Raw genomic sequence first — 72089 nt, forward strand, 5'->3', positions numbered from 1 at the left:
AATTGCAACTCTTCTTGATCCTCACTATACGGACCTCTCATATGTAAAAGAAACAAAACATTGGCCTCCAAGTTTGGTTAGTTCATTGTATCACTTCATCACACTTTCCTAGAGACTGGTATAGTAGAATTATGTTTGATGTAATTCTATTATGAACCAAACAGTCATGGTCGTATTTGAAATCTTGTGGTAACTTGCAAATTGTCAATATTTACACTAAGATATGTTGTCATTGTAATTACAGGTTTCTTATATAATGCTTCTCCTTTTTGTTTGGCTACCATTCTGTTCTAATATCATGGCTATCTCAGTGATTAAAGACAACTTTTTCCTTTTTATTAGTATTCTCATTTCTTTTCCATTTTTTCATAATCTTAACGCTTCATTATGTACTAGTAATTATTGTTATACACCTTTGTTAGTGTAGAGAGTGCAAAGATTTGTAACGCAATTGTGAAAGATGTGCCGTCATCAGGCAAACAAGAAAACGTGAAAAAGTTGAAAGTTCCTGTAGGTAATCTCATTCATAGATTTACTATTGAAGATACCTGACATTTCATTTCCCTTGGAGTCTGAGTCTTTACAGCTGCCTGTGGTTTTATATTGTTGCTCTTTTGTCTATGTTTGATATATGATTGATTATATGCACAAGCATAAAAGATGCCATAGCAAAAATTGAAAGAAAAAAAGAAAAAAAAAACAAGGTAAAGCCTGCCTAATGATATGAAAAATCATCATTCTGATGGTGTACAGTTCATGTATAAACTCATCATATGAATTTGTTTGAGACTGTATTTTAACATTTCTTTTAGGCCAAATTGCACTTTTGGTCAGTGTAGTTTTAGCAGTTTTCCCACTCTAGTATGTAGTTTTGGCAAATTTTAGTCTTGTAGTTTACTTACTTTTGCAATTTTGATCACAATCACTGATGTCGTTAAAATTACATGGAAATTGGATAAGGCAGTACTTGCATGTCTTGTGCATGGCATTTTCGACATTTATAGTGCGGCACATTGTGTGAACGTGCACAAAATGACATTTCAAATTCACCAAGAACCCTAAAACCCCAATTTACAGACCTAAATTCCATCATTTCTCCAATTGAGAACATGGAGACACTATTTTTATAAAGTCGGGCACTTGAAATGTCGAGAAATTCTACGCTCAAGACGTGCACGTGCTGCCTCGTCATATGTTGTCTTCAATTTTGATGGAGTTAGTGATTGAGACCAAAGTTACGAAAGTAAGCGAACTAGAAGATGATAATTCCCAAAATTTAAACTTTAGCCCCGTAACCAAAAGTGTGATTTGGCCATCATTCCATCTTCTTTAAGTGTCAAAGTCAGAAATGCACAAACTGGAGGCGCTCCACTTTTGAAGCATGGAATGCTGTTTGGTAATGTAGCATTGCTTTTGTGTATGGAGGAGCAAATGCTTCCACCTTTCACCTTTGCTTTTGAGCCAAAAGGTCGCATAACGTTGGTGCCCATCCTCGTTGAGAATGTGGACTTTTATCACCTTTGAGTGTTTGACCATGGCTTTTCAAATCATGTTTTACCTATATAATCTTTTTTTATTTATTTATTTATTAATTTTTAGGATTATTTATTTTCTTCATGTCCACATTCATTATAAGGAAAACATCGCATGGGTGACCTGAAAGGAATATCCACAAAACTCAATGACGGGATCAACTCTCATATCTGGAACCACTGGAACAATTTTTCTAATAGGTTTTAGTTTATAGAACACTAACAAATTTGTGACAGAAAAAAAATGCAGGCGTTTGATGCGTTTCTACTCTATTTTTAAGGGCGATCCATCGGCTATTCTGCCTATTTATCAGCAAACCTTATGTTTCTTTTTTCTTTTTTTTGTTCTTTTCTAAGTCAGATATATTTATATATATGATAGTATAATTCATGGTAGCATGGTGCAATTCACAGATTAGAACATCAAAAAAATTGAGTGGATGTGATTCTGTTTTCTTAGATCTTGTGTTTTGGGTTAGTGCATTATTTGGTCACATGAGCAAAGTTTGTAAAAGTATCTTGTTTAGCAATTATTTGTTGGCCTGGATTCCCAATAGTTTGATGTCTGTCTCCACACGGAGACCAAATAAACACAGAAGCCCTTAGAAACCAAATAGGACTTGTATAGGCATTAATTAATTACGCAAAAGCTTTACAAACTAAGCCTACACAGAAGCTTTTGATGACTGAGACGACTAGGTGGTTCTTCTGAGGAGCTTGAGCAGCATTCTTGCCTTTGTTTTGGTCCGGCCACTGCACTGGCTCTGCAGCAGCAATAGCAACTGAGTCAACACTCCACCACTGATGGCTTCTTCTCGTGCCAATAAAGAGTCATTGCATAGAATTATTAGACACCCAACGGCACTCTCACTGCCTTGGTGATCATCCGAAACCCTGAAAACCTTCTTTACAAGAGCATGAACGCCGTTCAAATTGTTATTATTGTTATTGTTATTGTTATAATTAATCACTGCCTCTTTTGCACTCTCTAATCGTAGAAGCTTCTCAAGTGTGGCCATTGCCAATGGTGCCAAGCTTCTTTCGCGTCTTTCTGTGCTTGAATTAATATATGTTATGAGTCCGTTTACCACGCCTTGTCTTACCAGAATCTCTCTGTTTTCTTCCAAGGAAGATAATGCTGATATGGCTTTGATTCCAGCATCTGCAGCCTCTGAATTTGAATTCTGTTGAAGCAACTGAACCGATATCCGATGCAAGAGCTGATGGTTCTTTCCAAACATATAACAGAGTTCTTTTGTCTCCGGGGATGTTGATGTTACCTCTATGAGACGGCACAAACTCATCCTGATCAAGGCAGTGCCGTGAGCGAATAAAGCTTGGAAGGATGCTAATTTGCTCTCTTCTCTGAGCATATTCAGAGACTCCAATTTGCCGTGAGGTAGCAGAATTAGAGTGCAAGAAAGTGCATCCTCCACAAACTTTATATAGTAGCACTCTTGAGGGAGTTCCAGTTTCAGTCTCTGTTTCTGTTTGGCTTCTTCTCCTCCAAACACAAGTTCTAGAAGTAGAGGCAAGAATCCCAACTGGAGGAACAAATTACTTGTGGATGGTGGTTCAGATTGGGACAAAGCTCGAAGCTTTTCGAGTGCTTGAACCTTGCTTTTTAAGGTAACCTCATGGGATTCAAGGGTGTGTTTGAGTGAAGCTAGAGAACCAATTGTTTCCAAGTAATCAGGATCAAATTGGTTGCCCATTTGCAGCCACTGATTGATGAAATGGCGAAGAGTGTGATTAGGCACAAGGGCTGGATCATCAAGTTTCTGCATTGTGACTGGACATGTGAGATTGCCTGCAGCCAGCCATCTTTCTATGCTTGGCCTGTCATAAGTTTGACCTGTGCATAGAGTGACTGGATCTTGGAACAAGTCCAGGCTAATTGGGCATCTGAACAAGTGGGGAATGGTCATCTCATCAACTTCTCTAATATCAAAGCAAAACCCAAGTGACAAAATTACAAAATGCAGAATTTATGAGGTTAAAAGTGCAGAAATGAGGAGAGAGAGAGAGAGAGAGAGAGAGAGAATGTGCAGAAGCTTACAAGGAGAGCCTCAGAGGAGAGAGTACTTTGTGAGCTTGGAGTTCACAAAGTAACACATGAGAATAAGAATGAGAAAGAAAGAGGAGGAGAGAAGTAGGAAATTTGAGTGCAATCAGTCAGTGGGAGGCATGAGAAGAGAACAGCAGCAAGCAAACAGAAGAGAGGCCACTCTGTATCTTATCCTAGCCAGCCCAGTGATGAAGAAAGAAAAAGAGTGAGATTTCAACTAAGACTATAGTAGAATAATTGGGGGCAAATGGTCCCCCCACGTCTCTCCTCATTTATTCATTCAGTCAAACTGACCCACCGTTTGAATATTTAATGTCGTTGAAGTTTGAATTTTACAAATACGACCTTGAGAGAAACTAATTATGCGTGCGCGTGACTGTGTGAGAAAGTTAGAGAGAGATATAAAATGGCAATTATAAAGGAATCACATCAACAAAACTATTGTTCATGAACAGAACAAGCTCTGCTTTATCACTTGGTTTTCTAACCTTTTTGTAATTTAGTCAAAGGTAAAAAGACGATAAGAATTATGTATGAGTTTTTTTTTTTATTTTGGAGAAAGAATTATGTATGAGTTAGAAAGGAAAAGGTGATACCCTGCGTTTCACGCCGGTTTTCGTTGTCTATTGCTCTGCCAATTCTGATTGCCTTTTTGCACAGTTTTGATATGATACTTCTGTTGCCGCTTGATCCTCAACTCTGCCTTGAACCAGAATTGATACAAGGTGGTGGCAGTTCTGATCGATTTGTCAATTTGCTTTCATTTGTTTTCACTGCTTTATTTACTTTTATTGCCCTTTAACTTTTGTATTAGACATAGAAAAGAACTTCATTGATTCAGTTTACCATTTCCATTCACAATCTTTTGATTAAAGTCAGTTTACTTGGTGTGCAAGTTTTCTTTTATTTATTTACATGTACTTTCAAGTCTATTAGAATTTCTCAATTGCTAATAATGGCACACTTGCAACTCACACATTCCCAAAGTCTTTTTCATTTTTTTTTTTTTCATGTTTCTCATTTTTTTTCTTTTTCTTTTTATATAATTTCTCTTTCTCAATCACGATTTTAAATTACTAGTTTAAATTATCAAAATTCAGGTTTTTTTATTTTTATTTTTTAAGACCTTGTGAATTTGAGATGTGGGCATTTGTTAATTTTTTTTTATTCTTTCTTTTTATTTATTTATACTTATTGCCCAATACTCAATTATGCAAGTGGTTCTTGTATGGGCATGCGCGTTATTCTTTCTTTTTATTTATTTTTAATTTTTACCCAATTATGCAATTGGTTCTGAAAAAAAAAACATAATAAACTATTTTTGTCACCTTTTTAGGTTGCTAGTTACTAGTTGCTACCACTTATTCACCCAAAAAAATAAAGTTACTAATTGCTAGTTGTGGGAATGATTTTCCTCCCTAAAGAATATTCATCTCAAGATCTCTTCTTCCTCTTTACTTCTCTTTCCCCTTGCAAAACAACATTGAGTGAAAAGATCACACCCAGAAAGTGTTGGCCAAAGGCCCTCCAATGCTAAGTCAATTAAATAATTCTGAGAAGAATACGGAGATAGTTAGAAGGTATGAGACCTTTTTCACACAAGGAGAACCGGGTAGCCGAAGTCTTGTGCGCCTGAGCCTTGTGTGAAAGAGAGAGAGAGAGAGAGAGAGAGAGAGGGTGGTGACATCAAGGTTTGTGAGAGGGGATTTTTGCAGAGTTTCGGACATACCTCTTGCCTTGTACGTGACCATGTATTTATAGGAGCCTTGGTGGCTAGGGTTTCGGAAGAATAATTCCTCATATGGAAAGGAATTATTTTTCCCCAACTTGGAGAGATCGAATCAAATTAGGGATTTAATTTAGAATCAAATCCCTAATTATGGCAACAATCCATAATTCAATCAAATAATCCCCAAATAGATGGGATTAATTATTTGACCTAGGGATAGAACATCTGAATTGGGTATCCAACGCTAATCCCAGGATTGCCAGTGCGTCTGCAAGTGCATTCTTTGTTTGAGGCACCTGTTGGATGGTGAAGGTAGGAAATGCCTTCAATCCTCGGGTGCTTCACCATGTATTCTCCTGATGCTTGACTGGTGATCAGCTGGGAATCTAAGTAGATGGCCATCTTCTTGATTGATAGCTTCTTTGCTAGGTGCAAGCCAATGAGCAATGCCTCGTACTCTGCCCTGTTGTTAGAGGCCAGAAAGCCAAGCGTGATAGCTTGCTCCAACAGGGTTCCATTCGGGGTGATTATGACGACGCCTGCTCTAGCTCTCTTTTGGTTCGACGCTCCGTCTACGCACAACTACCACATGTCTCTGGGTAGGTCAGGCTCAGCGGAGAAGGTCTTGCCTACTCTCGAACTTTCCTTGTTTTTGTTGACCAGCTTTTCTTCTTCGGTTGATGGAGTGAATTCAACGACAAAGTATGCTAAAGCCTGGGCTTTTATTGCAATCTTCAGTCGATAAAGGAGGTCGTATTGGCTTAGTTCTATAACCCACTTCATGAGTCGCTGAGAAGCGTCAGGGCTGTGGAGAATTGATCTCAAAAGAAATTTGGTCATGACAATGATCCAGTGAGCTGGGTAGTAAGGTTGCAGTTTTCTCGCGGTGACTCCGAAGCCAGTGAGCTCCCAAAAGGCCTCGTGCTAGATGGATGCGAGCATGTACATATAAGGCACATCACCCCCCCTCTCCATTGGTCAATGTGGGATCTTACATGACGAGGGCTTCATTATGCGGCAGATCCAGCCTGATTATATCCTTTTTCTGAAAGCTGATGATAGAAGCGTCCTCAATGGCTAGGTCACCGGCCGTGACTTGGGAGTCTAAAGTCGCCTACTTGATCTTTCTATTTCGCCCCTTAGTGGTCAACCGGGACTCTTGGGAGTTGGGCCAGGATCATGTTGATCCGTATGACTTTCTGGGAAGGTTCCTATTAGCTGCGTCACGATCCTCGATCTGCTGGATAACCTTCTTTTTAATGAATTCCGTGCAATGGCTGTCTCTGACTAGCTCTTCGAGGTGTCTTTTCCAGGAAAATTAGTCGTTCGTGTAATGGCCATGCCTTCTGTGGAATGCGCAGTATTTACTAGTATCCGTCTTAGCCGAGTCCCCTTTTTGAGGCGGTGGTCTCTACACCCAAGGTTTGTCCTTCACTTAGGCTTTAATCTGGTGGATCGGGATAGCGAACTCAGTGAAGGTCTCTGCTGTTGGGACTCCTCCTTGGGGCTACGATTTGCGCTTGTCCCAGTTCTTATTGTAGAACTTGTCGTGCTTTTGGCTTGCCTGCTTCCAATTGATCAGCTTGCTTTCTTTCTTTCTTCGCAGCGATACAGTTGTCATCCCATAGTGCATAGCGCTCTGCCATGACAAAGACTTCTACCAGTGTTTGGCTCAGGGCGATGGTCAGCTCACGGTATAGCTCGTGCTCGGCCAACAAGCCCTTCTTGAAAGCCAAGGATGCGATTCGATCATCGCATCCTATGATGTTCTCCTTCTCAGCCTTGAATCTCTTGATATAGTCTCACATAGACTCGTCAGGCTTCTTGTGCATATTAAATAGGTGATCAGCCTGTTTTCTGACCGTCCGATAAGAGGTGTACTCCTTTATAAAAATGAGGGCAAAATCCTTGAAGCTGCGACGCGGACGGTAGAGTGTGGAACCAATCCTGAGCTGCTTCTTGCAAGGTCATCATGAATACGTTGCACATTATGGCATTGTTAGCCTTGTACAGGATCATAGCACTCTTGACCATCAGGAATAACAATGAAGGTCTACGAACAGACCACCGGTGGTGAGTGGATGTCAAGATCTATCGTACCCATAGTGATTGATGTTGCCCCGTTGAAGCCAGTGAGCAATCTGGCAAGCTTATTGATCTTGGGTTCCAATCCCATCTGCTGGACAACTGACAGTTGCAAGATGTTGGTAGCACTGCCCTCATCCACGTGGACTTGCTCAACCACAGCTTGTTCAATCTGGATGCAGATGACGAGGGCTTCATTATGCGATAAATCCAGCCTGATCAGATCCTTTTTCTGAAAGGCAATGATAGAAGCGTCCTCAATGGCTGGGTCGCTGGCCGTGACTTGGGAGTCTAAAGTCGCCTACTTGATCTTTCTATCTCGCTCCTTAGTGGTCAGCCCGGACTCCTGGGATTCGGGCCAGGATCGTGTTGATCTGTGTGACTTTCTGAGAAGGTTCCTGGCAGCTGCGTCACGATCCTTGATTTGCTGGATGGCCTTCTTTGTAATAAATTCTGTGCAATGGTCATCTCTGACCAGCTCTTGAGGTGCCTTTTCCAGGCAAAGTAGTCATTCGTGTAATGACCATGCCCTAAGTGGAATGCGCAATATTTACTAGTATCCGTCTTAGCCGAGTCCCCTTTCTGAGGCTTGGTCTCTACACCCAAGGTTTGTCCTTCACTTGGGCTAGAATCTGGTGGATCAGGATAGCGAACTCAATGAAGGTCTCTACTACCGGGACTCCTCCTTGGGGCTGCAATCTGCACTTGTCCCAGTTCTTGTTATAGAACTTGTCGTTCTTTTGACTTGCCTGCTTCCAGTTGATTTGCTTGCTTGCTTTTTTCACAACGATACAATCTTCATCCCAGAGTGTGTAGCGCTAATCCCAAGTGATCAGCCTGTTTTCTGACCGTTCGATAATAGGTGTACTCCTTTGTAAAAATGAGGGCACAATCCTTGAAGCTGCCGATCAACACAGACGGTAGAGTGTGGAACCAATACTGAGATGGGTCTTGCAAGGTCATCACGAGTACGTTGCACATTATGGCATCGTCAGCCTTGTACAGGATCATAGCACTCTTGAAGTGCTTCAAATGGCTCTCAGGGTCAAAGTCCCCTTTGAACTGTGTGATGAACGGTGCTGTGAACCGCTTTGGAGGTTTGCTCCACCTCATCAGTGAAAGGCTAGGAGTTCACTTGATCAACTTCCTTGCGCAAGGCCTCCTCCGTGTTTCCCTTAAATTGGAGACTCTAAAGTCGGTCATTCACAAGCCTCTCGACTTCTTTTGCCCGCAAGGCTTATGGCTTGGGTCAACATCTTCCGTGATTCAGACGTCGCTGGTTAACTTCCTCCTCAGCCTCAAAGGGTCGATTCTCTTGGTTGTCCTGCCTGTGGGGCGGGTTGGTAGATTGAGCTTGTGAAGATTCCTCTATTGATTGTCACCTTGAGTTGGTTTTCCTCGAGTGGGTTGGTGAGCGTCGGTGGTTGCATTCGTCACGCAAATGTTCTCGAGCTCGAGCTTCTTACTGGCCCAGCCTAGAATGGATACTTTCCTGTGGGCCCAAGCGAGTGTGGACATCGGACTGTGGTCCCAGCCTCTCGTGCACATTGGTCCTTGGACATAACCTTGAACGAATCGTCGATCGCTCCGAGAATAGCTTGCAGATGTCTGCGTCTCGCCTGGTTGCTTAACAGCACGTTCTCGTTCTCTCCTCTACCCATTCGTCCCTATTCGACCGGCTTGGGACCTCTCGAGCTGTGCGCCAGTATGCTTGTGCGTTGAGTATTAACTTGCACTCTCAATGAAAGCACCAATTTGTGGGAGTGATTTTCCTCCCTAGAGAATATTCGTCTTGAGATCCCTTCTTCCTCTTCACTTCTCTTTCTCCCTGTAAAACAACACTGAGTGAAAAGACGACACCTGGAGGTGTTGGCCAAAGGCCCTCTGATACCTAAGTCCATTAAATGATTATAAGAAGAATACAGAGATAGTTGGAAGGTATGAGGTATTTTTCTCACAGGGAGAACTGGGTGGCCGGAGTTGTGTGTGGTGGTTGGAGCCTTGTGTGTGTGTGTGTGTGAGAGAGAGAGAGAGAGAGAGGGTGGCGGCAACAAGGTTTGTGAGAGGGGATTTTTGCAGAGTTTCAGATATACCTCTTGCCTTATGCGTGGCCATGTATTTATAAGAGCCTTGATGACTAGGGTTTCGGAAGAATAATTCCTCACATGGAAAGGAATTATTTTTCCTTAACTTAGAGAGATCGAATCAAATTAGGGATTTAATTTAGAATCAAATCCCCAATTATGGCAAGAATCCCTAATTCAATCAAATAATCCCCAAATAGATGGGATTAATTACTCGACCTAGGGTTTGCAAATATTTGCTTCCACACTAGCTATCACACATGTGGAATATAAACTAGAGACATGTCATCATGTCATCCATTCAAGTCAATTTGCAAGGCTGTAGAAAACATTCTTATTTATTTATGGTAAGGATTCCTTTTTTTTTTTTTTTTTGGGTCAAATAATGATAAGAAATCAAATATAACGATCCTGATTATTTGTTAAATAGGTTACCTGTTTAACATGACTCAAATCCGACAAGACACGTTTATTAAATCGGTCGGGTTTCGGTTGAGCATTCTTGACACATTTATTATCCTGACACGAAAAGAATGCTCCTAGACATATGAAGGCCGAAGGACATCACCGCGTACTCAAAGGTCCCAATGGAACCCAAACATATGAATATCGTCTTGTGGAAATCCTTCTTTTCTATGAAAATTTGGTTATAGTCAAAGTGTCCATCCTAGAAGGACAAGATTTCATGCTTGGCTGCCCCATCTACTAGGAGGTCGGCTATAGGTATGGATGTTGCGTAGATACAGCTGCACCAAAATGGGTTCAACTGCATCCTCAACTTGTGATACTCGCAAGTGCACGAGCCGTTCGGTAGTATAGCGTATGTAAGTGCGAGGTCGATCCCACGAGGATTGGTGATTGAATGATTCAATTCATTTTCCCTACACAAAACAGAAATGAAAAAGAAGGGAAATAAATAAAACAAGAAAGAAAGAAAATAACTAACTCAAGTAGATAAGTTCCCAAGTTCAATTAGATTAATGGATTGATTCTAGCTAAAGTATGATTAAGCCATGGTGTGTGGTCATAACCTTGTGTTCCTAATTCCCTAATTTGATCATTTGTTGTCTAACCTAAAATTAAGCATTAGGAACCCATTAAGCATAGAAGAACATTTTAAACAACCAAGTATGTATCTAATCCCTGTTGTCGAATGTCCATACATACTCTTCCTATTCATAGTTCAATTCGAATTAAAGCATGGTGTCTACTCTTAATTCAAACCAAGATAGCTAACATGCAAGCCTAAATGGTGATCAATCATTCAAACTAGCATATTAACTTATAAGCATAATGAATAAGAACAAAAACCATAATTGAAACTTGGAAACTAATCAAACTTGAAACTAAAGAAAAGAATTTACATAACAATGAAAATTAAGTAGAACTTGGAAAAACTTAAGGAGAATTTCAGCACAAAGATCTCATTATAACAATTGAAAACTAGAAAGAGAAACTAAGAGAATTTGAGGGAGAGAAGGGAAGGGAGCTCTAGAGAAGTGTTTGAGAGCTCCCCCCCTTGGGGTGTGTTTACAAGCTTGGGAAACCTCACTATATATAGGCCTAAGGAAGCTGAAAATCTGAATTAAGTATGGCTAATGCATACAACACTTGTTTTATAAAATCTGAAATGGTTGATTGATCGGTTCATAATTGTATATTATTTCTTACCCTTCTAGCTTATGATTTGGTTATGTTTTTGAGTTAAACTTGTGCTTTTAATCCTTTTTGTGTTTATCTTTCAGTTAATTGAGCTTTAGGTAACAATGATGGCTTTGGAGAACATAATTCATGCAATTCAAGCATGTTAAGGCCTAATTTGGATGAATTGATGAAGAGCTTAAAGACAAATTCATTATGGCTACAGCCCCCTGCCAGTCCAGTTCCGTAGGTCATATTGCAAGCTTTGTTTCAGCAACCTACATAGCTCGGATGAGGCCACATTCTTCATGAAAGTTGCTCCAATTGGTGTGTACTATAACATATCCAAAATTCAGCCCCATTGGATAAATCTGGAGTCCGTTACCTAGCAAACACAGAACCATGCTCAGGATGGATCTTATCAGCGCGGAAAATGAGTTAGCAATTTGTTTCGGCCTTAACTTCTTCCTCCGACCTTGGATTGGCCCAAATAACATATGGCTGGAAACAAGACATTCTGAACTTCAATTTAGAGTGCTTAAAGTCCTAATTTGATTAATAGAAGCCCAAGTTGTAAGCCCTTGAAGTTGCTGGTCATGCTGACCTCAGCATGTGCTGGTTGGATGCTTGGTCATGGTGAGCTAGGTATGAGCTATCATTTCTGGTTGGAAGCTTGGTCATGGTGACATGAAGATGAGCTAGGGCTGCTGGTGGGATTTAGTGGTGAAGTGCATCAACCAATTCAAGATTTTCTAATACAAGTGCATCAACCATTTCAGATTTTATAATTCAAGTGTTGTATGCATTAGTCTTATTGAATTCTGATTTTCACTTCCCCTAGGCCTATAAATAGGGAAGTTCTCTAAGCTTGTAATAACACCCCAAGGGGGGGAGCTCTCAAACACTTCTCTAGAGCTCCCTTCCCTTCTCTCCCTCAAATTCTCTTAGTTTTCCTTTCTAGTTCTCAATTGATTGTAACAAAAATCCTTTTACTAAATTTTCCTTTAAGTCTTTCCAAGTTCTACTTTAATTTTCATTGTTATGTAAATTCTTTTCTTTAGTTTTTCAAGTTTGATTAGTTTCCAAGTTTCAATTATGGTTCATGTTCTTATTCATTATGCTTATAAGTTAATATGCTAGTTTGAATGATTGATCACCATTTAGGCTTGCATGTTAGCTATCTTGGTTTGAATTAAGAGTATACACCATGCTTTAATTCGAATTGAACTATGAATAGGAAGAGTATGTATGGACATTCGACAACAGGGATTAGATACATGCTTGGTTGTTTAAATTGTTCTTCTATGCTTAATGGGTTCCTAATGCTTAATTTTAGGTTAGACAACAAATGATCAAATTAGGGAATTAGGAACACAAGGTTATGACCACACACCATGGCTTAATCATACTTTAGCTAGAATCAATCCATTAATCTAATTGAACTTGGGAACTTATCTACTTGAGTTAGTTATTTTCTTTCTTCCTTGTTTTATTTATTTCCTTTCTTTTTCATTTCTGTTTTGTGTAGGAGAAATGAATTGGATCATTCAATCACCAATCCTCGTGGGATCGACCTCGCACTTACATACGCTATACTACCGAACGGCTCGTGCACTTGCGAGTATCACAAGTTGAGGATGCAACTGAATCCATTTTGGTGCAGCTGTATCTACACAACAAGTTTTTGGCGCCGTTGCCGGGGATTGGCAACATAGTTTGGTTCTATTTCTTTTCCCTACTTGTTTTATTTTTATTTTTCATTTTCATGTTTTTCTAGACAATTTCAAGTTTTAAAGTTAATGACGTTAATGGACAAGTTGTGTTTGTAGTCCAACAGAAAAGGACAATTGCCCAACAAGCAAGAGAACTGGGTTTAAGTCCCAGCTTACACAACCCATTGGTGCTTGTTGCTTTGAAGCATGGAATTGGATGTGTGTTGATTTTCCTTTTCATTTTAGTTTTTATTTCTTAATCCTTTTAATTCCATTTCAAGTTTGTGTGTTTGTTTTAGCAATTTATGATAGCTTAATAAAAATGGAGAGAGATGGCAACCTCAATCATAAGAATGGGAAGTGTGGAGCAATGGGAGAAGTCGCGACCTCCAAGTGCATCACATTCGACCTAATCGCTTCAAGGGGGAGCATTTCAATCCTTTCTCTTATTTGAATTATGTTTCTTTCCGTCATTGTTTTTACCTTTTGGTCCGCGTTGAGTTCTTTGTTTTTCTGTGCTGAATCCAACCATATAAAGAACGTAAAATTTGGACTTACGGTTGGAAAGTTATAGCCTAAAAACTGAACAGAGGTCGAAGCTGAAAAACATAGAAACGAATCTGTCCAAATGGTGATAAACGGGTGATAGAAAGTGCTGTTTGTGTTTTTCTTTGGTTTATTGGTTTGTTTCTTTTAGTACAACAATTTATGTTGTTTGTTTGAATTTGTTTAGAGTACTTAGTTCATTTTCGTTTATGGTTTGTTGTTCCATTTTATCTTTATTTGTTTTTGTTTCTTATCTTAAAAATTTTAAAAAGATTTTTCATATGAGCTGACTTATGGTAACTCCAGTGAGCACTTCCGTCAATACAGTGTCTAGGAGTTCTATAGGCGACACCTTCGGTGTCTAAGAAGTTTGGGTTTTAAGCGGGACCATTGTGACCCCTCCAACCTTCCCGGATCCCCTGGCTGTGTTTTCTGAGGCCCTTAACTGGTCATCCATGAGTTGCTTGTATATTCGTGTGTTTTTAAATTAAGTTTTTTTTTTTTTTGTTTTTTTTATTTTTTTATTTTTTTTTATTTTCTTTGTTTTCTTTTCTGTTAAGTCTTTGTTTTTGTTTTGTTAAGTTAGTTTATGTATTTATTTACGTGGTATGGTTAGTTAGTTAGTTTTTTTTCTCTGAGTGTTAAAAACAAACTTTATTTCAATTCAAACATTGCATAAAAAAAAAAAAAAAACAAAAAAAAAACAAAAAAAACAAAAACAAAATAACAAAATAACAAAATAACAACATCATCATCATCTTCATCATCATCTTCTTCATCTTCTTCATCTCCATCATCATCATGGCTTGCCTCTATTTTCTCGCACTTGTAGAATCTGCAGCAACTCCACATGGTCCTCATTTTTTCTCTGCAGTGCTTCCACGTGCTGATTGGCACAGTAGAGCCGCTTCTGCAAATCCGCCACCATAGCCTTCAAGGAAACTATTTCCTCGCTCATCGCGGCACACTCCCTTGTCCTCGCCAGTAATCGCATGCCCAAATTGGTAGCGGAGACCGCGTGGAGCACAGTTAAATTGTGGGACTCCTCTACCGCTGCCTTATCAGACCTCTGTGCCACATGCAGATGATCTGTCGGAGTGAGCTTGCTGCTAATCATGCCTCCTAGCAGCACTGCTTTGTTCGACAGTGCCTCAGAAAAGTTCGGTATTGCCTCAGCAAAGTTTGAGGCCGTGCCGTGATGATATGAAGAGTTTGGAAAGACAGTGTTTGGAGGAGCCCTTGTTTGGGCATTCGGTGGTGCAAGTGAGAGCTCAAGGTTGAGATCATCAAGGTGAGTGCATGAGGATGCCATTTCTTTTGCTTCTGAATTTTTTGATGTTTTTCCTTGAGTTTGCAGGAAGAAATGCTGGGTATCATCCGCTTGCAGAGGTGTGGTTTAAATAGACATATGCTGATGAGAGAGAGCCAACACCATTTCGGATTTCCCGGGCATGCTCGACCTAATCGCTTCAAGGGGGAGCACCTTTACTTTACTTTTTTTTTTTTCCTCCGTGTTTTCTGGTGTTTAATGTTTTTGCCCGTTACTTTCATTTTCTAGAGCTTTGTGTTTTTGCTTTTCCCTTTCGGCTATCATCTTTAGTTTATTTTAGTTAGGGAAATGTGTTTTCTTTTTCGTTTGTCGTCTTTGTTTTATTTTAGTTGGGAAGTGTGTTTTCTTTTTCTTTTTCTTTCTGCAACCTTACTCTTTTATTTCCGAAACAAAATAACGAAAATACAAAAACAACAAAATAAAATAAAAACAACAATAATGCAGTAGGAAATCATTTCTTCTCGGTGCTTGGTGTCTCGACCATTGGAGCTTTGAGTTTGGCCCTCTGGCTGTCCTCTTCCGGGGCTTCACGCACAGCTTCTTGGGGCTCATCACTTGAGCTCCCAAAGATCGCAATCTTAGCTTGAGCGTAACTACTCTCGCGATCTGCTTGTTTGCGTTTACCCGGTCGGTCTAGGTCCTCCAGCTGTTTTCGCATGTCGCGAGAGTACAACTCTACCATTTTTGATAGGTTTTTATTCTCGTCTCGCAATACTTCTAGCTGGTGTCGATTCACCTCCACAATCCTTGACCTCTCCCTTTTCAAGCTTTTTATAGCACTCTGACAGTCTTCAACCAAACTTCGCTCCGCCGCCAACTGAGCTTTAAGCACCTCTACCTCATGGGACTTCGCAAGTAGGCGATGACCCAAACTTGCGACACATGCTGTACTCTGCACGCTCAGTGCCAGGGCATCACTCGTGACCCGGTTGTCATCCCTTGTCCCGAACACACGTATATCTTTGGGAGTCACTAAATTTCTGCAAACTCCAATGGCAACATCGTTGTCCAGGAGTATTGAGTCATTGACAGTCACAGGCCCCCGTGCGGAGGCAAAGTAGGGCATCCATACTGGTGCTACTGCTTGGCCTCGTGTCTGAGTTGGTGGAGCTAGGTTGAGATCTAACGAAAAGGGGTAGGAAGAAGCCATTTGATTTCTCACTTTTTTTTTTTTTTTTCTTTTTCTTGCTTCTTTTCTCTTTTGTGTTTCTGAGTTTGTGTGTTTTTTGTTTTTTGTTTTTTTTCCCTTCTTTTTCCTTCTTATAGATGTAGTCTTTGACAAACAAACCCTAGCCGTTGCAGCGTCTAAGCGTTTTCTGAATATCCAGCGTTCCTCGAGTCCCACAACCTTCTCACTTTCCAACCGTTTCCAACACATTTGTCACGACTTGCTTTGTCTGAACGGACGCGTTCAGCAAAGTTGTCGCGCCTTTCCATGAGCCCGTAATTTTCGCTTGTGGATCTGCGGCGCCTCTATGCGTCGACACGTGGCTCCTGCTTTCTGCCCGTGACTATCCATGAAACGACATCAGGGACCACATTCCCTCTTTTTAGAAATCCCGCTTTGCGCTCATAATTCACGTTTTATCTTTTTAAGAAAAAAATTAAATTTAAACGTGTGGGCTTCAGATTTTATGTTGGGTCGGGTTTTACCGTTGTTGGGTTAATTTCATTTTGGGTTGGGCTTTCAATTGTTTGGGTTTCAGTTTGTGTAAGACTATCTGTTAGGGCTTACTGTTTTGAGTGTTTTACTGTTTCGTGTTTTTTTTATTTATTTATTTTATTTTATTTTATTTGATTGTTTGTTTTGTAATTTTTATTTTGTAATTGTTTTATTTTATTTTTGTATGTTTTGTGATTTTTATTTGCTTTAATACCCTTCATTTGTTGTTATGACATTGGTTGTGGCTAATTTTTAAACATTGAGGACAATGTTCATTTCTAGGTTTGGGGGTATTGGAGTTTAGCAAGTAAATTTGGTTTTTCTTAAAATTAAAAAAAATAATAATTGAAAAAAAAAATTATTTATTTTTTTGCTTGTTTTTATTTTAAGTATTGTTTTGTTTTGTTTTTGTTTTGAGTCACTTTCCGAACACTTATGATGAGATAAATGTTTGCATGACTTAAATAAAAATTGGATTTCATTTTATTTTAGTGTTTTTTTTTCTTTATTAAAAAATAAAAAAAAAATTTGGCATTGTTCTAGCATGATATGTTTGAAACCTTCTTTACACTTGCCATTTGTTTCATAATTTTCCAATTAAAGGATTTGCATGACCCAAAGAATTGTATCAAGCACAAATTAGACTTATATAACCATATAAAGTGAGCTTTTGAGCCTTGTACTTCAATTCATGAGTGTTATATACATACTCTTATTTTCTTGTCATCAAAGTTGTTGTTTGATCTCATTATTTATTGATTTGGTTGAACACTTAAAAGTCATTCATTCTTATGCAATTTGACTTCACGACATTTAAGAAGTGATATTAAGGCCCTCTTTGGATCGTTTGTGCCTTTCAAGCTAACCTTATGCATGCTTAAGCATGATTTTCCATTGTTAACCATTTTGAGCCTACATGTAAACCTTTTCTTTCATTTAACCAATTATATTTCCTCGCCTTAGCCTGAAAAACAAATATTTACCTTTCTAAGGAACTCATGAGCTTTAATTGGGATGTGTTTTTCATACTAAGTTTGGGAATTTCGAAGAAAAAAAAAAATCACACAATTGGTGAAAGAAAAGAGAAAAGTTGTGATTAAGTGGTGGTTGAATGAAATTTCATTTTTGGGCCTTCAAAATAAATTGGTGGTTGTTCAGGAAAGGAGTGAATCAATGTAAATGAAGGGTATAAGGAGTTTTGATCAGGTAAAAGAAAAAAATCTAATCGTGATGATTCGAAGTCTTGTAAACAATTATTTTATGCTCTTGCATTGCGAGTTCCTTGGACTTTGTATTATCCATATCCTTCATTTCTTACTCACCTTACACCCTTGGCCCCATTACAACCCATGTTAAAGACCTAAATTGATATTAAATGTCATGTGGTTGAATTGCATTCATTTTTCTACTTTTAAGTGTTTGACATCCTTCTTGAGATCATATTAATGCAAGTTCTTCATATTTCTATTGCGAGTTAAGTCCCTTATGGTTTAACTCTATTCTCATGTTTATAACTGAGTGTGCATTATAGCCCTCTTCTGAGTGATTCATTTGTGAGAGGACAACTTTGGTGAGATTTGAAGTTGAACTTATGCTTTGTATGATTTTTGAAATTGTGTGAAAACTAAGATTGGGGAATTTGTTGCATTTGGCTATCACACTACTACACTTTGAGCATATTGTGTTTAGAACTTTGCCGCTTTGTAAATAATGTCTAAAAATTGAGCTTTTATTGTTAAAACGTTTAAGTCATGTGCACGAGTCATTTCTCTTCAGAAAATGTTCGGAAAAATTGTTTTAAGTTCTTTGTGTTTTTGTGTTTGTTTTTGTTTTTGGTTTTGCTTAAGGACTAACAATCTTTAAGTTTTCTAATTACTTTGTTTTACAGAGTCAGTAAAACGTTTGTGGGTATCGTATCTGTTAAACCCTCAGGAGACACAACTCCTCCTACTAGGGATGCCTAGAGGTTTAAAGGCTTGTTGCATATGCTAAATGCAATCGAGTTACCTACGAAAGTGGTTTAGTTAACTTCTAGTTTTGTTTTTAACTTTGTTTTGTGTTGTTTTGCTCGAGGACTAGCAAAATCTAGGTTTGGGGGTATTTGATCGGTTCATAATTGTATATTATTTCTTACCCTTCTAGCTTATGATTTGGTTATGTTTTTGAGTTAAACTTGTGCTTTTAATCCTTTTTGTGTTTATCTTTCAGTTAATTGAGCTTTAGGTAACAATGATGGCTTTGGAGAACATAATTCATGCAATTCAAGCATGTTAAGGCCTAATTTGGATGAATTGATGAAGAGCTTAAAGACAAATTCATTATGGCTACAGCCCCCTGCCAGTCCAGTTCCGTAGGTCATATTGCAAGCTTTGTTTCAGCAACCTACATAGCTCGGATGAGGCCACATTCTTCATGAAAGTTGCTCCAATTGGTGTTTACTATAACATATCCAAAATTCAGCCCCATTGGATAAATCTGGAGTCCGTTACCTAGCAAACACAGAACCATGCTCAGGATGGATCTTATCAGCGCGGAAAATGAGTTAGCAATTTGTTTCGGCCTTAACTTCTTCCTCCGACCTTGGATTGGCCCAAATAACATATGGCTGGAAACAAGACATTCTGAACTTCAATTTAGAGTGCTTAAAGTCCTAATTTGATTAATAGAAGCCCAAGTTGTAAGCCCTTGAAGTTGCTGGTCATGCTGACCTCAGCATGTGCTGGTTGGATGCTTGGTCATGGTGAGCTAGGTATGAGCTATCATTTCTGGTTGGAAGCTTGGTCATGGTGACATGAAGATGAGCTAGGGCTGCTGGTGGGATTTAGTGGTGAAGTGCATCAACCAATTCAAGATTTTCTAATACAAGTGCATCAACCATTTCAGATTTTATAATTCAAGTGTTGTATGCATTAGTCTTATTGAATTCTGATTTTCACTTCCCCTAGGCCTATAAATAGGGAAGTTCTCTAAGCTTGTAATAACACCCCAAGGGGGGGAGCTCTCAAACACTTCTCTAGAGCTCCCTTCCCTTCTCTCCCTCAAATTCTCTTAGTTTTCCTTTCTAGTTCTCAATTGATTGTAACAAAAATCCTTTTACTAAATTTTCCTTTAAGTCTTTCCAAGTTCTACTTTAATTTTCATTGTTATGTAAATTCTTTTCTTTAGTTTTTCAAGTTTGATTAGTTTCCAAGTTTCAATTATGGTTCATGTTCTTATTCATTATGCTTATAAGTTAATATGCTAGTTTGAATGATTGATCACCATTTAGGCTTGCATGTTAGCTATCTTGGTTTGAATTAAGAGTATACACCATGCTTTAATTCGAATTGAACTATGAATAGGAAGAGTATGTATGGACATTCGACAACAGGGATTAGATACATGCTTGGTTGTTTAAATTGTTCTTCTATGCTTAATGGGTTCCTAATGCTTAATTTTAGGTTAGACAACAAATGATCAAATTAGGGAATTAGGAACACAAGGTTATGACCACACACCATGGCTTAATCATACTTTAGCTAGAATCAATCCATTAATCTAATTGAACTTGGGAACTTATCTACTTGAGTTAGTTATTTTCTTTCTTCCTTGTTTTATTTATTTCCTTTCTTTTTCATTTCTGTTTTGTGTAGGAGAAATGAATTGGATCATTCAATCACCAATCCTCGTGGGATCGACCTCGCACTTACATACGCTATACTACCGAACGGCTCGTGCACTTGCGAGTATCACAAGTTGAGGATGCAACTGAATCCATTTTGGTGCAGCTGTATCTACACAACATTGATGCACTTCACTAATGCATACAACACTTCCATTATAAAATCTGAAATGGTTGATGCACTTCACTAATAAATCCCACCAGCAGCCCTAGCTCATCTTCATGTCACCATGACCAAGCTTCCAACCAGAAATAATAGCTCATCCTGAGGTCAGCATGACCAGCAACTTCAAGGGCTTACGAATTGGGCTTCCCTTAAGCAAATTAAGACTTTAAGCACTCAAACTTGAAGTTCAGAATGTCTTCTTTCCAGCCATATATCATTTGGGCCAATCCAAGGTCGGAGGAGGAAGTTAAGGCCAAAACAAATTGCTAACTCATTTTGCGCGCTGATAAAATCCATCCTGAGCATGGCTCTGTGTTTGCTAGGTAACAGACTCCACAATTATCCAATGGGGCTGAATTTCGGATATGTTATAGTATACACCCATTGGAACAACTTTCATGAAGAATGTGGCCTTATCCGAGCTATGTAGGTTGCTGAAACAAAGCTTGCAATATGACCTACGAAACTGGGCTGGCAGGGGACTGTAGCCAAAATTGAGTTTGTCTTTAAGCTCTTCATCCATTCATCCAAATTAGGCCATAACATGCATGGATTGCATCATTTACTATCCAAAGCCCTCATTATTACCTAAAGCTCAATGAACTGAAAGATAAACACAAAAAGGATTAAAAGCACAAGTTTAACTCAAAAACATAACCAAATCATAAGCTAGAAGGGTACAAAATGATATACAATTATGAACCGATCAAATACCCCCAAACCTAGATTTTGCTAGTCCTCGAGCAAAACAACACAAAACAAAGTTAAAAACAAAACAAGAAGTTAACTAGACCACTTTCGTAGGTAACTCGATTGCATTGAGCGAATGCAACAAGCCTTTAAACCTCTAGGCATCCCTAGTAGGAGGAGTTGTGTCTCCTGAGGGTTTAACAGATACGATACCCACAAACGTTTTTCTAACTCTACAAAACAAAATGGTTAGAAAATTTAATAGATTTGTTAGTCCTTAAGCAAAAACAAAAACAAAAAAAACAAAACAAATATAATTACAAAAACAAAAACAAAAATAAATGAAATAAAAAAAAAACTCAAAACAATCTTTCCGAACATTTTCTGAAGAGAAATTACTCATGCACATGACTCAAAAATTTTAACAATAAAAACTCAATTTTAGACATTATTTACAAGGCGGCAAAGTTCAAAACACAACATGCTCAAAGTGTGGTAGTGTGATAGCCAAATGTAACAAATTCCCCAATCTTAGTTTCCACACAATTTCAAAAATCATACCAAACACAAATTCAACTTCAAATCTCACCAAAGTTGTCCTCTCACAAATGAATCACTCAGAAGAGGGCTATAATGCAACACTCAGTTATAAACATGAGATTAGAGTTAAACCATAAAGACTTAACTCGAAATAGAAAGATGAAGAACTTGCATTAATATGATCTCAAGAAGGATGTCAAACACTTAAAAGTAGAAAAATGAATGCAATTCAACCACATGACATTTAAGATCAATTTAGGTCTTTATTATAGGTTGTAATGGGGCCAAGGGTGTAAGGTGAGTGAGAAATGAAAGGTATGGATAATACAAAGTCCAAGGAACTCACAATGTAAGAGCATAAAAAAAATTGTTTACAAGACTTCGAATCATCACGATTAGATTTTTTTTTCTTTTACATGATCAAAACTCCTTATACCTTCATTTACAATGATTTAAACTCCTTTCCAAACACCAATGAAACCCAAAAACAAAATTTCATTCAACTACCATTTAATCATAACTTTTTTCTTTTCTTTTCTTTCACCAATTGTGTGATTTTCTTTTTTTTCTTTTTTCGAAATGTAACACCCATTCCCAAACTTAGTATGAAAAACATATCCGAATTAGAGCTCATGAATTCCTTAGAAAGGTAAATATTTGTTTTTCAGGCTAAGGCGAGGAAATATAATTGGTTAAATGAAAGAAAAGGTTTACATGTAGGCTCAAAATGGTAAACAATGGAAAATCATGCTTAAGCATGCATAAGGTTAGCTTGAAAGGCACAAACGATCCAAAGAGGGCCTTAATATCACTTCTTAAATGTCATGAAATCAAATTGCATAAGAATGAATGACGTTTAAGTGTTTAACCAAATCAATGAATAATGAGATCAAACAACAACTTTGATGACAAGAAAATAAGAGTATGTATATAACACTCATGAATTGAAGTACAAGGCTCAAAAGCTCACTTGATATGGTTATATAAGTCTAATTTATGCTTGATACAATTCTTTGGGTCATGCAAATCCTTTAATTGGAAAATTATGAAACAAATGGCAAGTGCAAAGAAGGTTTCGAACATATCATGCTAGAACGATGCCAAATTAATTAATTAATGAATTATTTTATTTTATTTATGTTACAAGAAGAATTTACAAGGAACAAAAAAAATAAATAAATAAATAAATAAAATTCAATTTTCATTTAAGTCATGCAAACATTTATCACAATCTCATCAAATGTGTTCGGAAAGTGACTCAAAACAAAACAAGACTCAAAATATAGAAAAAGAAAAAAAACAAGCAAGAAATATATATATATTTTTTTTAATAAGAGAAACTTAATTTACTTGGTAAACTCCAATACCCCCAAACCTAGATATGAACATTGTCCTCAATGTTTAAAAATTAGGAACAAGCAATGTCATAACAAGAAATGAAAGGTACTAAAGTAAATATAAAATCACAAAACACACAAGAATTGAAATAAAATAATTACAAACAAAAAATAAAAATAAAAAAAATAAAAAAACGAAACAGTAAAACACTCGAAACAGAAAACAAACAGTCTTACACAAACCAAAACCCAAACGATTGAAAGCCCAACCCAAAAGAAGTTAACACACTTTGAAACCTAACAACGGTGAAAACCCGAAGCCCACAATGAAGTCCGAAGCCCACATGTTATTATTAATTTATTTATTTTTATTTATTTATTTTAATTTAATGAAACGTGAATTGGGAGTGCGAAGGCGGGTATTTACGAAACAGAAAAAGTGTGGTCCTTGATGCCTTGGTTCCTGGGAAGTCACGGGGAAAATAGGTGAGGGACGTGTCGGCGTGCAGAGGCCGCTTTCACATCCCCCAAGCTAGAATTATTAGACTCGTAGGAAGGCGCGACGACTTTTTCACTTGAAGGTGGTGAAAGGTGAAAATGCAATTAAGGGGGTTGGGAAACGGGTGCGGCGACATATAGAGATAAGCGGTAAGGGTCGCACAGAACTCAGAACCGCAATGGCTAGGGTTAGCAAAAACTAAGTCTATAAAAGGTAAAAAAACACAAACTCAGAAACACACAAAAGAGAAAAGAAAGAAAGAAGATAAGAAGTGAGAAATCAAATGGCCTCTAACTACCCATTTTCGTTGGATCTCAACCTAGCTCCACCGACTCAGACACGAGGCCAAGCAGCGGCACCAGTATGGATGCCTTACTTTGCTTCCGCACGGGGGCCTGTGACAGTAACTGACTCAATACTCCTGGACAACGATGTTGCCATTGGAGTGGCTAGAAATTTAGTGACTCCTAAAGATATACGTGTTCTGGGGACAAGGGATGACAACCGGGTCGTGAGCGATGCCCTGGCACTGAGCGTGCAGAGTACGGCAACAGTCGCAAGTTTGGGTCATCGCCTACTTGCGAAGTCCCATGAGGTAGAGGTGCTAAAGGGTCAGTTGGCGGCGGAGCGAAGTATGGTTGAAGAGTGTCAGACTGCTATAAAAAGCTTGAAAAGGGAGAGGTCAAGGATAGTGGAGGTGAATCGACACCAGCTAGAAGTATTGCGGGACGAGAATAAAAACCTATCAAAAATGGTAGAGTTGTACTCTCGCGACATGCGAAAACAGTTGGAGGACCTAGACCGACCGGGTAAACGCAAGCAAGCAGATCGCGAGAGTAGTTACGCTCAAGCTAAGATTGCGATCTTTGGGAGCTCAAGTGGTGAGCCCCAAGAAGCTGTGCGTGAAGCCCCGGAAGAGGACAGCCAGAGGGCCAAACTCAAAGCTCCAATGGTCGAGACACCAAGCACCGAGAAGAAATGATTTCCTACTGCATTATTGTTGTTTTTATTTTATTTTGTTGTTTTTGTATTTTCGTTATTTTGTTTCGGAAATAAAAGAGTAAATTTGCAGAAGGAAAAAGAAAACGGAAAAGAAAGCACACTTTCCAAACTTAAATCAAACGAAGACGACAAATGGAAATGGAAGCACAGTTCCCTAACTAAAATAAAATAAAGATGATAGCCGAAAGGGAAAGGCAAAAACACAAAGCTCTAGAAAATGAAAGTAACGGGCAAAACAATAAAACACCAGAAAACACGGAAAAAAGAAAAGTAAAGTGAAAGTAAAGGTGCTCCCCCTTGAAGCGATTAGGTCGAGCATGCCCGGGAAATCCGAAATGGTGTTGGCACCTTCATTAGCATATGTCTATTTAAAGCACGCCTCTACAAGCGGATGATACCCAGCATTTCTTCCTGCAAACTCAAGGAAAAACATCAAAAAATCCAGAAACAAAAAAATGGCATCCTCATGCACTCACCTTGATGATCTCGACCTTGAGCTGTCCCTTGCACCTCCGAATGCCCAGATAAGGGCTCCTCCAAACCTTGTCTTCCCAAACTCCACATATCATCACGGCACGGCCTCAAACTTTGCTGAGGCAATACCGAACTTTTCTGAGGCAATGCCGAACAGAGCAGTGCTGCTGGGAGGCATGATCGGCAGCAAGCTCACACCGACAGATCATCTGCATGTGGCACAGAGGTCTGACAAAGCAGCGGTGGAGGAGTCCCACAATTTAACTGTGCTCCACGCGGTCTCCGCTACCAATTTGGGCATGCGATTACTGGCGAGGACAAGGGAGTGTGCCGCGATGAGCGAGGAAATAGCTTCCTTGAAGGCTATGGTGGCGGACTTGCAGCAGCGACTCTACTGTGCCAATCAGCACGTGGAAGCACTGCAGAGGAAAAATGAGGACCATGTCGAGCTGCTGCAGATTCTGCAGGTAAGAGAAAATAGAGGCAAGCCATGATGATGATGAAGATGAAGAAGAAGAAGAAGAAGAAGAAGTTTTTTGTTTTTTGTTTTTGTTTTTTATTTTTTTGTTTTTTGTTTGTTTTTGTTTTTGTTTTAATGCAGCGTTTGAAACAAAAATGTGTTTTAACACTCAGAAATAAACTAACTAACCATACCACGTAAATAAATAAATAAACTAACTTAACAAAACAAAAACAAAGACTATACAGAAAAGAAAACAAAGAAAATAAATAAATAAATAAAACTTAATTTAAAAACACACGAATATACAAGCAACTCACGGATGACCAGTTAAGGGCCTCAGAAAACACAGCCAGGGGATCCGGGAAGGTTGGAGGGGTCACAATGGTCCCGCTTAAAACCCAAACTTCTTAGACACCGAAGGTGTCGCCTAAAGAACTCCTAGACACTGTATTAACGGAAGTGCTCACTGGGGTTACCATAAGTCGGCTCATATGAAAAATCTTTTTTTTTTATTTTAAAATTTTTAAGATAAGAAATAAAAACAAATTAAGATAAAATGGAACAACAAACCATAAACGAAAATGAACTAAGTACTCTAAACAAATTCAAACAAACAACATAAATTGTTGTACTAAAAGAAACAAACCAATAAACCAAAGAAAAACACAAACAGCACTTTCTATCACCCGTTTATCACCATTTGGACAGATTCGTTTCTCTGTTTTTCAGCTTCGACCTGTGTTTAGTTTTTAGGCTATAACTTTCCAACCGTAAGTCCACATTTCACGTTCTTTATATGGTTGGATTCAGCACAGAAAAACAAAGAACTCAACGAGGACCAAAAGGTAAAAACAATGACGGAAATAAACATAATTCAAAGAAGAGAAAGGATTGAAATGCTCCCCCTTGAAGCGATTAGGTCGAATGTGATGCACTTGGAGGTCGCGACTTCTCCCATTGCTCCACACTTCCCATTCTTATGATTGAGGTTGCCGTCTCTCTCCATTTTTATTAAGCTATCATAAATTGCTAAAACAAACACACAAACTTGAAATGGAATTAAAAGGATTAGGAAATAAAAACTAAAAATGAAAGGGAAAAATCAACACAAGTCCAATTCCATGCTTCAAAGCAACAAGCACCAATGGGTTGTGTAAGCTGGGACTTAAACCCAGTTCTCTTGCTTGTTGGGCAATTGTCCTTTTCTGTTGGACTACAAACACAACTTGTCCATTAACGTCATTAACTTTAAAACTTGAAATTGTCTAGTTAAGAAAAAAAATAAAGTAGGAAAGCCAAATAGAATCAAACAATGTTACCGATCCCCGGCAACGGCGCCAAAAACTTGTTGCGTAGATACAGCTGCACCAAAATGGGTTCAACTGCATCCTCAACTTGTGATACTCGCAAGTGCACGAGCCGTTCGGTAGTATAGCGTATGTAAGTGCGAGGTCGATCCCACGAGGATTGGTGATTGAATGATTCAATTCATTTTCCCTACACAAAACAGAAATGAAAAAGAAGGGAAATAAATAAAACAAGAAAGAAAGAAAATAACTAACTCAAGTAGATAAGTTCCCAAGTTCAATTAGATTAATGGATTGATTCTAGCTAAAGTATGATTAAGCCATGGTGTGTGGTCATAACCTTGTGTTCCTAATTCCCTAATTTGATCATTTGTTGTCTAACCTAAAATTAAGCATTAGGAACCCATTAAGCATAGAAGAACATTTTAAACAACCAAGTATGTATCTAATCCCTGTTGTCGAATGTCCATACATACTCTTCCTATTCATAGTTCAATTCGAATTAAAGCATGGTGTCTACTCTTAATTCAAACCAAGATAGCTAACATGCAAGCCTAAATGGTGATCAATCATTCAAACTAGCATATTAACTTATAAGCATAATGAATAAGAACAAAAACCATAATTGAAACTTGGAAACTAATCAAACTTGAAACTAAAGAAAAGAATTTACATAACAATGAAAATTAAGTAGAACTTGGAAAAACTTAAGGAGAATTTCAGCACAAAGATCTCATTATAACAATTGAAAACTAGAAAGAGAAACTAAGAGAATTTGAGGGAGAGAAGGGAAGGGAGCTCTAGAGAAGTGTTTGAGAGCTCCCCCCCTTGGGGTGTGTTTACAAGCTTGGGAAACCTCACTATATATAGGCCTAAGGAAGCTGAAAATCTGAATTAAGTATGGCTAATGCATACAACACTTGTTTTATAAAATCTGAAATGGTTGATGCACTTCACTAATGCATACAACACTTCCATTATAAAATCTGAAATGGTTGATGCACTTCACTAATAAATCCCACCAGCAGCCCTAGCTCATCTTCATGTCACCATGACCAAGCTTCCAACCAGAAATAATAGCTCATCCTGAGGTCAGCATGACCAGCAACTTCAAGGGCTTACGAATTGGGCTTCCCTTAAGCAAATTAAGACTTTAAGCACTCAAACTTGAAGTTCAGAATGTCTTCTTTCCAGCCATATATCATTTGGGCCAATCCAAGGTCGGAGGAGGAAGTTAAGGCCAAAACAAATTGCTAACTCATTTTGCGCGCTGATAAAATCCATCCTGAGCATGGCTCTGTGTTTGCTAGGTAACAGACTCCACAATTATCCAATGGGGCTGAATTTCGGATATGTTATAGTATACACCCATTGGAACAACTTTCATGAAGAATGTGGCCTTATCCGAGCTATGTAGGTTGCTGAAACAAAGCTTGCAATATGACCTACGAAACTGGGCTGGCAGGGGACTGTAGCCAAAATTGAGTTTGTCTTTAAGCTCTTCATCCATTCATCCAAATTAGGCCATAACATGCATGGATTGCATCATTTACTATCCAAAGCCCTCATTATTACCTAAAGCTCAATGAACTGAAAGATAAACACAAAAAGGATTAAAAGCACAAGTTTAACTCAAAAACATAACCAAATCATAAGCTAGAAGGGTACAAAATGATATACAATTATGAACCGATCAATGGAGTAATCATCTTTGGGAGTTGCAAGATTAAGATTTCATGTTTGTTTGTTTTGCTTTACACGAACAAGACTTGGTGGCTAATGAATTGTATTGTTGATGACCTTATTGTAACCAATGCTTCCGGCTAATGAAATTTCCTTTTTTCGATCAGAAAAAAAAAATTATATCAAGTAAATTATCCTTCATGATATTTGAAGATTCAAGAATAACTTAAGTATGAGAAAAATAAAACTATAATATTTATAAGTGAAATTCTATAATTAAATTAAATATGCCACCATTATGTATATTGACATCATCATATAGTATTATGAATATGGAGTTTAGAGGTGGGAAAAAAAAATTACTCGGACCAGTTAAACAAATAATATCAATTTGAGTGCTTTGGTTCGGTTCTTATAGTATAAAATTATAATCTGGACCAAATTGAACCAAATTGCAATTAGTTTGGTTTAGTCTTATTTAAACTATTTGAAACCGCCTACATTGAACCAAACCTTTTAAAATTAATTTATTATTTTCTTGGCATTGGTAGGTTTTATTGGTCATCACCATTGATTTTTTTTTTGCATCCCACACCTAGATATCGACTACCTAGCAGCAAACAAGCTAAAAAAAACTATTCAAATTTTGCGTCATCTCCCCCACACAATTTCTCCATCTTCAAAGGGAAGAAATTTTTTCAACTATTGTTCAAAGTGAAGAAACTTTTCAACTACATATCCGTCTTTCGGTTAGGTAATACTGATATGCAAGACAAGTGAAAGAATTTGTGAGGACCTTAACACTGGTGCAATAGAAACTAAAGGTTATCTGATGCTTAAGTTAGCTTGAATTAAGCCCGTGCAAGCATGCAATTCAAATTATTCTTATGACTTAATTCACGAGCATGTATTCAATTCAAATTATTCTTATGACTCGATTACTTATTAAACAAGAATTGTGAAATGGAATCCATTGGTTTTAGTGGAGAGTTGCTCTATGCTTTGATTTTTGACTGGCCAAACTTTCAGACCAAACATTCTAATTCTACTTCTACTTCTTATTAGTCAATTTATTGCAGCTGGTAGGGCCCCTTCTTCCTTGTCATGATCCAACGGTGATCTACCTAAGTAGACTTATATACCTAAGTTTGGGAAAATAATGGATACAAAGTATTCCTCAACATTTTTTCCCATTCACTCTATCATGCAAGAACAACACAATGAAAGGTTATAATACTTTTACTCAATACTAACAAAAGTGCTTTAGGAGTATTTTTGTTTTCAATGTGGGAAGAAGTGCCAAAATTGAACACCTTTCGTCTATTTGATTCCTAATTGTCGTAGTATGATGATCAATTCCAAAGTCATGAGTGAGAAGATATTTAGGAGAAAGGACAATTAATAGAGTATGATGAAAGCCATTAAAACACAATAGTTTCTTTTAATTTTGTTATCACTTGTAATGGAAAATCAAAGATTTTTTATTTTATATATAAGTGATATTGAAAGAGGGGAGAAACAAATCTAGGACTTCGAGTGAATAAATAAATGCTCTTAACCACTTGAGGTATAAGGCCCTTACTATGGAAAATCAAAGATTTTCTTTTACATAAGCGATATTGAGAGAGGGAGTTATCGAACCTCGAGTGAATAAGCCCTAAATGTTTTTAACCACTTGAACTACAAAGCCTTTACAATAAAAAAAAAACCTGAGGACTGTGTTGGGGGATTAGTCGTGCTATAAGACTATAATATACACAAAAAATGACTAGTTAAAGTTTGATTTGATTGATAGTGGAGTATTTAGGCATTGCATTCCAGGTGGGATTGTATCAGCTTGCATACTTAACAGAGAGGCAATTAACATTGCCTATAAAAAAAAAATTAAACAATGTGGGTGGCCCAAATGCTAAATGTGAGAGAAAAGACAAGCAACCTATTTTGGTCATTTTAAAATGAGCAAAACAAGGCAACAAAACAAAATTTAATTGTTCCCTCCGGCAATAGGTAAGGTATTAGATAGAAGAAGTTCTAGAGAGAGACAGAGCCAAACTAGAAAGTGACATTAGAAAAATTTGGAATTTGAACCCTATCTTGTCTGCCAGTAGAACATTCAAATATATCCATTATATTTATAATAAAAGAATAACATTTTAGTCAATTGTAACAATCTGAACCGTCAAAGAAAATATTAAATTAGCAAGGTAGCTGAGGGGCACACGCAATCCATGGAACTAGAAATATATTAACTATTGATTAATTAATTAATTACCCTTAATTAATTATAGCTTCAATGATTATTTATTCCTCTTGCTGGTTCGTTTGGTTCCTTGTTCAGCTTTATTGACTTGAACGTGGAATTGGTGGAGCTGGATTGTGACTTTTGCTGTCGTCTTCTGCACGTTTGGTTTGTTTTCTTATTTTGTTATCTTGTTATTTGTTTTGCTGGCCACTTTAACTCAAAGTGTCGTTTTATTATTCTTCTCAACACTTGATACGTGTTTATGGGTTTAATCATAGTTAACTTTTTACTTTGTATTTAGGGAATCATAGTTATGCTTATGAATACATGTCAAATATTGAGAATGGTTGTGAATGTATACTTTGAATTAAAGTGATGAGCAAAAATACTCTCTTTGCAATATGACTTGTGTAATTTCTAGCCAATCCTAGTTTGTTGGGTCTTCCTCTTGCAGTCCAGTTTTAAGCAATGGGCTTTTCCAATGACTATTTGTTTTTGTTTTTTTACTTTTATCAAATTAAGCCCACGGCCATAGCACAACACCACACCACCCACAGCAAGCCCAAGTAGGATATAATCCAAGCAAAGAGTGCACACACTGCACTTTAAACGCCTCCCAACAACAGGAACTGGTTGCAGGAAGTAGTCTCATGCGATGGAGGATACAATAATAGAGAGGGGATAAAGGGAGTGTAGAAGTGAGAGTTGGAGGCTAGAAAACAGTGATGGTGGATGGGGGAGTAAGTGTGGATTAGGGTTTTAAGGCTCGGGCTTAACTTAGGGGAAATTAAATTGAGGATGAATAGAAAGGAGAAAAGAGGTAAAAACCTCATGAATGAGACATAACTCAGAGAAAAATCACCCATTGCCGGTGGGGAGGAGCCAACGAGTCTCAATGTGGACCAAACCGTTTTGAGCTTCTTCATTGAACACTAGAAGATTGAAGTAAATTATATAATAGAGATGTCTGATCAAAGGCAAGAAGATAAGTTACAACAAAAAAACTAGTTGTTTAATTACAAAAGCCATGATGTAATTAACAGCATCATCATCGTTATTGTTGTGTTTTTTCTTTCTTTCTTTCTTCGCAATAAACAATCAAAAATTGAAAAATGAAAAATGGTGAAAACAAAAATTGACAATTAGGGGTTAAAACCATCTTGGGGCCTGGGTGGTGTAGACCGGCGGTTTATCTGGTTGGCATTGTTAAACTGTGCGTTTTGTTCATCTGGGCTGTTTGGCGTTTGAAGGGTGTCTACGTCTTCCGCAGGGCCTTGATCTTGATCCCCAACATATTGTTGCATCACCAAAACCGACGCTGTCGCTGCAAAATCTGAAGAAGCTAACAAATCCCCAATGGCGCCAAGTTCCGGGCACTCACTCCAGTCCGTCAGTCCCGCCGTTAAAGGCGATATCATGCCTTGCCCTCTCCCCACAATAAACAGGTCATGAACGTTGTCCATTGACCTAATCGCCGCCACCGTCTCCTCTCCGTTATTCACCAACTTCTCAGTGTAAAGAATGGACTCGTCGTTGACATTCTTCATTCTAAAATCATTGATCAACTCCTCATCCAGCTGCTTCTCCCACCCTAAGTCTGTCTCCACCGATAGTATCCTTGAATTGTTTCCCTCCGCATCGGTAGCGGTAGTGGCGGAAGCAGCAGCAGAAGCGCTTTCCGCTCCTCCGGCGCCATCCCCAGGAACAAACCGCATCACGGTCAGGCTTATCCCGGGATGCTCCGACATCCTCCACGCGTAGGACAGCGCCTCTCTGTCGTCGGGTCCCCCGAAGAAGAGAACGACCACGTGATGAGACACTTGGTTGGCAGCCAAGCGGTTGGAGCCGTTGAGGCCTCGGTCCACGAGAATCCCAACTGAGCAAGGAGCGTTTGCAAGAACGTTCTGGTTCATTGTTCGAAACGCGGGGTTCATGGCCTCCATCCCTCCGTCCACTGTTTGCTGCTTGTGAAAGGGAATGATTAAGAAGGCGACGCGCTTGTCCTCCGCCAAGTTGCAGATGTCCTCGTGCATTGTGGAGTAGGGAGAGATGGCTGTGAGCGGTTGCACGGAGACGCAGCCGGCGTGCTGCTCGTAGTTCTCGAAAGCGTTGATGATGTGATCCGACTGGGCCTGCGTTCTGTTGAGCGCAGGTCTGCCAGATTTTCTAGTGTTGTGGACAATGAGCATGGCGGAAGCCCGCCCGCTTAGCTCCACCAGGTGGAGGACGTAGATGCAGAGCGGGGATCTTTTAGTGGGGTGGGAAGCTTCAAGGAGATTGATCATAGTGGGCACATTTCGAGGGGTGTGGACGCAGACAAGTACTCGCAACTCTGCGTCGGGCTTGGATCTCTGAATGCTACGTCGTTTGTAAGGTATAAACCTTCTGGCCGGCTTGTAAACGGTGGTGACGATGGGGGTGATGATTCCGGTCATCACGACCGCCACAATCACCATAATGGCAAACGCCTCGTCGTCCAAAACCTTCTGGTCTCTTCCGACATTGAGCACAATGAGCTCAACCAGGCCTTTGGTGTTCATGAGCAGGCCCAGAGTGAAGCCTTCGTCGAAGGGCATCTGGTAGAAGAGGCAGACAATGATAGTGCCTGCAATTTTCCCCACGCATGCCAGAAATATGACCAGTAACAGAATCCCCCACGTGCCGGGCCCCTGGATGCTGCCTACGTTGGTTCTGAGACCGCTAATTGCGAAGAAAAGAGGAAGCAAAAGCCCCGAGACGAAGTCCTCCAGCTTCTCGATCAGGGTGGCGCCCAGAGGCCCGTTGGGGATGACTAAACCGAACACGAAGGCCCCGAAAACAGAGTGGGTCCCGATGGCATCGGTGATGAAGCCCGAGATCATGACACCGGTGAGGATGAGGCAGATGTAGAAGTCGCTGAAGCTCTCTCCCTCGGGGGTTCTTCGGATGATCCAGCACACGGCAGGGCGAACGATGAAGATGCATATGAGGACAAAGGCTGCGCTAGAGAGGACGACATAGAGGGAGGCCAATGAGGAGGTGTCATTTTCCGCAAGGGCAATGGCCAAGGCTAAGAGGGCCCAGGCGCACATGTCGTTGACGAGGGCAGAGGAGAGGGCGATCCTGCCGAGCTCGGTGTTGACGAGCTTGAGCTCGGCCAGTACTCGGGCGAGTACGGGGAAGGCGGTGACGGAGAGGGCTACGCCGAGGAAGAGAATGAAAGTGCCTTGGTTCATGGGTTGCTCTCGCTTGTGGAGGAGGAAGGAGAAGGCGGCCCCAATGAGAAAGGGGAGGATCATGCCGGCAATGGCAATGACGACGGCCCTCTTGCCCATGCGCCGAATTACGGAAATATCCATCTCCAATCCAACAAGGAAGAGGAAGTAGAGGAGACCCACATTTGCCATTGTCTCCAGGACCATCACACTTCTTAGAGGGAATATTGTGGTGGCGAATTTTTCACTCTTTCCAAGCACCGATGGCCCCAATAATACTCCACCCTGTATATATTCATATGCCATCGAAATCATCAATTAATTTGTTTAGTTTATACAAATTTAAATTCCGAAAACATTACCAGAATTTGGAATTTAAATTAATCATATATATATATATATATATATATGTGCATGGTTACATTAATTTTCGACTAAATGAATAAATGGAACTTATTATACAACATGAACATATATAGAGATGGATATAGAAACAAAAAGAACTTGCATGCTTTCAACTAATAAGTAGTTATAATGAGAAATTATTATAGGTACCATAATTTCTGAGATGACACGAGGTTGACGAAAGGGTTTGAGAATGACAACGAGGATACGAGTAGTAATGACGACCATAGTTAACTGCAAAATGAAGAGCGGGAGGGAGTAGTCCAAAGGATTGTCGCCCTGCCATATACCATTTGTGGTGATCATGGTTGGCGCATAACACACTATTGAACCATCTGACGAATTATTTGCCGCAGCTTTCACCGCAGCTACCGCCGCCGCCATCTTGAATTAATTTCCTCTACCACCTAGACACCGATGTCACCGCCACCACCACAACCACGATGAAAATAATAACAAATAAAAAACAGCTATGCTACGGACATACCTAGCTTCTACCTCTTCCTTAAATTTATGTCATGGAATTACAACACCATACAAGTCTCTGTTGTTTTTTTCTTCTTTCTTCTTCTTTTATTTACGAGGTAAATAGCTAGAAATTAAGAATGGGGCTCTTGCTTCTTAGCTCGACACAGAGAAATTTACAAAAGTTTCTGTAAGGAAATGATGTTGGAATGAGAGGGGAGGAGGAGGGAAGCCGTGTTAGCTTTTGATGGTTGACCGCCCCATTTGGGGGCTTCTTTTATCTGTGACCTGTGGTTCACACTTAATTGGTATCTACCTATTTTAAGAATTTCATGTCATCCTACATCCTTAATTAACAAGCATGAATGTTTGGTTTTTCATTTTTACTTTACAATTTAGCACCACTTCTTTGATCCACATTAGTATTCAACAATAATACGTCGTACATTATCATATACTAGCTCTTTGGCACACGCTCAAACCAATTAGTTTATTTTTTTTTCTTTTTTTTAGAATTAAAAAAGACATGGTTAGTCATGTTATATAAAAATAGGACTCATTATCAAATTTTATTTTAAATTTTAAATTTTTTTAATATGAAAAAAATTGTGATTTTACCATATTATCCTCATTTAATTAATACTTTCAATTTTGTTGGCACTAAAACTGAACAGATAGAGATGAGTGCAACTTACAAGTAAAGTGGACGATCTAGAGATCGATTGAGTGCTTGACGCAAATTCTTCCTGTCCTTGGATGCTGATCTTGAATAAAAGGAAGCCGAGGCTTGTGAGGTCTATGGAACCGGTGTGGGACCAGCCTAAGACCCTCCGATGCCGAAGTAAGTTTGTTTCTAAGAGCTTTTGCTACTGACAATGTATTTAGCATAAAAGTCAAGCTGAAAAGTCTTACCCCTTGTATTGTAGTGAAGGGGCCTATTTATAGAGGGCATTTGGTATGCTCTTAGTACTTAATTTCGATGTGGGACTTGTGGGAGGGCCCTACGAGGTTGACACGAGTCTTTGGATATTTTGGGCGTGGCCTTTGAGGTTTGCTCCGCAGAATCGGTAGGCGATACCGATTGTTCGCTGCCTTGGGCAATTTGGGGGTTTTACTAATCCACGTGTCGAAGTATGAGTGGAGGGTCAGATACGGTACAAACAAATTTTTAATGTTTGCATTAACCTAAGGCATTTTCTGGTATTTTAAATGTTTTCACTATTCTCTGCCTTTTGCTTTATATATATATATATATATATATCAAATTTTTTGTCCATATTACTAGTCACCAAGTATCACACGAGAGCAAATTAGTTTTTTTTTTTTTTGGGTTTAATACTAGTAATTCAATTTAAAATTAAGAAAGAGAAAACGGATCTAGTTGTGTCCCATGAAAATAAGACCCATGTCCTCATTTTGTTTTGTTAATTTGAATTTTAAATATAAATATTGTTAATTCACTTTAATACCCTTATTTTATGAATACTAGCCTCCCTTCCGCGTGTGCAGGAGGCCTTTTTTCGATTACGTGCCCTTAAAATTGAAACCGAATTTCAAGGCCCATTGGACTTGAACGTATTGGGTCTCCTACAGTTAAGTTCTATCTATGAAGACAACTTAAACTTAATAGGAATTTAGTGAAAAACCCGAAAGAAGCAAGCAGCTTATAAAAACACCCAAAAACTTTTCAAAATAACGAAAAAACAATTATCTTTAGCATCAAAGACATGCAAGCCCCTAGGTCTCTCTCCTCTGTAAAAGACCAAAGCAACATGTGAATTCTTGTCCTCTTCCAGCAGCAGCGCAGGAACAATATCAATAGCAGCACAGTAATAGTGCCAGTAGCAGTAACAACAGTGTAGCAATCCATATTTCAAGAACTTTGTTTGTACATGAGAATCTGAAATAGTTATGTGAATTTTTTGGATTGTATATTGTGTGCATGTGAAGTACATATCAAGTGTAAAAGAGAGTTCAGAGAGAGATAGTATCAGATAGAGAGGTTTCTCCTCTCATCCTTAGCCATTCTTAGTAGAGTCAGTGAAAATGGTGTATATAGCTTGTAACTCCGAAGAAGAGAAGTACGAACAATACTAGAGAAGAAAAAATCTCAGTACTTCCTCCTTCAGTTTTAATCAATAAAACTCCCTTTGTTCATATACTTTCTTTTATTTCTCTTATTATTCTCTTACTCCGATCATTGTTAATACTGCCGACCATTGTTAATACCCCGCCATAACAGTAGTTCCAGCAACAAAAGCAATTAAGTAAGTCTTTTTCCCTTTTATTTTTGGTTTTCTTAGTAGACTTCTTGTCCAAAACAGGGAAACACTTTTATAATTATGTTATTATCTTGCTAAACTGACGATCAATACTTTGTTTGAGCACTTGGTCATGTTTGATATTTGCCATAACAATAACTAGATGTTTGTCAGGGAACCTCTGAGTTCTGCTTCATAGCCCTTTAAGTTGGTGTCCTTGCAGTTCCATATTCTAGTTCCATGTTCTAGGCATGGTGTCTAGTTGTTATCTTGGCCTTTAGAAACCTTGACCGAGACCCGCTGTCAAAAATGTATCAGAGCTTTAGTTTAGCAACTTAGTAATATGATTATGATAGTAAAGTACCTTGAGGACAAAATTCAATCAACACAACTAATAAAAACCAACGTTTTATAATCTGTTAAAATTTTGTTAATCACTAAAATCACCAGTTAAGAACAGTAAACCCTTTTACATGTTTGGCCCATGGTGGACATCTATTAAAATAAAAGAAAGGTTACAAGAATTAAAGAGACAGAAGGTTGAATACCAAAGAGAAATTAGGAACTTAGAAGAATTAATAAAATCACCAGAAGTAGGTAATTATCCTAGAAGAAAACTAGAAGTACAGAATAACATAACAAGGAACCAGTACCATTTAGAAGTCTGTAAAGAATCCATAGAAGCATTTTAGGAGCATTTAGGCATCTTAAAAGAAAAAGGTAGACTTAGATAAATTTATATGATAGAGTACCTTAATTTAGAAATCAGTGAACAACAAAAGAAAAAATTAACTTTAGATAACAATACGTTAGTTTGTTATTTTCCACAAAAGGAACACAAACATCTATTACATAGCAGTAACAGTCCCTTAGAAAATAGCATTGTTGACCTTCTAATTAGTCAAGCAGAAAGTGTAAAATTTGAACATCATAAACATAATACAGTAATTCAACAGTTATTAGAATATTTTCAGAAAAATTCCCTAAAAATAATTAGACAAAACTTAGACTATATAACATCTCAATTAGAAGATAATAATAGGAATATTCAAAGATTTCCTAGCAAGAAAGAAATCAAAGACCTCATAGATCTTATAGATAGCAAACCAAAACAAATAGAGCTTCAGTCATTAGAAATTATTGAGCAATTAAAAATAGAAGTACAAAAAATACAACTAGCTAGTACAAAAAACATTAATTGAACAAGTAGAAAAGTTGCATAGTAAAATAGATAGACTTTTAGTTTAATGACATATTCTAAAGTTAATAATAAATATATCAAAGCATTAGAAGAAGTTGGTGAACTAGATAAGGAACCAGTAGGTCTTATAGAATTCACAACATCTGTAGCAAGTAGTAATATCCCTATAAGACAAAATAATTTAATTATCCAATTAATCTTAAATCTAGCTGAAAAAGTAGATAAATTAGAAGAACAAATAACAGAAATTAATCAAATAGTGCACAAAACTACTTCCACACTACCCAAAGACTTAGTTGATAAATTAGATAGTTTATCCTTAGGAAATAATCCTTATAAAAGAAAAAGTAGAATAAATCCCTTTGATAATAGTAAATGGAACTCTTTAGAAGAAAAGGAAAAGAAATAGTTAGAACAGAAGATATATACCCTAGTGAACAAGAAGCACAAGAATTTCTTAGAAAAGGTTTTGAAAAATCTCAGAAAAATAAATATAACTTATATCAATTAGGAAGATTTGAAAATAAACATAGTATTGTAAGTAGCATCAGTCAACATGAAGTAAGCTGTATAGATAAAGAAGTAACTCTTAATTTACTTAGTAACACAGCAATAGAACACCTTAAAAAGTCACACTATCATCAAATTCATATAAGAACAATTATGATAGGAATAGCTAGACTCACAAGAGCACAAGTAGGAACTAAAGCATTAGTGTACATATATGATGACAGATGGGATAACCATCAGCAGGTAGCTATAGCTACAGCAGAAGTAGATCTTAGCACAAACCTAGCAGTCATAGGATGTATTCCTAATTATGTTATGAATATTAGAGAATTTAGTAAACATATTAAAATCAGTATAAGGACAAAAAATTATAATATGAAAGGAGAATATAAAAATTTAAGTATTAGTCTTATGTACGTAGGAAAAATTCCAGATAACTATAATTATAAATTTAACGTAGAATTCCAAAATTTAGTAAAAACTTTTGGTAGTAAACATGTTCATATGATAGAGGCAAAATCCGTAGATAATAGCTTTTTAGAAGGAACATAATGGATTTTACCCAATTTACAAGTAGCAAAAAATAGACAACCTGATAATGCTCAAATCTTTGAAAATCGTGTAGGTGAAGCGATAGTAAGATTTACTAATTATAAACAAATAAATGATATAGAGGACTTAGAAAGTGAATTAGAAGAAGAAATACATATGGCATTTGATAATTTAGAAATAAATATGATTGAGCATAATTTTGATAATATAGTTGATAAACTCATAGATGACATAGATAATTTAAATGAAGAAGAATATATAGAAAAATATAGAACTTATGATTTAGGATTACATAGATTATCAGATAAAGAAATGAAAGATTTGATTTTAAATATAGGATTAGAACATATTTTAGGAGAAAAAGAATATCAAAATATGTTAATTGAAGTAGAATGCATGCCAATAGAAGACCAATATAGTTCAACTGGACCATCTGTAACCCCTGCAAGTAGGACAGATCAACAAAATCTTAGGCAAACTAATGAACCATATAGAGAAAATGATGAAGAAATTGGTAGAAGTGCATTTCAATAAAAAAAAACATTTGGATTAAGAAAAAATAGAATCCCTTATAAAGGAATTGAACAAATTAGTTTAGCAGGAAATATATTAAACTTAGATCATGTAGACCCACAAGATTGGGAAAAAACTATAGAAAGATGGGAAAAAGGATGTGTACATGCAACATTAATGTTAGATTTTAGCAATAATATAGTTATGTTAGATTACTTTGAGCATACTTTAGATGGAATGATTTTTGATTATTTTCAAGCATGGAAAACTAAAAATCCAAGAGAACATCAAGCAGCAAAAGAAATGTTTAATATAGATGCTTTTGTTAAATTAATTAAATATGAATTCTTAGATCATAATAGATTAGATGGTAGAAATGAACAAGAACAAATTAGAGCCATAAGAAATTTAGAACAATTACAAATCTGTGATTTACAATATATTAGTGAATATACTTCAGACTTTTTCAAGTATTTAGGTAGAACAGGTAGAATTGATGATCTTAATTTATTAGATACTTATATGACAAAAATTAAAGGACCAATAGGAGAAAGAATTTGGAATGAATGGCAAAAACACCCTAGGAAACTAGATGTATCCATAGGAGCAAGAATACAACATGTATATGATATATTACGATCAGAATGTAGCCAAATGAAAGCAAAAAGACAAATTAGAAAACAGTTATACATGAGCTGTAAAAATATAGATTTACCTAAACAATATGGATGTCATAGAAAACTTAGGTAGAAAAAGCCATATAGAAAGAGTTATAGAAAATATAAACAACAATATAAAAACTTTAGAATTCAACCTTCAAAAACTTTTAGAAGAAGAAAATATATCCCTAAACAATTTAAGAAAAGAACAAATAAACCATGGATTAGAAAATATAAAGTACCTAATAAAAATACATGTAAATGTCATCTTTGTGGTGAAGTAGGACATATTAGACCTAAGTGTCCCAAATTAGGAAAGCAACCTAGAGAAAAAAATACAATTAATTGAACAATTTCAATTAGAAGATGATGAAGACTTAGAATCAATTTATAGTCCAGATGATAATTTGAGTGATAATGAAAGTATTTATAGTGTTAATGCCTTAGATTCAGAAACAGAATCAGATTACTCTAGTAATTCTGATAGTGAATTAGATGAATATATGTGTATGTTTGAAGAATGTTGAGGCCCAAAAATCCAAGGGCTAGGCCCAGGTTTATTCTTGGCCCAACACAAATAATTAATCGCAAAAGAAGCCCGATCAGGACAGAAAGAGAAATTATAGAACGCACCTACATAAGCCATGGGTCATGTGTCACGCCAAGCAAGCATGCGCAAAAGGGCCAAAATGCACCGACTTTATAAATTCACGCTCGCCAACCTATCCGATGCAATTTGGTCCGATCATGGCTTATTATGGCACAATAAAACCCAAGCACAAGCACGATAAATAAACGCGCGATGCCATGTAAAGGACCGCCACGCACAAGCCATGCTCCAAGCTTAAGTGGGCCCAAGCCACGTAATTACCCGGGGCTTGTTGAGAAGGTTGTGGTATGGATGGGTACGAGCACTCACAAGGCCCATTGAGGGTCCAAGGAATGAAAGTTTTAGGCCACTTGAGAGCACTAAAACTCAAGCCCATTCCCCGGGCCCAAATACATGAGTTAGCATGAGAGAGGGTAAAATGGGATCCAATGCCTTAGGAGAACATCCTGTAGACTGCTGTAGCACTTAGGCAATCCCACGTTAGTTAAAACGCCCAAAACAAATAGGCTACTTCCAGCAGCTTGACGAAAACATGCGGGCCGCTGGAAAGAAGCAAAGGAAAAGTGGAATGGAGGACCGACGAAATTAGGGTTCCAAATGCCTATAAAAGAGAGCTTCTTCTACCCAGAAACACACACCATTCCAGAGCACGACCAAGCTTTGTAAAGCAAAACTGGAATTTACTCTAGACGCCTCTTCCTCCATTGTCTTCCCCCCCTTTTTCTCATTGAAATCCTCCTAATTTTCTTCTTTCCTTACTCTGAACTTTTTCTTCTTTTCTCTGTACGAAGTCCACGCTCCTCTCTCTCTCTCTCTCTCTCTCTCTCCCTCTCTCAAATTGCTAAACTTGTGAAGACTCAGCTCCCATGCCACAAGCTCCTTGATCGGTTCATAATTGTATATTATTTCTTACCCTTCTAACTTATGATTTGGTTATGTTTTTGAGTTAAACTTGTGCTTTTAATCCTTTTTGTGTTTATCTTTCAGTTAATTGAGCTTTAGGTAACAATGATGGCTTTGGAGAACATAATTCATGCAATTCAAGCATGTTAAGGCCTAATTTGGATGAATTGATGAAGAGCTTAAAGACAAATTCATTATGGCTACAGCCCCCTGCCAGTCCAGTTCCGTAGGTCATATTGAAAGCTTTGTTTCAGCAACCTACATAGCTCGGATGAGGCCACATTCTTCATGAAAGTTGCTCCAATTGGTGTGTACTATAACATATCCAAAATTCAGCCCCATTGGATAAATCTGGAGTCCGTTACCTAGCAAACACAGAACCATGCTCAGGATGGATCTTATCAGCGCGGAAAATGAGTTAGCAATTTGTTTCGGCCTTAACTTCTTCCTCCGACCTTGGATTGGCCCAAATAACATATGGCTGGAAAGAAGACATTCTGAACTTCAAGTTAGAGTGCTTAAAGTCCTAATTTGATTAAGAGAAGCCCAAGTTGTAAGCCCTTGAAGTTGCTGGTCATGCTGACCTCAGCATGTGCTGGTTGGATGCTTGGTCATGGTGAGCTAGGTATGAGCTATCATTTCTGGTTGGAAGCTTGGTCATGGTGACATGAAGATGAGCTAGGGCTGCTGGTGGGATTTAGTGGTGAAGTGCATCAACCAATTCAAGATTTTCTAATACAAGTGCATCACCCATTTCAGATTTTCTAATACAAGTGCATCAACCATTTCAGATTTTATAATTCAAGTGTTGTATGCATTAGTCTTATTGAATTCTGATTTTCACTTCCCCTAGGCCTATAAATAGGGAAGTTCTCTAAGCTTGTAATAACACCCCAAGGGGGGGGAGCTCTCAAACACTTCTCTAGAGCTCCCTTCCCTTCTCTCCCTCAAATTCTCTTAGTTTCCCTTTGTAGTTCTCAATTGTTGTAATAAGATCATTCTATTAAATTTTCTTTGTACTAAATATCAAACACTTTTCCTTTCTCTTCTTCTAATTCTCTAAAGCTTTCAAACACATGTTCTTCCAAAATCCTCAAAGTTCTCAAACATCTCTCTACTTCCCTTCTCTTCCAAAAGTCTCCATGTCTCAAACACTTCACAAACACATTTCTCTTCCTTCCCTAAGTTCTCAAATTCTCCAAGTTCACAAACATCCTCCAAGTTCTCAACCACTCTCTTCCAAATTCTCAAAGTTCCTAAACACTCTCTTCCAAAATCCACAAAGCTCTCAAAACACCTCTCTACTTTCTTCTCCAAATCCTCCAAGTTCTCAAACACTCTCTTCCAAATTCCCCATGTCTTAAACACATTCCCTTCCAAAATCCTCAAAGCTCTCAAACACATGTTCTTCCAAAATTCTCTAAAGTTCCCAAACACTTTCTTCTCCCTCCTCAAAGTTCTCAAACACTTCCTTTCTTCCTCAAAGTTCTCTTAGTTTCCTTAATGTTTTCTTAGTTGTAATTTATTTTTCCTTGTTATGTAAATTCTTTTCTTAAGTTTTCAAGTTGAATTAGTTTCCAAGTTTCAATTATGGTTTTTGTTCTTATTCATTATGCTTATAAGTTAATATGCTAGTTTGAATGATTGATCACCATTTAGGCTTGCATGTTAGCTATCTTGGTTTGAATTAAGAGTATACACCATGCTTTAATTCGAATTGAACTATGAATAGGAAGAGTATGTATGGACATTCGACAACAGGGATTAGATACATACTTGGTTGTTTAAAATGTTCTTCTATGCTTAATGGGTTCCTAATGCTTAATTTTAGGTTAGACAACAAATGATCAAATTAGGGAATTAGGAACACAAGGTTATGACCACACACCATGGCTTAATCATACTTTAGCTAGAATCAATCCATTAATCTAAATTGAACTTGGGAACTTATTTGCTTGAGTTACTTATTTCTTTCTTCCTTGTTTTATGTTCTTTGTTTTTGTTTCTATTTTGTGTAGGGAAACTAAATTGGATCATTCAATCACCAATCCCTGTGGAATCGACCTCGCACTTACATATGCTATACTACCAACGGTTCGTGCACTTGCGAGTATCACAAGTTGAGGATGCAGCTTAATCCATTTTGGTGAAGCTAAATCTACGCAACAAGTTTTTGGCGCCGTTGCCGGGGATCGGTAACATTGTTTGATTCTATTTGGCTTTCCTACTTTATTTTTTTTTTCTTAACTGGACAATTTCAAGTTTTAAAGTTAATGACATTAATGGACAAGTTGTGTTTGTAGTCCAACAGAAAAGGACAATTGCCCAACAAGCAAGAGAACTGGGTTTAAGTCCCAGCTTACACAACCCATTGGTGCTTGTTGCTTTGAAACATGGAATTGGATGTGTGTTGATTTTCCTTCTCATTTTAGTTTTTATTTCCTCATTCTTTTAATTCTATTTCAAGTTTTCTATGTTTGTTTTAGCAATTTATTATAGCTCAATAATAAATGGAGAGAGATGGCAACCTCAATCATAAGAATGGGAAGTGTGGAGCAGTGGGAGAAGTCGCGACCTCCAAATGCATCATGCTCGACCTAATCGCTTCAAGGGGGAGTATTCCAATCCTTTCTCTTTAGTTGTTTTGTTATTACTTCAGTAATTTTAATTTTCTATTTCTTTTATTAAAAAAAAAATTAAAAAAGATTTTTTATATTAGCTGACTCGTGGTAACTCCAGTGAGCGTCTCCGTCAATACAGTGTCTAGGAGTTCTTTAGGCGACACCTTCGGTGTCTAAGAAGTTTGGGTTTTAAGTGGGACCTTTGTGACCCCTCCAACCTTCCCGGATCCCCTGGCTGTGTTTTCTGAGGCCCTTAACTGGTCATCCATGAGTTGCTTGTATATTTGTGTGTTTTTTTTCAAAAAAAAAAACAAAACAAAAAAAAAATTAAAAAATTAAAAAATTAAAAAGTTTAAAAAAAATTGAAATTTGAGTTTTTATTTAATTTTCCTTGTAAATTGCAATTTGGAACTTCTTTGTTGTTTTTTTTTTTCTTTGTGTGGTCAGTTAGTTGTAAATAATAATAAATTAAAAAAAAAAATCAATTTGGAAGTTCTTTGTTTTCTTTTATGTTCTTTTTTTTTGTTTTGTTAGGTTAGTTTATTTATTTACGTGGTGTAGTTAGTTAGTTTATTTCTGAGTGTTAAAAACACATTTTTATTTCATTTCAAACTTTACAAACAAAGAAAAAAAAAAGTAAAACAAAAAAAAAAAACAAAAAAAAACAAAAAACAAAAAAAACATTCAAGTAAATTAAAAATAAAAACTTCTTCATCTTCATCTTCATCTTCATGGCATGCCTCTATTGTCTCTTACTTGCAAAATCTGCAGCAGCTCCACATGGTCCTCATTTTTTCTCTGCAGTGCTTCCACGTGCTGATTGGCACAGTAGAGCCGCTTCTGCAAGTCCGCCACCATAGCCTTCAAGGAAGTTATTTCCTCGCTCATCGCGGCACACTCCCGTGTTCTCGCCAGCAATCGCATACCCAAATTGGTAGCCGAGACCGCATGGAGAACAGTTAAATTATTGGACTCCTCCACCGCTGCTTTGTCAGACCTCTGTGCCACATGCAGATGATCTGTCGGTGTGAGCTTGCTGCCAATCATGCCTCCAAGCAGCGCTGCTCTGTTCGGCATTGCCTCAGAAAAGTTCGGTATTACCTCAGCAAAGTTTGAGGCCGTACCGTGATGATATGTGGAGTTTGGGAAGACATGGTTTTGAGGAGCCCTTATCTGCGCATTCGGTGGTGCAAGGGACAGTTCAAGGCTAAGATCATCAAGGTGAGTGCATGAGGATGCCATTGTTTTGTTTTTGGATTTTTTGATGTTTTCTCTAAATTTGCAGGAAGAAATGCGGGGTGCTCTTCTACTTCACCGAGATGAGTTTAAATAGACTTATGCAGATGAGGGACACGAAAGCACTTCGGATCTCGAGGGTGCTATCCTGTGCTCTTTTCTCTCGGATCCCTTCATTTCTGGCGCAAATTGCGAGCACGTTTTTTTTTTTAAAAGGGAGCATGTCTACACTTTCACTTACTTTTGCCTCCCTGTTTTCTGATGTTTGTGTTTTTGCTTTTTCAGTTTTTATTTTATTTTATTTTATTTTATTTTATTTTCAATTATTTTCTTCTTGTTTGACTGGTTTCTTAATAATGTAGTTGGAAGAAGAGACAAAATTAAAGATGCGTCTTGGACACCTGGTGCAAGAATCCCAACTCTTCTTTTAAATTATTGTTTGAATTGCGTGTTTATTTCAGTTTATTTATTTATTTATTTATTTTGTTTTTTATTTAATTAGGTAGTATAATTTAAAACTCATAGGATATTCTTTGAAGGAGCTAAATTTTTGGTAACTCCAGTGAGCAACCGCAGTCTATACAGTGTCTAGGAGTTCTTTAAGGCGACACCTTCGGTGTCTAAGAAGTTAGGGTTTTAAGCGGGACCATTGTGACCCCTCCAACCTTCCCGGAACCCCTGGCTGTGTTTTCTGAGGCCCTTAACTGGTCATCCTTAAGTTTTTCTCTTAAAAGAAGAAGCAGTTATTTGTGTATTTACTTAACTAAAAATAAAAATAAAAAAAAATAAAAAAATCTTGTTTGGGTCTTCGTGTTTTTGTTTGATTGTCGTTCTTTACATTTAGGGTCAATCGTTTCTTTGAGATAGCTAACGTTTTTATTTCCCAATTAAAGAAAAAAAAACACACATACACTTTAAAATTAAATAATAAATAAAAACTGAAATCATTTCTTCTTGGCGCTCGGTGTCTCGACCATAGGAGCTTTGAGTTTGGCCCTCTGGCTGTCCTCTTCCGGGGCTTCACGCACAGCCTCTTGGGGCTCATCACTTGAGCTCCCAAAGATCGCAATCTTAGCTTGAGCGTAACTACTCTCGCGATCCGCTTGCTTGCGTTTACCCGGTCGGTCTAGGTCCTCCAGTTGCTTTCTCATGTCGCGAGAGTACAACTCTACCATCTTTGATAGATTTTTATTCTCGTCTCGCAATACTTCTAGCTGGTGTCGATTCACCTCCACAATCCTTGACCTCTCCCTTTTCAAGCTTTTTATAGCACTCTGACAGTCTTCAACCAAACTTCGCTCCGCCGCCAACTGAGCTTTAAGCACCTCTACCTCATGGGACTTCGCAAGTAGGCGATGACCCAAACTTGCGACACATGCTGTACTCTGCACGCTCAGTGCCAGGGCATCACTCGTGACCCGGTTGTCATCCCTTGTCCCGAACACACGTATATCTTTGGGAGTCACTAAATTTCTGCAAACTCCAATGGCAACATCGTTGTCCAGGAGTATTGAGTCATTGACAGTCACAGGCCCCCGTGCGGAGGCAAAGTAGGGCATCCATACTGGTGCTACTGCTTGGCCTCGTGTCTGAGTCGGTGGAGCTAGGTTGAGATCTAACGAAAAGGGGTAGGAAGAAGCCATTTGATTTCTCACTTTTTTTTTCTTTTTCTTGCTTCTTTTCTCTTTTGTGTTTCTGAGTTTGTGTGTTTTTTGTTTTTTGTTTTTTTTCCCTTCTTTTTCCTTCTTATAGATGAAGTCTTTGACAAACAAACCCTAGCCGTTGCAGCGTCTAAGCGTTTTCTGAATATCCAGCGTTCCTCGAGTCCCACAACCTTCTCACTTTCCAACCGTTTCCAACACATTTGTCACGACTTGCTTTGTCTGAACGGACGCGTTCAGCAAAGTTGTCGCGCCTTTCCATGAGCCCGTAATTTTCGCTTGTGGATCTGCGGCGCCTCTATGCGTCGACACGTGGCTCCTGCTTTCTGCCCGTGACTATCCATGAAACGACATCAGGGACCACATTCCCTCTTTTTAGAAATCCCGCTTTGCGCTCATAATTCACATTTTATCTTTTTAAGAAAAAAATTAAATTTAAACGTGTGGGCTTCAGATTTCATGTTGGGTCGGGTTTTACCGTTGTTGGGTTAATTTCATTTTGGGTTGGGCTTTCAATTGTTTGGGTTTCAGTTTGTGTAAGATTATCTGTTAGGGCTTACTGTTTTGAGTGTTTTACTGTTTCGTGTTTTTTATTTATTTATTTTATTTTATTTTATTTGAATGTTTGTTTTGTAATTTTTATTTTGTAATTGTTTTATTTTATTTTTGTATGTTTTGTGATTTTTATTTGCTTTAATACCCTTCATTTGTTGTTATGACATTGGTTGTGGCTAATTTTTAAACATTGAGGACAATGTTCATTTCTAGGTTTGGGGGTATTGGAGTTTAGCAAGTAAATTTGGTTTTTCTTAAAATTAAAAAAAATAATAATTGAAAAAAAAAAAATTTATTTATTTTTTTGCTTGTTTTTATTTTAAGTATTGTTTTGTTTTGTTTTTGTTTTGAGTCACTTTCCGAACACTTATGATGAGATAGTGATAAATGTTTGCATGACTTAAATAAAAATTGGATTTCATTTTATTTTAGTGTTTTTTTTCTTTATTAAAAAATAAAAAAAAAATTTGGCATTGTTCTAGCATGATATGTTTGAAACCTTCTTTACACTTGCCATTTGTTTCATAATTTTCCAATTAAAGGATTTGCATGACCCAAAGAATTGTATCAAGCACAAATTAGACTTATATAACCATATAAAGTGAGCTTTTGAGCCTTGTACTTCAATTCATGAGTGTTATATACATACTCTTATTTTCTTGTCATCAAAGTTGTTGTTTGATCTCATTATTTATTGATTTGGTTGAACACTTAAAAGTCATTCATTCTTATGCAATTTGACTTCACGACATTTAAGAAGTGATATTAAGGCCCTTTTTGGATCGTTTGTGCCTTTCAAGCTAACCTTATGCATGCTTAAGCATGATTTTCCATTGTTAACCATTTTGAGCCTACATGTAAACCTTTTCTTTCATTTAACCAATTATATTTCCTCGCCTTAGCCTGAAAAACAAATATTTACCTTTCTAAAGAACTCATGAGCTTTAATTGGGATGTGTTTTTCATACTAAGTTTGGGAATTTCGAAGAAAAAAAAAAAAAAAATCACACAATTGGTGAAAGAAAAGAGAAAAGTTGTGATTAAGTGGTGGTTGAATGAAATTTCATTTTTGGGCCTTCAAAATAAATTGGTGGTTGTTCAGGAAAGGAGTGAATCAATGTAAATGAAGGGTATAAGGAGTTTTGATCAGGTAAAAGAAAAAAATCTAATCGTGATGATTCGAAGTCTTGTAAACAATTATTTTATGCTCTTGCATTGCGAGTTCCTTGGACTTTGTATTATCCATATCCTTCATTTCTTACTCACCTTACACCCTTGGCCCCATTACAACCCATGTTAAAGACCTAAATTGATCTTAAATGTCATGTGGTTGAATTGCATTCATTTTTCTACTTTTAAGTGTTTGACATCCTTCTTGAGATCATATTAATGCAAGTTCTTCATATTTCTATTGCGAGTTAAGTCCCTTATGGTTTAACTCTATTCTCATGTTTATAACTGAGTGTGCATTATAGCCCTCTTCTGAGTGATTCATTTGTGAGAGGACAACTTTGGTGAGATTTGAAGTTGAACTTATGCTTTGTATGATTTTTGAAATTGTGTGAAAACTAAGATTGGGGAATTTGTTGCATTTGGCTATCACACTACTACACTTTGAGCATATTGTGTTTAGAACTTTGCCGCTTTGTAAATAATGTCTAAAAATTGAGCTTTTATTGTTAAAACGTTTAAGTCATGTGCATGAGTCATTTCTCTTCAGAAAATGTTCGGAAAAATTGTTTTAAGTTCTTTGTGTTTTTGTGTTTGTTTTTGTTTTTGGTTTTGCTTAAGGACTAACAATCTTTAAGTTTTCTAATTACTTTGTTTTACAGAGTCAGTAAAACGTTTGTGGGTATCGTATCTGTTAAACCCTCAGGAGACACAACTCCTCCTACTAGGGATGCCTAGAGGTTTAAAGGCTTGTTGCATATGCTAAATGCAATCGAGTTACCTACGAAAGTGGTTTAGTTAACTTCTAGTTTTGTTTTTAACTTTGTTTTGTGTTGTTTTGCTCGAGGACTAGCAAAATCTAGGTTTGGGGGTATTTGATCGGTTCATAATTGTATATTATTTCTTACCCTTCTAACTTATGATTTGGTTATGTTTTTGAGTTAAACTTGTGCTTTTAATCCTTTTTATGTTTATCTTTCAGTTAATTGAGCTTTAGGTAACAATGATGGCTTTGGAGAACATAATTCATGCAATTCAAGCATGTTAAGGCCTAATTTGGATGAATTGATGAAGAGCTTAAAGACAAATTCATTATGGCTACAGCCCCCTGCCAGTCCAGTTCCGTAGGTCATATTGAAAGCTTTGTTTCAGCAACCTACATAGCTCGGATGAGGCCACATTCTTCATGAAAGTTGCTCCAATTGGTGTGTACTATAACATATCCAAAATTCAGCCCCATTGGATAAATCTGGAGTCCGTTACCTAGCAAACACAGAACCATGCTCAGGATGGATCTTATCAGCGCGGAAAATGAGTTAGCAATTTGTTTCGGCCTTAACTTCTTCCTCCGACCTTGGATTGGCCCAAATAACATATGGCTGGAAAGAAGACATTCTGAACTTCAATTTAGAGTGCTTAAAGTCCTAATTTGATTAAGAGAAGCCCAAGTTGTAAGCCCTTGAAGTTGCTGGTCATGCTGACCTCAGCATGTGCTGGTTGGATGCTTGGTCATGGTGAGCTAGGTATGAGCTATCATTTCTGGTTGGAAGCTTGGTCATGGTGACATGAAGATGAGCTAGGGCTGCTGGTGGGATTTAGTGGTGAAGTGCATCAACCAATTCAAGATTTTCTAATACAAGTGCATCACCCATTTCAGATTTTCTAATACAAGTGCATCAACCATTTCAGATTTTATAATTCAAGTGTTGTATGCATTAGTCTTATTGAATTCTGATTTTCACTTCCCCTAGGCCTATAAATAGGGAAGTTCTCTAAGCTTGTAATAACACCCCAAGGGGGGGGAGCTCTCAAACACTTCTCTAGAGCTCCCTTCCCTTCTCTCCCTCAAATTCTCTTAGTTTCCCTTTGTAGTTCTCAATTGTTGTAATAAGATCATTCTATTAAATTTTCTTTGTACTAAATATCAAACACTTTTCCTTTCTCTTCTTCTAATTCTCTAAAGCTTTCAAACACATGTTCTTCCAAAATCCTCAAAGTTCTCAAACATCTCTCTACTTCCCTTCTCTTCCAAAAGTCTCCATGTCTCAAACACTTCACAAACACATTTCTCTTCCTTCCCTAAGTTCTCAAATTCTCCAAGTTCACAAACATCCTCCAAGTTCTCAACCACTCTCTTCCAAATTCTCAAAGTTCCTAAACACTCTCTTCCAAAATCCACAAAGCTCTCAAAACACCTCTCTACTTTCTTCTCCAAATCCTCCAAGTTCTCAAACACTCTCTTCCAAATTCCCCATGTCTTAAACACATTCCCTTCCAAAATCCTCAAAGCTCTCAAACACATGTTCTTCCAAAATTCTCTAAAGTTCCCAAACACTTTCTTCTCCCTCCTCAAAGTTCTCAAACACTTCCTTTCTTCCTCAAAGTTCTCTTAGTTTCCTTAATGTTTTCTTAGTTGTAATTTATTTTTCCTTGTTATGTAAATTCTTTTCTTAAGTTTTCAAGTTGAATTAGTTTCCAAGTTTCAATTATGGTTTTTGTTCTTATTCATTATGCTTATAAGTTAATATGCTAGTTTGAATGATTGATCACCATTTAGGCTTGCATGTTAGCTATCTTGGTTTGAATTAAGAGTATACACCATGCTTTAATTCGAATTGAACTATGAATAGGAAGAGTATGTATGGACATTCGACAACAGGGATTAGATACATACTTGGTTGTTTAAAATGTTCTTCTATGCTTAATGGGTTCCTAATGCTTAATTTTAGGTTAGACAACAAATGATCAAATTAGGGAATTAGGAACACAAGGTTATGACCACACACCATGGCTTAATCATACTTTAGCTAGAATCAATCCATTAATCTAAATTGAACTTGGGAACTTATTTGCTTGAGTTACTTATTTCTTTCTTCCTTGTTTTATGTTCTTTGTTTTTGTTTCTATTTTGTGTAGGGAAACTAAATTGGATCATTCAATCACCAATCCTTGTGGAATCGACCTCGCACTTACATATGCTATACTACCAACGGTTCGTGCACTTGCGAGTATCACAAGTTGAGGATGCAGCTTAATCCATTTTGGTGGAGCTAAATCTACGCAACAAGTTTTTGATACTCGCACCAAAATGGAACGGCGCCAAAAACTTGTTGTGTAGATTTCAGCTGCACCAAAATGGATTAAGCTGCATCCTCAACTTGTGATACTCGCAAGTGCACGAGCCGTTCGGTAGTATAGCATATGTAAGTGCGAGGTCGATCCCACGAGGATTGGTGATTGAATGATTCAATTCATTTTCCCTACACAAAACAGAAATGAAAAAGAAAGGAAATAAATAAAACAAGGAAGAAATAACTCAAGCAAATAAGTTCCCAAGTTCAATTAGATTAACGGATTGATTCTAGCTAATGTATGATTAAGCCATGGTGTTTGGTCATAACCTTGTGTTCCTAATTCCCTAATTTGATCATTTGTTGTCTAACCTAAAATTAAGCATTAGGAACCCATTAAGCATAGAAGAACAATTTAAACAACCAAGCATGTATCTAATCCCTGTTGTCGAATGTCCATACATACTCTTCCTATTCATAGTTCAATTCGAATTAAAGCATGGTGTCTACTCTTAATTCAAACCAAGATAGCTAACATGCAAGCCTAAATGGTGATCAATCATTCAAACTAGCATATTAACTTATAAGCATAATGAATAAGAACAAAAACCATAATTGAAACTTGGAAACTAATCAAACTTGAATACTTAAGAAAGAATGTACATTACAAGAAAAATAAATTACAACTAAGAAAACATTAAAGAAAGCTAGAATTGAGAACTAGAAAGCAAAACTAAGAGAATTTGAGGGAGAGAAGGGAAGGGAGCTCTAGAGAAGTGTTTGAGAGCTCCCCCCCTTGGGGTGTGTTTACAAGCTTAGAGAACTTCCCTATTTATAGGCCTAGGGGAAGTGAAAATCTGAATTCAATATGGCTAATGCATACAACACTTGTTTTATAAAATCTGAAATGGTTGATGCACTTGTATTAGAAAATCTAAATTGGGTGATGCACTTGTATTAGAAAATCTTGAATTGGTTGATGCACTTCACCAATAGATCCCACCAGCAGCCCTAGCTCATCTTCATGTCACCATGACCAAGCTTCCAACCAGAAATAATAGCTCATACCTAGCTCACCATGACCAAGCACTCCTCAAGCGAAGTCCCTTATCAGTTTGTCATGCTTATTAGTGAAAAGAACCTGAAAGTGTTTTTTTTTCTAAGGTTTTAGCAAGCCTTTTTTAAAAACTCTTTTGGGAGCCCGATTCTTGAACTCAGGCATCAGGGGGTTTTGTTCGTTTTCTTCTTACAGAAGCCCAAGCCACAAAAAAAACCCCTACAAAGAACAAAAAGAGCATGAAGAATTTAAATATGTTAATTTAGGATGGCCTCAAGAATGTAATCAATGTAAGAAAATAGTAGTAGAAAAATATTACACTAAGACAGTAGTTTATTGTAAACCTTGTTTTAATAATAAAACAATAGAAATAAACACAGTTGAAATAATAGAAAACAATAATCAAAAGAATAATTGCCCTAGTATAGAGAAACAAAAGACTAGTTCGTTAATAACAATTAATTGTGAGTTAGAATTGTCAAAAGAAAATAAAATTCAAACAATAGCTATGATAGATACAGGAAGCACAAAAAATGTAATAAAAGAAGAGTTAGTGCCAGAACAGTTTAGGCAAAAACTAGCTAGACTAGTAAGAATTATACAGTTTGATACAAGACCTGTATACTTAACACATTGTATTAATAATATACCAATTAGGATAGAAAGACAACAGTTTAATTTACCCTTACCCATTATATCCCCAGTAGGATCATATCCCTTTATCTTAGGATTAAATTTCTTAAAAAGTTTACAAGGAGGATTTTTATATACACCTCCAGATATTACATTCTTTGAGAAAGGTATAACCACAACTGATTAGAGTAATATATTAGAGTCTTACAATAGCATTAACATAGAAGAACAAAATTTTAAATACTATAATATGGAAGAATTAGAAGAAATAAATGAAGAAAAGATAGATGAATGTTGCATAGATTTCAGCTGCACCAAAATGGATTAAGCTGCATCCTCAACTTGTGATACTCGCAAGTGCACGAGCCGTTCGGTAGTATAGCATATGTAAGTGCGAGGTCGATCCCACGAGGATTGGTGATTGAATGATCCAATTCATTTCCCTACACAAAACAGAAATGAAAAAGAAAGGAAATAAATAAAAACAAGGAAGAAAGAAATAACTAACTCAAGCAGATAAGTTCCCAAGTTCAATTAGATTAACGGATTGATTCTAGCTAATGTATGATTAAGCCATGGTGTTTGGTCATAACCTTGTGTTCCTAATTCCCTAATTTGATCATTTGTTGTCTAACCTAAAATTAAGCATTAGGAACCCATTAAGCATAGAAGAACAATTTAAACAACCAAGTATGTATCTAATCCCTGTTGTCGAATGTCCATACATACTCTTCCTATTCATAGTTCAATTCGAATTAAAGCATGGTGTATACTCTTAATTCAAACCAAGATAGCTAACATGCAAGCCTAAATGGTGATCAATCATTCAAACTAGCATATTAACTTATAAGCATAATGAATAAGAACAAAAACCATAATTGAAACTTGGAAACTAATTCAACTTGAAAACTTAAGAAAAGAATTTACATAACAAAGAAAAATAAATTACAACTAAGAAGCAAAAGGAAAGCTAGAATTGAGAACTAGAAAGCAAAATTAAGAGAATTTGAGGGAGAGAAGGGAAGGGAGCTCTAGAGAAGTGTTTGAGAGCTCCCCCCCTTGGGGTGTGTTTACAAGCTTAGAGAACTTCTCTATTTATAGGCCTAGGGGAAGTGAAAATCTGAATTTGATATGGCTAATGCATACAACACTTGTATTAGAAAATATGAATTGGTTGATGCACTTGACCAATAAATCCCACCAGCAGCCCTAGCTCATCTTCATGTCACCATGACCAAGCTTCCAACCAGCTACAATAGCTCATGCCTAGCTCACCATGACCAAGCTTCCAACCAGAAACAATAGCTCATCCTGAGGTCAGCATAACCAGCAACTTCAAGGGCTTACAAATTGGGCTTCACTTAAGCAAATTAACACTTTAAGCACTCAAACTTGAAGTTCAGAATGTCTTCTTTCCAGCCATATATCATTTGGGCCAATCCAAGGTCGGAGGAGGAAGTTAAGGCCAAAACAAATTGCTAACTCATTTTGCGCGCTGATAAAATCCATCCTGAGCATGGCTCTGTGTTTGCTAGGTAACAGACTCCATATTTATCCAATGGGGCTGAAATGTGGATATGTTATATTACACACCCATTGGAACAACTTTCATGAAGAATGTGGCCTCATCCGAGCTATGTAGGTTGCTGAAACAAAGCTTGCAATATGACCTACGAAACTGGACTAGCAGGGGGCTGTAGCCAAAATGAGTTTGTCTTTAAGCACTTCTTCCCTTTATCCAAATCAGGCTTTAACATGCATGGATTGCATCATTTCCTATCCAAAGCCATCATTGTTACCTAAAGCTGAAAGATAAACACAAAAAGGATTAAAAGCACAAGTTTAACTCAAAAACATAACCAAATCATAAGCTAGAAGGGTACAAAATGATATACAATTATGAACCGATCAAATACCCCCAAACCTAGATTTTGCTAGTCCTCGAGCAAAACAACACAAAACAAAGTTAAAAACAAAACAAGAAGTTAACTAGACCACTTTCGTAGGTAACTCGATTGCATTGAGCGTATGCAACAAGACTTTAAACCTCTAAGCATCCCTAGTAGGAGGAGTTGTGTCTTCTGAGGGTTTAACAGATACGATACCCACAAACGTTTTTCTAACTCTACAAAACAAAATGGTTAGAAAACTTAATAGATTTGTTAGTCCTTAAGCAAAACCAAAAACAAAAACAAACATAAATACATTAACAAAAACAAAAAAATAAAACAAAAAGAAAAACAATTAAAAAAATAAAAAGAACTCAAAACAATCATTCCGAGCATTTTCTGAAGAGAAATGACTCATGCACATGACTCAAAAGTTTTTAACAATAAAAGCTCAATTTTGGACATTATTCACAAAGAGGCAAAGTTCAAAACATAATATGCTCAAAGTGTGGTAGTGTGATAGCCAAATGCAACAAATTCCCCAATCTTAGTTTTCACACAATTTCAAAAATCATACAAAGCACAAATTCAACTTCAAATCTCACCAAAATTGTCCTCTCACAAATGAATCACTCGGAAGAGGGCTACAATGCAACACTCAGTTATAAACATGAGATTAGAGTTAAACCATAAGGGACTTAACTCGCAATAGAAAGATGAAGAACTTGCATTAATATGATCTCAAGAAGGATGCCAAACACTTAAAAGTAGAAAAATAAATGCAATTCAACCACATGACATTTAAGATCAATTTAGGTCTTTAGCATAGGTTGTAATGGGGCCAAGGGTGTAAGGTGAGTAAGAAATGAAGGGTATGTATAAAACAAAGTCCAAGAAACTCAAAATATAAGAGCATAAAACAATTGTTTACAAGACTTCGAATCATCACGATTAGATTTTTTCTTTTACACGATCAAAACTCCTTATACCTTCATTTACAATTATTCATACTCCTTTCCTTGAATTGAACAAACACCAATTTATTTAGAAGGCCCAAAAATGAAACCCAAAAATGAAATTTCATTCAACCACCACTTAATCACAATTTTTCTCTTTTCTTTTCTTTTCTTTCGCCAATTGAGTGATTTTTTTTTTTTTTTTTTATGTAATATCCCTTCCCAAACTTAGCATGAAAAACACATCCGAATTAGAGCTCATGAGTTCCTTAGAAAGGTAAATTCTTGTTTTTCGGGCTAAGGCGAGGAAATATAATTGGTAAAATGAAAGAAAAGTTTTACATATAGGCTCAAAATGGTTAACAATGGAAAATCATGCCTAAGCATGCATAAGGTTAGCTTGAAAGGCACAAACGATCCAAAGAGGGCCTTAATATCACTTCTTAAATGTCATGAAATCAAATTGCATAAGAATGAATGACTTTTAAGTGTTCAACCAAATCAATGAATAATGAGATCAAACAACAACTTTGATGACAAGAAAATAAGAGTATGTATATAACACTCATGAATTGAAGTACAAGGCTCAAAAGCTCACTTTATATAGTTGGTTAAATAAGTCTAATTTATGATTCATACAATTCTTTAGATCATGCAAATCCTTTAATTGGAAAATTATGAAACAAATGGCAAGTGCAAAGAAGGTTTCGAACATGTCATGCTAGAACGATGCCAAATTAATTAATTAATTAATTAATATTTTTTACAATAAAAATTTACAAGGCAAAAATAAATAATAAATAAAATTCAATTTTTTATTTAAGTCATGCAACATTTATCACAATCTCATCAAATGTGTTCGGAAAGTGACTAAACAAAACAAGATTCAAAACAAGAAAGAAATTTTAAATTTTTTTTTTTATTTTTAAATTTTAAGAAAAACCAAGTTTACTTGCTAAACTCCAATACCCCCAAACCTAGAAATGAGCATTGTCCTCAATGTTTAAAAATTAGCCACAAACAATGTCATAACAACAAATAAAAGGTATTAAAGCAAAATAATAAAAAATCACAAAATCACAAAAGAAAACAAAAACAAAATAATTATAAAATAAAAATTACAACACAAACAAACAAACAAACAAACAAAAAAAAAAAAAAAAAGAAACAGTAAACCCTAATCACACAATTCTGAAACCCAAAAAAAAATTTTGAAGCCCAAAGCCCACAATTTCGAAACACAAACCACGGTGAATTTAACCCACTTTGAAACCCAAACTAAAGTGAAACCCGACCCACAATTTGTTTTCATTTCCGGCTTTTTATTATTATTTAGTTTTGTAAAAACAAACTATCGAACCGTGATTAGCAACACAAAGAGCGGGATTTTAACATGGGTCATGATGTCTCGGTTCAGTGTAAGGGACCAACAGACAGGGCGAGACACGTGTCGACGCATAGAGGCGCCGCAGACTCCACAAGCAAAAATTACGGGCTCATGGAAAGGCGCGAAGACTTTACTGAACGCGTTCGTTCAGAAAAGACACGTCGTGATAAATGAGTTGGGTATGGTTGGAAGGCGAGAAGGTTGTGGGACTCAAGGAATGCTGGAGATTCAGAAAATGCTCAGATGCTGTAATGGCTAGGGTTTGTCAAAGACTAAGTCTATAAAAAAGGGTGAAAAAAAAACGCAAACTCGGAAACACACAAAAGAGAAAAGAAAGAAAGAAAAATCAGAAATCAAATGGCCTCATCCTACCCATTTTCGTTGGATCTCAACCTAGCTCCACCGACTCAGACACGAGGCCAAGCAGCGGCACCAGTATGGATGCCCTACTTTGCTTCCGCACGGGGGCCTGTGACAGTAACTGACTCAATACTCCTGGACAACGATGTTGCCATTGGAGTGGCTAGAAATTTAGTGACTCCTAAAGATATACGTGTTCTGGGGACAAGGGATGACAACCGGGTCGTGAGCGATGCCCTGGCACTGAGCGTGCAGAGTACAGCAACAGTCGCAAGTTTGGGTCATCGCCTACTTGCGAAGTCCCATGAGGTAGAGGTGCTGAAAGGTCAGTTGGCGGCGGAGCGAAGTATGGTTGAGGAGTGTCAGACTGCTATAAAAAGCTTGAAAAGGGAGAGGTCAAGGATAGTGGAGGTGAATCGACACCAGCTAGAAGTATTGCGGGACGAGAATAGAAACCTATCAAAGATGGTAGAGTTGTACTCTCGCGACATGCGAAAACAGCTGGAAGACCTAGACAGATCGGGTAAACGCAAACAAGCAGATCGTGAGAGTAGTTACGCTCAAGCTAAGATTGCGATCTTTGGGAGCTCAAGTGATGAGCCCCAAGAAGCTGTGCGTGAAGCCCCGGAAGAGGACAGCCAGAGGGCCAAACTCAAAGCTCCAATGGTCGAGACACCAAGCACCGAGAAGAAATGATTTCCTACTGCATTATTGTTGTTTTTATTTTATTTTGTTGTTTTTGTATTTTCGTTATTTTGTTTCGGAAATAAAAGAGTAAGGTTGCAGAAAGAAAAAGAAAAAGAAAACACACTTCCCAACTAAAATAAAACAAAGACGACAAACGGAAAAGAAAACACATTTCCCTAACTAAAATAAACTAAAGATGATAGCCGAAAGGGAAAAGCAAAAACACAAAGCTCTAGAAAATGAAAGTAACGGGCAAAAATATTAAACACCAGAAAACACGGAGGAAAAAAAGTAAAGTAAAGTAAAGGTGCTCCCCCTTGAAGCGATTAGGTCGAGCATGCCCGGGAAATCCGAAATGGTGTTGGCTCTCTCTCATCAGCATATGTCTATTTAAACCACACTTCTGCAAGCGGATGATACCCAGCATTTCTTCCTGCAAACTCAAGGAAAAACATCAAAAAATTCAGAAGCAAAACAAATGGCATCCTCATGCACTCACCTTGATGATCTCAACCTTGAGCTCTCACTTGCACCACCGAATGCCCAGACAAGGGCTCCTCCAAACACTGTCTTTCCAAACTCCACATATCATCACGGCACGGCCTCAAACTTTGCTGAGGCAATACCGAACTTTTCTGAGGCACTGTCGAACAGAGCAGTGCTGCTAGGAGGCATGATTAGCAGCAAGCTCACTCCGACAGATCATCTGCATGTGGCACAGAGGTCTGATAAGGCAGCGGTAGAGGAGTCCCACAATTTAACTGTGCTCCACGCGGTCTCCGCTACCAATTTGGGCATGCGATTACTGGCGAGGACAAGGGAGTGTGCCGCGATGAGCGAGGAAATAGCTTCCTTGAAGGCTATGGTGGCGGACTTGCAGAAGCGGCTCTACTGTGCCAATCGGCACGTGGAAGCACTGCAGAGAAAAAATGAGGACCATGTGGAGCTGCTGCAGATTCTACAAGTGCGAGAAAATAGAGGCAAGCCATGATGATGATGGAGATGAAGAAGATGAAGAAGATGATGAAGAAGATGATGATGATGATGTTTTTTTTTTTTTTTATAATTGTTTTTTTTTTTGTTTTGTTTTGTTTTTTTTTTGTTTTGTTTTGTTTTTTTTATGCAATGTTTGAAATAAAAATGTGTTTTAACACTCAGAAATAAACTAACTAACCATACCACGTAAATAAATAAATAAACTAACATAACAACACAAAAACAAAAACAAAACAAAAACAAAGACTCAACAGAAAAGAAAACAAAGAAAATAAAAAAAACTTAATTTAAAAACACACAATATACAAGCAACTCACGGATGACCAGTTAAGGGCCTCAGAAAACACAGCCAGGGGATCCGGGAAGGTTGGAGGGGTCACAATGGTCCCGCTTAAAACCCAAACTTCTTAGACACCGAAGGTGTCGCCTAAAGAACTCCTAGACACTGTATTAACGGAAGTGCTCACTGGGGTTACCATAAGTCGGCTCATATGAAAAATCTTTTTTTTTTATAAAATTTTTAAGATAAGAAACAAAAACAAATTAAGATAAAATGAAACAACAAACGATAAACGAAAATGAACTAAGTACTGTAAACAAATTCAAACAAACAACATAAATTGTTGTACTAAAAGAAACAAACCAAGAAACCAAAGAGAAAAAAAACAAACAGCACTTTCTATCACCCGTTTATCACCATTTGGACAGATTCGGTTCTATGTTTTTCAGCTTCGACCTCTGTTCAGTTTTTAGGCTATAACTTTCCAACCGTAAGTCCAAATTTTACGTTCTTTATATGGTTGGATTCGGCATAGAAAAACAAAGAACTCAACGCGGACCAAAAGGCAAACCCAACTACGGAAATAAACAGAATTCAAAGAAGAGAAAGGATTGAAATGCTCCCTCTTGAAGCGATTAGGTCGAGCGTGATGCACTTGGAGGTCGCGACTTCTCCTACTGCTCCACACTTCCTATCTTTATGATTGAAGTTGCCATCTCTCTCCATTTTTATTGAGCTATTTACATTGCTAAAACAAACACACAAACTTGAAATGGAATTAAAAGGATTAGGAAATGAAAACTAAAATGAAAATGAAAATCAACACACATCCAATTCCATGCTTCAAAGCAACAAGCACCAATGGGTTGTGTAAGCTGGGACTTAAACCCAGTTCTCTTGCTTGTTGGGCAATTGTCCTTTTCTGTTGGACTACAAACACAACTTGTCCATTAACGTCATTAACTTTAAAACTTGAAATTGTCCAGTTAAGAAAAAAAATAAAGTAGGAAAGCCAAATAGAATCAAACAATGTTACCGATCCCCGGCAACGGCGCCAAAAACTTGTTGCGTAGATACAGCTGCACCAAAATGGATTAAGCTGCATCCTCAACTTGTGATACTCGCAAGTGCACGAGCCGTTCGGTAGTATAGCATATGTAAGTGCGAGGTCGATCCCACGAGGATTGGTGATTGAATGATCCAATTCATTTCCCTACACAAAACAGAAATGAAAAAGAAAGGAAATAAATAAAAACAAGGAAGAAAGAAATAACTAACTCAAGCAGATAAGTTCCCAAGTTCAATTAGATTAACGGATTGATTTTAGCTAATGTATGATTAAGCCATGGTGTTTGGTCATAACCTTGTGTTCCTAATTCCCTAATTTGATCATTTGTTGTCTAACCTAAAATTAAGCATTAGGAACCCATTAAGCATAGAAGAACATTTTAAACAACCAAGTATGTATCTAATCCCTGTTGTCGAATGTCCATACATACTCTTCCTATTCATAGTTCAATTCGAATTAAAGCATGGTGTATACTCTTAATTCAAACCAAGATAGTTAACAAACAAGTTCTAATGGTGATCAATCATTCAAACAAGCATGTTAACTTATAAGCATAATGAATAAGAACATGAATCATGAATCAAACTTGGAAACTAATTCAACTTGAAAACTTAAGAAAAGAATTTACATAACAAAGAAAAATAAATTACAACTAAGAAGCAAAAGGAAAGCTAGAATTGAGAACTAGAAAGCAAAATTAAGAGAATTTGAGGGAGAGAAAGGAAGGGAGCTCTAGAGAAGTGTTTGAGAGCTCCCCCCCTTGGGGTGTGTTTACAAGCTTAGAGAACTTCTCTATTTATAGGCCTAGGGGAAGTGAAAATCTGAATTTGATATGGCTAATGCATACAACACTTGTATTAGAAAATATGAATTGGTTGATGCACTTGACCAATAAATCCCACCAGCAGCCCTAGCTCATCTTCATGTCACCATGACCAAGCTTCCAACCAGCTACAATAGCTCATGCCTAGCTCACCATGACCAAGCTTCCAACCAGAAACAATAGCTCATCCTGAGGTCAGCATGACCAGCAACTTCAAGGGCTTACAAATTGGGCTTCACTTAAGCAAATTAACACTTTAAGCACTCAAACTTGAAGTTCAGAATGTCTTCTTTCCAGCCATATATCATTTGGGCCAATCCAAGGTCGGAGGAGGAAGTTAAGGCCAAAACAAATTGCTAACTCATTTTGCGCGCTGATAAAATCCATCCTGAGCATGGCTCTGTGTTTGCTAGGTAACAGACTCCATATTTATCCAATGGGGCTGAATTTTGGATATGTTATATTACACACCCATTGGAACAACTTTCATGAAGAATGTGGCCTCATCCGAGCTATGTAGGTTGCTGAAACAAAGCTTGCAATATGACCTACGAAACTGGACTGGCAGGGGGCTGTAGCCAAAATGAGTTTGTCTTTAAGCACTTCTTCCCTTTATCCAAATCAGGCTTTAACATGCATGGATTGCATCATTTCCTATCCAAAGCCATCATTGTTACCTAAAGCTGAAAGATAAACACAAAAAGGATTAAAAGCACAAGTTTAACTCAAAAACATAACCAAATCATAAGCTAGATGGGTACAAAATGATATACAATTATGAACCGATCAATGAACAAAATAATCTAGAATATGATGATATAATATTTGACCATGAGTATCCAATTGTAGGAGAAATAAAGTCTTTAGAAATTAAGCAAATAGATAGACCAAAGAATTTAGAAGAATTGTTACAATTAGCTGAACAAACTAGAATCATAGGAGAAGATCCCCAATTACATTGGAATAAGAATATGATATTAGCAAATTAGACATCATTAATCCAGACTTAACAATTAAAACAGCAGATATGCCTTGTAATTTGTTAGATAAGCAAGAATTTGAACAACAAATAAAAGAACTTTTAAACTTAAAAGTAATTAGACCTTCAAAATCTAGGCATAGATTAGCAGCCTTTGTAGTTAGAAAACATTCAGAACTTAAGAGAGGTAAAGCTAGAATAGTGTATAATTAGGAGATTAAATGATAATACTTATGAAGATAGTTATAAATTACCAAATAAGGATGAACTTATGAATAAAATCCAAGAAAGTAAATATTTTAGTAAATTTGATTGTAAATCAGGATTTTGGCAAATTAGATTAGCAGAAGAGTCAATCCAATGGACAACATTTACCTGTCCAGAAGGACATTTTGAATGGCTTGTAATGCCATTTGGATTAAAAAAATGCACCATTGATCTTTCAAAAAAAGATGGACCAAATCTTTAAGAAGTATGACAATTTTTGTATTGTATATGTAGATGATATACTAGTTCATAGTAAAAATAAAAATGAACATAGAAAACATTTAGAAATTATTTTGAAAGAATTTATTGATAATGGTATAGTCATAAGTAGGAATAAAGTAGAGCTTGAAAAACAAGATATAGAATTCTTAGGAATGTATATTAAGTCAGGAACTATACAGTTACAAGAGCACATAGCTAAAAAAGTATTAGAATTTCCAGATAAATTAGAGGATAAAAAGAAATTACAAGCAGGTCAAAAATATTTATTATGCTAGAAGTTTTATCCCTGATTTAGGAAGAAAGATTGCAGCATTGCATAGTAAAACTAGTAAAACAGGTCAAAAATATTTTAATAGTGAAGACATTAAATTAGTTCAAAGCATTAAACAAGATATTACTCAACTAAAACCTTTAGCATTACCATTAGAAAATAATTACAAGATAGTTGAAACAGACGCATCATCAATAGGATGGGCAGGAATTTTATATCAAAAGAAACATAAGGAAGAACCAAAATCTGAAGAAAAAGTTTGTAGATATGCATCAGGAAAATTTAATGATATACAAGCTAGACTTCCAGCTACTGACTTAGAAATATTAGGAGTCATTAACTCCCTTGAAGCATTTTCATTATTTTTACATAATGAGATATTTACTATTAGAACAGATTGTCAGAATATTGTTTCACACTATAATAAAATTACTACTAATAAACAAGCAGCCCGAAGATGGGTCAATTTTGTGATTCTATTACAGGAAATGGATTTAAACCGATATTTGAGCATATTAAAGGTACGGATAATACTTTAGCAGATATCTTATCCTGTATTATTCATTAACAGGTATGCAATATTTTGGACCATCATCCATTGGCAGCAAAAATAGTGGTACACCATCACAAGGTGGTAATCCATTAAGCATGATTAGTCAAGCAAGATCAATAGTGAATGCTTATTTTTATAATGGAATTTCAGTACAAGAAGTTAGAAATCCTGCTTTAAAATATCGTACTCAAGCATCATTAGCAAAAAAACAAAGAGTTCTTTTAGATAACTTTTGGAACATTAGAACTAATACTGAAAGCATGAGAAAAGGGCATGAAGAACTTATTAGAGCCCTTGAGCAAGAGTTTTTAGCATATAATTATGACTATAAAAGAGCAAAACAACAACTTGCTTTTTTGCAGGAAAAATATGAAGAACAAAAGAAGGAGTATGATACAATAGTAAAAAATTTTAGAATCATTAATTTAAGATGACAAAATCTAAGTATGGTTTTACAAGAAAAAGAGGCTAATGAGCCCAACTTACTTAAGCATAATAGTGAATTTTCTCTTGAGCAAAAATCTAAAAATCCATATTTTCTTCAAACTCTAGCAAGAGAGAGGTATAGATTTTTACCACAAGATGTTAAGGATCATATGATTAGATTAGAGTATGAGCAAAATACATCTCTTCAATTGTACATTCAAGCTTTTCTTTTCAATTTAAAAAATAATCTACATCCTGGTATAAAAATTATTACCAAAAGTTGTTCTCATTATACTATCTACTTAGCTAGCATTAACATGGTTGAATATAGAGAACTGCATTTAGAGCATAAGCCAAAAACTTTCATAGTTACTCCAGCATTTTTAGCAGAGCATGGTTATTTTGGCAAACTTTAGGTTGAATATAGTGATCATTTAGACTCATTTTCCTCAAAATTTAAAGAAGTCATAAGTTTTTATCTTCCTCTTTGGAAAAATGTAAAATTAGATTTCACTAGTATACCCCCAAAGTGGTTTAAGGATGACATTTACCCAGACAGAGCACAACATAGAATTATTATTTCTTTTATGGAACTACTTAGTCCGCAGAATCAGCAAAAACAGGGATTCCTACCAAGCAGGACATCCAAAAATATAGATGAGCAATAATAGCAGAGCAACAATTGTTCAACGATGATCGTTTGAACCTCCTGTATCAATCCAATTTTCTCAAAATTTATTTAGAGTCTACATTTAAGAGACCAGATGAGACATACGGATTCAGGATAAGCACAACTGGAGTAGAAATTTTTGATGAGATTTATAGCCAGATAGCAACACAAATTGAAGCAGAAGATAATGACAACACATATTGGAATAGCCTAGGAGAAGAAGAACTCCATAACATAGACAACATGATGGAAGCATAATGGAGTCCTCATCCTTTCACGTGAAGGATCATCCCAGCAAAAGAAGAATATTTGGCTCCATACGGCATTATTTGAAAAGAAGAAACATTTTGGTTGCATACGGCTAGCAAAAAGCAGAAGGATTCCTTAGACAATATAAAAATGAGTAAGGGCATTATTGTCCAAACACTTTAATTTTGTCCTTCTTTATAAATAGTTCACCCATTTTGGGTTTATTTATAAGTCTCCCTAAACTTAAAGTATGCAGCCCAACCCAACAATCCCAATACATAGAGGTCTCGGTGGCCATTGTGGGTTATGGGTTTTGACCCAATACATTACATTTCCACAGTTTTGCGCTGGCGGTTAAGATGGCGCAGTTGCTCGCACACCACTTCTTATTACTCAATTTTGTTGATGACACATTCCTCTGAAGGAATTTATTAAAGGGGCATTCTCCACTGTTAGTCCCCTGCGGCAAAATAATTTGTGTAAATAATACAAAAACAATAACAAGAGCAGAGAGATGGGTATAAATTGCTTAAGAGTAGTGCCCAAAATTCCACCTTCTGCAAAGCACAAAATCATCATCTCACACTCATTCTCACACTCTCTCTTATTTACCAAAAGGTCCTCTAGAGCAACACACGCAGCAGCAGCATCTTCTTCAATGTCTTACGAAAAGGAACTCGCTGCTGCCAAAAAAGCTGCCTCTCTCGCTGCTCTCCTCTGCCAGGCAATACTCTCCTTATCTCCCTCTCTTTTTGCTTGAGAACGAGCTTGTTTTTTTATTTATTTAAATTTTATATATAAAAGAATGAAAGGGTTTGAGCAGAACCTAGAACAAAAATTGTCAATTGACGATGCGTGATAATGCAATTTGAGAGGAATTTAGAATGCAAAATATTTGTTTAGGGCAAAACCCATGTCGTGAATCTGCCATTCTTTGTCTTTTATACATATATGGACATCTAGTATCAGTATACAGTATACTCCTTATGTTTATGTCTATAGTTTGCTGCTATTATGAATTCAAGGTTGTATACCATCTCCAAGAAAAGCTTCTTTCTCCAAAATAAATTTCTGCTCCCATGGCATGTGCAGAGTGTTTCTGTGCTCGCCTAATGTGCTCTGTTCCTTGAAATACAATTTTTCACAGTTTAGGACTGGAAATCATTACTTTAGAGCAAATCCCTCAAACCCTGGTGGCCAATGTATGTGTTTATGTGTATGTGTGTGTGCACATATATATTATGTGTATGAGTATGTGACTTGACTTTATGCATAATAGAATTCTGGCATGTACAAGATGAAAGGAACAAAAAAAGGTATCTTTAACATGAGCTTTATTTGACTGTAAGTGCCATAGATTAGTTTGTTTTTATAAGAAATTTCTGGACAGAAACATTTGTTTTTGAAAATCATATAAAGTGCGCATTGGGAAATATATAAAATCCCGTCATATAATCCCTAGCATTTCTGGTGTCATATGATTTTTTTCTCTTTACATGATTTGTGAGTAAGCACTGAAATGATATATATATAATTTTTTTTTTTCATATGTATTAATTTTACCAATATATTTTGTCGTCCCAAGTCAATTTCAATTATTGCCTTCCTGTGCTTCAGAAGGTGCAAAAGGCACTGTTGCAGTCAGACGTTCATTCCAAATCAGATAAAAGTCCAGTCACTGTGGCAGATTATGGTTTGTTTTCAAACTCTTGTGTAAATGCGTTTCAATTATGTGCAAGTTATTCAAGGGGTTTTAAAATTAATCAGTCATCTTGACATTTAAACGGAAACTTCTATTTGTATCTGCAGGTAGCTTAGAAGCTATCTTGTAACCCCACATTGTGATGTTCGCATGGCAGAATTATAATAACATGTAGAAGCTATCTTGTAGGTCCAAATGCTTTTTGCATATGGTTTCTATTAGATTTTGTTAAAAAAAAAACAGTGTTCATATTTGCTTGCATCTGCCATCTAGTTCATCATATCATAGGCAAGGCAGTTGGTAATTCCCCTCCTTACTTCAGTGGCATGGTAATAGTTGTTTCCTGCCCTGTGTATCATGCTGGTGGGGCTGCATTTCTTTGACCATCATTTAACCTGAGCTCGAATTTTATATCTGGTCAAAAACCATTAAACAAAAAACACAATGCTTTAGATGGCTATTTGAGGCCCATAAACCGGATACAAACTTAAATATTTTAGTAAATACCCGTACCTTATACTTTCTTTATGGCCATGTAAGGATGATGGATTGCAGGTTATGCTTGCATAATTGGTTCTTTGGCTTGGCCCTTTCAATAGTGACCACTGACGTCTTTGCTTGAGCTTTCAGGCCTATAGTTTCATATGTCTAGATATTTAATAGATGATGATAATAATTTTATGTTTGTTAAACTTGCATTGCCTCACACTATCTTCTTGTCTCATTAAATATTTCCCAAAAGTAGTTTCCAATGTAGCCAAAGGAAGTTAAATGATTAGTGTTATACTAGACATACATGTGCTTGTATGAAATAAGAACGATACATAATTAAATGAAATGTTTGCAAATATGTAAATTAAGTCTGTATCCCTTTTATTCACTGAAAGAAACTGAATATACTTCAAAAAAATTCTTAATCTGCCTTTCCATGGTATGTGTGCTGATGGAAGGTTGGTTTGATGTCATAGGAAAGACAAATGTTTTGTCATGCACTCCAGATTTAAAAATTATCAGGTTGCTTCCATCTTAGGAAGACCTTGTCCATAAATCTTCTACTGCACATGTGAATTGCTATATCATTATTCTAATATCTTCTTGGCTATGTCATAATTCCTAGTAGACAGACACTCTTGTTTCACAGTATGCTTTTATGCTATCCATTAATCTTCTGCAAATGGAGGATGTATGTTTCTATCAAAATCACTAGGTCCTTTAAGTGGATTGCACATAAGCCCCAGTATTTTGGTCTGCGCCTAACTATAAAAGCAGATAGGCGCAATTTTTATTCCTTGAAAAGAAAAAAAAAATCATTGGACATATAATTGAAACTCTCACTGTAAATTTTCATAATTCTTATTATCTTTCGGGGGAGAGATAAGTGAAACTTTCACTGTCAACACTCATTTTCTTTCTATTTATACTGGCCCCTTGGGTTTTTTTTTGTAATTTTAGTAATTCAATTTAAAATAAAGAGAAAATGGGTCTAGTTGTGACCCATGCAAATAGGACTCATGTTCTCATTTTGTCCCTCTTTTAATACAATTTGTTTCTATTCAAAAAAATGTTCTCATTTTGTTGTTTATTTTAAAATTTTAAAATATTAATATCAATTTACTATATTACCCTAATTTAATTAATATGTTCCTTTCTTAATATTTTCTTTAACTAAGGGCATTTTGTGTATTTTGAATGTTTTACCATTCTCTGCCTCTTCGTTTATATAAATAGGGTTCAAATTCATGTTACATCAAGGACTGTAGTCACCTTGTTTGTGATTTCTGTTCTTTTTACACTTAACTAAGCAATTTGGGTAATATGAAAGAAACTCTAAATGACTGCCTTTCTTTCTCGGCTACTTTTGCCAGGTTCACAGGCTCTTGTTAGTTTGGTACTGGAAAGGGAACTTCCTTCTGAATCATTCTCGCTAGTGGCTGAGGAGGTGAATATGTACATTTTTGCAGATAAAGAGACAGGCATAAACTGTTTTATTTTCCTCCTTTAATTGTAAATCTTCTTTTCAACTTTTAAATGTCTTAGGACTCGGGAGATCTTCGTGGAAACAGTGGCCAAGAGACACTACAGCGCATCAGAACACTTGTTAATGATACTCTTGCAAACAATGAATATTCTAGTGTTTCTAATTTAACCACTGATGATGTTCTTAGGGCTATTGACAATGGAAAATCTGAAGGTGGTTCTAGGGGCCAGCACTGGGTTTTAGATCCCATAGATGGTACCAAGGGGTAAGTTTCTAGACACAATTGATAAGCTTCTATCATTAGTATTTGCTGAAGGTTGAGAAGAATGCTTCATTTACATATTATGTGATTACCCCTGCCGAACAGCTCATGCTGTTATGTCTTGCATATATGCCTGATGCATGTAACATGAATTGATGAGCGTAAATCTGATACCAAAATATATTAGCCTTCTAGGGCTTAGATTTTGGACATTACATGTATGGAATTATCTCAAAACTATTAATCTTTTTTGTCAACTTGCCAAAGTTTCCGCTACCAATACACGACCATGCATTCATTTAAACTAAGCTGCAATCCTTCCCTTTGGAGTGGTACAGACTTGTGTAATTCATTGTAGAAGACATGGGTCTTTTCTATTAATTCGTCATTTCTCATATTCTTTGTACTTTAGCTCTTTTAGTGTTTCTGAAGCACTTTTGCTTTTTTTATGAGTTTATTTCTGCACAACTTTCAGACATTTTCCCGTGTTCAAGTTTGAATTTGGCAAAATTAGGATGTGAAGCAAACTGTGAGTCAAAGATTATTTGAGTTCTATCACTAATGAAGTAAGTCTCTGCGTGGAAAAGTTTGATAATTTGTACAGTGTTGGAAAGAGAGAATTATCATCATTCATGCTTCAGTTTTATCAGAAAAATCGGGGTCATCTATTTAGTTGATCATAGTTAGATGACTAAATGGTCTCAGATTTAATTGATTGTTTCCAAGGATAATCCTCGTATAGAGACCTAACAAGTGGATGGTTTGGATCATTGGACTGCATTCAGGGTTGGGCCCAGATGTGATCACATATATACTTTTTCATTTTCGAAGAGTTCTTGTAATTTGCTGAACTTTTATTTTCTATGGTTCACCCGGTTTTATTACCTTACCTAACTATTAATTTGTACTTTTTTTCTTCGATTCACTTGCTAGCCATGTATTCCATATTGATTTATGCTCTTAAGCCTGCCATGATAAATAGCTTATTGTGGTGTAGGTTTCTTAGAGGAGATCAATATGCCATAGCATTGGCATTGCTGGATGAAGGAAAAGTTGTGTTGGGTGTCCTGGCCTGTCCAAATCTTACTCTGACATCCATAAGTGGTGAAAATCAGCAGTCTTCACAAGATAAAGTTGGCTGTCTTTTCTTTGCTACAGTTGGTACAGGAACATATATGCAGCCACTGGATGGTTCTTCCCTGCAAAAGGTTAGCACTTGTGTAGGTAGTTCATTGCATTCTTTTTCTGAAAAGGTTTGACATAAGTAATATTATTTCTGTCCTTAAGGTACACGTCAGTGCTACTGAGAATCCTGAAGAAGCTTCATTTTTTGAATCTTTTGAAGCAGCACACTCCTTGCATGACTTGTCTAGCACCATTGCTAAGGTACTGCTTTCTCTTTTCCTCTTTAACAATTTCTGCTGTGTTTGTTTATCTATTGAATTATTGTTAGTAAAAACATTATTAATGAACAGAAACTTGGCGTCAAAGCCCCGCCAGTTAGAATTGACAGCCAGGCAAAGTATGGGGCACTTTCCAGAGGAGATGGAGCGATATATCTTCGTTTCCCTCATAAAGGATATCGTGAGAAAATATGGGATCATGCTGCTGGGTGCATTGTCGTGACTGGTAAACTATTATTTCCAATAGTTATTTCTTCTCTTATCTCATCTCAATTGGTGGTGTGGGAATGGTCTTTGACCAAGCTTTATAGCATAACCTGTAGGCTGTGAACTCCAACTCCTACGACGGGTATGAAGTTTACAAGGGTAGTGATGAGTATGAGTTTATAATGTTAACATGGTGGATGAAAACAATGTTAAGATTACACATTCCCAGAGGAGGGTATGATTAGACATATTATTTGAAGCTCATAATTAGGGCTGGATAGGCAATCAGATAGAAACACTGTTAACACATTATAAATAGTATGGATTGAGTAGTTTATGCACACAAAGGATGATAAAGTTAGAAAATGGCATAAAAATGAAATCGTTTTAGTTTATGTTTAATTTGCTAATCGCACAAATAAGAGTCAGTTTCCATAATTTGGTCAATCCCAAAAATAATATAGAACCCCACATCAGCTATGAACCCAACAGAAGGGACATTTCTCAAAAGGAGATTCCATCCCTCCCGTCAAGCTATGTTGTCATCTTCCTCCAATTTCACTAAGTTGAAATCTTTCTTAAGCTTTGACAGCATCTCTTCCTGCTACAACTATGAGTCACAAAAAGGGGTCGGAGTAAAGGTGCCCCATCCTGGTGAATATTGATTTTGCAAAGAAATACCTTTCATATTTACATCATTTATTTTCATTAATGTAGTTTAC

General features: G+C 36.9%; 4 protein-coding genes across 5 annotated transcripts in view; 2 read left to right on the forward strand and 2 right to left on the reverse strand.

Annotated features, from left to right (window-relative positions):
* Nucleotides 1–280, forward strand: part of LOC110751171 (uncharacterized) — a 2393-nt gene extending 2113 nt beyond the window's left edge. Inside the window, exon 3 of the mRNA XM_021951604.2 lies at nucleotides 1–280. This exon is cut by the window's left edge and continues 73 nt beyond it. Coding sequence (XP_021807296.1) covers nucleotides 1–112 — 112 coding nt within the window. The 3' untranslated portion in view covers nucleotides 113–280.
* A 1771-nt stretch (nucleotides 281–2051) lies between these two features.
* On the reverse strand, nucleotides 2052–3860 carry LOC110751172 (U-box domain-containing protein 26-like). 2 transcript variants are annotated; one of them, XM_021951606.2, is made up of 2 exons: nucleotides 3592–3860; nucleotides 2052–3473 (listed from the first exon to the last, which is right to left on the reverse strand). In XM_021951606.2, the coding sequence occupies exon 2, from the start codon at nucleotides 3458–3460 to the stop codon at nucleotides 2228–2230; it is 1233 nt and encodes a 410-aa protein (XP_021807298.2). In that variant the 5' UTR covers nucleotides 3461–3473; nucleotides 3592–3860; the 3' UTR covers nucleotides 2052–2227. The 2 variants fall into 2 exon arrangements, with proteins under 2 accessions (XP_021807298.2, XP_021807299.2); XM_021951607.2 differs by having other exon boundaries at nucleotides 2052–3437; nucleotides 3592–3859.
* A 27565-nt stretch (nucleotides 3861–31425) lies between these two features.
* Nucleotides 31426–34711, reverse strand: CHX15 (cation/hydrogen exchanger 15). The gene is made up of 2 exons (XM_021951637.2): nucleotides 34204–34711; nucleotides 31426–33933 (listed from the first exon to the last, which is right to left on the reverse strand). The coding sequence occupies exons 1-2, from the start codon at nucleotides 34435–34437 to the stop codon at nucleotides 31597–31599; spliced, it is 2571 nt and encodes an 856-aa protein (XP_021807329.1). The 5' UTR covers nucleotides 34438–34711; the 3' UTR covers nucleotides 31426–31596.
* Nucleotides 34712–66227: 31516 nt separating this feature from the next.
* LOC110751194 (3'(2'),5'-bisphosphate nucleotidase 1) overlaps nucleotides 66228–72089 on the forward strand; it is a 6773-nt gene continuing 911 nt past the window's right edge. Inside the window, exons 1-7 of the mRNA XM_021951629.2 lie at nucleotides 66228–66539; nucleotides 67433–67508; nucleotides 69383–69456; nucleotides 69555–69760; nucleotides 70755–70965; nucleotides 71045–71143; nucleotides 71233–71386. Coding sequence (XP_021807321.1) covers nucleotides 66330–66539; nucleotides 67433–67508; nucleotides 69383–69456; nucleotides 69555–69760; nucleotides 70755–70965; nucleotides 71045–71143; nucleotides 71233–71386 — 1030 coding nt within the window. The 5' untranslated portion in view covers nucleotides 66228–66329. The remainder of the gene's footprint in view (nucleotides 66540–67432; nucleotides 67509–69382; nucleotides 69457–69554; nucleotides 69761–70754; nucleotides 70966–71044; nucleotides 71144–71232; nucleotides 71387–72089) is intronic.

Source organism: Prunus avium, chromosome 4 (genome assembly GCF_965620075.1).
Source record: "Prunus avium chromosome 4, drPruAviu1.hap1.1, whole genome shotgun sequence".
Lineage (NCBI taxonomy): Eukaryota > Viridiplantae > Streptophyta > Magnoliopsida > Rosales > Rosaceae > Prunus > Prunus avium.

Coding starts and splice junctions, on each gene's coding strand:
- LOC110751172 (XM_021951606.2), bottom strand. CDS start 3,460: ATGACCATTCCCCACTTGTTCAGATGCCCAATTAGCCTGGACTTGTTC.
- CHX15 (XM_021951637.2), bottom strand. CDS start 34,437: ATGGCGGCGGCGGTAGCTGCGGTGAAAGCTGCGGCAAATAATTCGTCA. Junction 33,934..34,203: donor GTGTCATCTCAGAAATTATG/GTACCTATAATA, acceptor GAATATATACAG/GGTGGAGTATTATTGGGGCC.